General features: G+C 47.4%; 1 protein-coding gene and 1 long non-coding RNA gene across 3 annotated transcripts; both read right to left on the bottom strand.

Moving 5' to 3' along the window:
* Positions 1 to 7,102: 7,102 nt before the first annotated feature.
* On the bottom strand, positions 7,103 to 52,034 carry Cabp1 (Protein disulfide-isomerase A6 homolog CaBP1). The gene is made up of 8 exons (XM_077704999.1): positions 51,870 to 52,034; positions 46,546 to 46,693; positions 43,038 to 43,095; positions 39,402 to 39,635; positions 29,128 to 29,337; positions 28,036 to 28,188; positions 18,243 to 18,656; positions 7,103 to 7,414 (listed from the first exon to the last, which is right to left on the bottom strand). The coding sequence occupies exons 1-8, from the start codon at positions 51,877 to 51,879 to the stop codon at positions 7,334 to 7,336; spliced, it is 1,308 nt and encodes a 435-aa protein (XP_077561125.1). The 5' UTR covers positions 51,880 to 52,034; the 3' UTR covers positions 7,103 to 7,333.
* A 4,806-nt stretch (positions 52,035 to 56,840) lies between these two features.
* On the bottom strand, positions 56,841 to 64,675 carry LOC144175928 (uncharacterized). 2 transcript variants are annotated; one of them, XR_013323718.1, is made up of 4 exons: positions 64,208 to 64,675; positions 61,362 to 61,802; positions 60,072 to 60,157; positions 56,841 to 57,268 (listed from the first exon to the last, which is right to left on the bottom strand). It is a non-coding gene; the product is annotated as an uncharacterized LOC144175928 (long non-coding RNA). The 2 variants fall into 2 exon arrangements; XR_013323719.1 differs by having other exon boundaries at positions 56,848 to 57,268; positions 61,595 to 61,802; positions 64,208 to 64,671.
* Positions 64,676 to 66,938: the final 2,263 nt, after the last annotated feature.

Below are 66,938 nucleotides of genomic sequence, written 5' to 3'. Positions count from 1 at the left end.
CACGTGCACGGCGCCGCTCGCCTCTTTATTCTCGTCTTTCACGGCGCCAAGGCGCCGGCTAAGAGCGCCAACCAGAGGGCACTACAATACTGAGGTTACCGCCGAACGTCATTTGTAGGTTGAAAGGCAGGGTACTCTGGCACCCTGTCTGTACCCTGTAAAAAAAAAAAAACTGATCAAACCATCGCAAAAAAAAAAAAAATAAATAAACACCCGTCTTTGCAGGATTCGAACCATGGATTTTCAAAACAGAAGCCCAGCTTTCAACCACTCGACCACTTTTTTTTTATTATTATTACCAGTCATCACACTTACAACACAAAAATAACCACACTGCATTTGGTACAACAAACACCGACAATAACATACCAGCCGTGCTTCCGGCTAGGCTTTGTTATTTAATCATCACTTTAGAGAAATTAACGGCTCTAAAAAATCCAACCAATCTGGTACTGGCTGCTGGACTCTCAGCCCCTCAACGAACTGCGTGACACTCTCCCGCAGAAACTGCCGGGCCAGTCGGGCATCCACGTCGCCATGGAGCCACGCCATGCGCGCCCTCCATATGCTGTGAAGGCCCAGGAGCAAGAGACGAGGAGGTTGAAAGAATTCGGTGTACCAACTGAGGCTGGTCGTATTTGAGAGATTTGAGCAGTGGTAACGCTTGCTTCTTGCGCACCGATCTTCGAGCCGAGGACAATAATGCTAGTGCTACAAGCGATGTAACCACAGCTCCCTTATTTGAGTCAAAAAAAGCTATGCACATCCCCGGTCTCCCCTGCGCAAGCCAAGGGAGCTACGAATAGAATGGAATGCGCCAGAATTCTGGCGTTGATAACGCTTGCTCGTCACGCACCGATCTTGCTGACAAGCCACATTATGCTAATAGTGGATGCCATGTAACCAGAGCTCCCTCATTTAACTCACACAAAGCTATCGCAGATCTCCGATGAAAGCCGAACAAGCCACAAATGGATGAGCGCTTGCGAACAGAAATAGCTTGCAATTTGTCTCAAGGCAACCGATTACCGTAAGTTAAAAAAAAATTGATTGTTTTCTGCTGAAAGGAACGACCCCAAACCACGCGAAGACGGACGCTGCCGTTCACTTTCCGATGCTCTCTCGCGCTGCGTCGACGCCGATATCTGGCGAGCGTAGACATCGGCGTCGCTCGAGTTTCAGCTCGCGTCGCCATGCATGCGCTGTCGACGCGAGAAAACGCTGAACCATCGCCATGGCTGAACGTACGCTGCATGCTTGGGCCGAGTGAAACCGAATACACCGACGTACTCAAAAAAAGTTTCGCGGATACGTCCGAAGTATCTTTAAAAAATCTTGCGGGTATGTCCGACGTATCTTTAAGAAATGCTGCGGGTACGTCCGACGTACCTTTAGACACAGCGTTTGCTCATTTCCCAGTTGAGCAGCACTCACCAGCAAGCCAGGGCACCCTGCGCAGTGCTGAGCACACTGCAATGTTCAATTGGACATCATGCTTTCGCATTCACAAAAGTGCTTATAGGTCTCCTCGGATAAATGACAATCTCTGTGTGACATTCAACAGCAGATTGAGGTTTCTGCAAAACACGCACGCACGCAAGCGCACCTCCCCCCCCCCCCCCCCCCCCCCCCACACACACACACTCACCTAAGCACTATATGAATTGTGAATGTGAAAGCATTAGTGTCATTTTGAACACCACTGAATGTCCACATGAATGCTGCATGGCAGAGGGCATGTTGGCCCACTGGCAACTGCTGCACCACTTCGCGAGAGCAGGAAAAACTGGAACAGTACGGAGCTCGGTGCAGTGGATGCTGAAATCAAATCAGTTCAACCAGAGGTGCTGTCGAGCAGAGCCGAACATTGCCACCATAGGCACGCTCCCATTATTTTTTTATTTAAATTTGAGGAAAGCGCCACAGAGCTGTCTTGACATGCTCCAGACAATGGGCACGGTGGACAATGCTGACGATATATCACCCTAGTGAAAATCTTTCAGCTGGTCTTAACTGGGATCAACTGGTCCCAGTGGGGAATTAACTGGTCCCAGTTGGGAATTAACTGGTCCCAGTGGGGAACTAACTGGTCCCAGTTGGGATGCAATTGGTCCCAGTTGGTAGGCGACTGGTCCAGTTGGGAAGCTGAAAGGGGGCAACTGGTCCCAGTTGGGAGGCGCCTGGTCCTAGTTGGGAAGTTGAAATGGGACAACTGGTCCCAGTTGGGAGGCATGGTCCCAACTGGGAATCTGAAAGGGGCCAACTTGTCCCAGTTGGGCTTAAGCTGGTTGTGGTAGGCATGCTTATCGAATGTAGAATCAATGTATAATGTTACAGATCATTGTTTCCTCTGAATTTGCGCAAGCTTTTACAAAGCAGCTTTTAACCCGAGGTACCCTTAATTAACAAAATCAGACGTCGTAAAATTGCCGTTCTCGCGCACCGGCGGGTGGCCCGAACTCTCTCGCCGTTTCCTGCCGTTGCATATTGTTTTCTCCTCCCTCGGCTTTGTAAATTATCATCCCTCTTAACTTCTCCTCCTGTGTCCTCATCCATTTATGCTTTTCTTCCAGAACAACTCCGCAACACCCAGTCGACGCGTATGATGTAGGGGCGCGCTGGCGATCGAGACGGCCGTCCTAGGGCCGCGAGTACGGTCGCGACGGCGAAGGACGGTCTCGCGAGCACGGTAGCTGAGAGGCGCGCTGCAGGGAATTAGAGTTTCGGATAGGGGGGAGATTTCACGACGCCTGCGACGCGCCAGAAATTTTTTTTTCTTGATGTGCGGGAAAACAAATTAGGCAAGAGCGCTTTTACCGGGCATACAAGCAAATACAAGCATAATCGCGAGGAACGCCAGCTGGAAACAGGTAGCAGACAAAAGTGCAGATGTCGCGGCCACAATTGCCGTGGCAGAAAAACCCCGTCATTAAGACCGTTAAGACTGCCTTCAACGTGTGATTTTTATGAACTACGTTTACGAGCATGGAGGAAAACCTTTTCTTTCCGTCATGTTTATGGGCCACAGTAGCGTCCATTTTGATACGCCACTACGATGTTAAGTTAGCCGTTTTAGAGGCGTTCAATCATCGTGTATCCAAGTAACAAACTGGTGTACAATTTATATTTTAAACAAACCTAAAAAATATTGCATTCTGTAATTTTTGACATTTTGTTGGGCTAATTAAATGTTAAATGACATATTTATTCAAAATTTTAGTCGTGCAGTTTCTGTAGTTTCGTACAAAGGCAAATGGCGCCGTACAGGTAAAACGTGATCGCAGTCACTGTATCGCAGTAATCGTGGTACCGCTACTGTTCTCTGATAGCCTACGTTTAAATATTTCGTGGGAGCACTATAGATTATATGCATAAGCTCTATAACAAGCAAGTTGTGCTTGAGGTCTCAAGGATTTTTCCCCAGCAAGGTGCAGCTATCGCAAGTTGAATAAGACTGAGGGACAAAGGATTTTGCCTCGGCTGGACTCTTGACAGTGCAGGTACGTGTCTCTCTGTTTTTTCTTTTTTTGTGTGCGTGACTATCATAAACTGGCCATTTAAGTGGTACTTGCTGCTTGAACTTTAGTTCTACAAATATACTGTGCTCAACAAACGTGTTTTCTACGCGCTTTCGTTCTTAATTGCACCGGTGACCGCTCATGAAGGAAGTTGACTTAAATTTGACTTTATTTTGATTTTATTTTCACAAACCACACGTCCTAGGTATGTTTTTTTGATGCTGTGTCTAAAGGTACGTCGGACGTACGCCGATCCTAGAATCTAACGATACGTCGGACGTACGCTGACCCATAAAATCTGGTTGTCGTGCTGCATATCTAAATTGCCAAATTACACATTTTCAGAGACCGGAGCCTAGGGGGCGGATGCTGAGAACAAGTGCAAGCCATTCTTCCACCTCACCCTCGCCTGCTGATACGGGGACACCATCGAAGCAGAGTGAAAAAATCGTTGTGAGCCAAGGAAGCAATGAGGAGGAACTATATTGATGCAGTTTTAATAAATGACACGCTCTGCTGCCTTGTGCCATTTGTTGGTGCTACCTGGTTGCGCAGTCAAGTGCAGTTGGGAGAAACGTCCCGCTGCAGATGATTGTGGAACGGGGAGTGCCGGAGATCAGCTGCAAGTGGAGTAGGTGAGGATGGCCGCAACTGGTCCCAGTTGGGACCAGTTGCGGCCATTCCCAGCTATTCCACTTGCAGCTGGTCCCAACTGGGACCAGTTTCAACTGGTCCGAACTGGGATTTATTGCAACTGGATTTATTGCAACCAGCTGGGAATTCCAGTTGGGACCAGTTGCAGCTGGTCCCAGTTGGGAATTGTTCCATAACCCCGTTTAACTGGGACCAGTTGGGACCAGTTGGATTCCCAGTTGAACATTTTCACTAGGGCATCATTGTCCAGCATTTCCCAGAAATGCCGCTCAGTTCCATTCAATTTCTGAATTTCAAATTGGGTCTGGATGTATAACCGAAGAACCAAGAAAAACCTTCTGCCATTTGTTAGCCTGCATTTAAACTGATAAAGAGGGGAATAGCTATCACGTGCATTAAACAGGCCACGCAGAAAAAATACAAGTTTGTTTTATTCGAAAGATTTCGTTTTATAGTGCCCCGAGCGCTAGTCCGGCAGCAAACCATGCTCTATTCGCTGACAAATTAATCGATTTAGGCCAAAATATTGATTCCCCTCACCAACTAGTGTGTTTTCATGACGTCTGCAATAACATCATAAGTGCGTGTATTCAAATGAACTTCCACTGCGCGATTCCGCTGCAGCCTTGCTTGCCATCAGTCGTCCCAGATGACACTGCCATACTCAGCCACGGACCATTGTCTGCCATTGCTTTGCTTTTGACCGTATTTGCACCTGGCTTGTTTTTGTTATGGTAGGAAGTAATCGTCTTGTGAGACATGGGGTGTCCTCGACAAACAGGGCCACGTAAGACAACGTCGCTTACGCCAATCGGCCAGTGTCATGCAAGAAAACTCCGAAGTGGTGGACTGCTGTGCAGCTAAGCCAAGTATAGTGTGCCCAGTACCAGCAGCAGTGTGCATCGGTGCTTCTATGTGTATGTGTATTTCTGTAACTTTCATTGTTTACCCTACCCTTCTTGGTGCTGTAAAATAGCTCTATAGCACAAATAGCTCTTTCGGCAAGCTAATGAGCTGTGCCCAATTTGCGTTTGCTTTTGCTGGCCTCAGCCAATTGCACAGCTGGGCATATTTGAAATCATAGGTTCCGTTGCGAAACCTAGGAGCTCGTGGGTTGCATGACCAATCCATTTTTTCTTAATTTTGTAGTTCATTTGAGCAAAGTGTGCGTCAGAAGTGGTGTCAGTACGATTCCAACAAGGCAATCGTTTGAACGAACCAAACTTGTGTTTTGTCTGCAGGGCCCCTTTAATTCAGCTTGAACAATCAGAGTACACTACTCTGATTACAGTATTAAACAATCAGATTAGCCGCTTAGAAGCCTCTCGATTTCCAACATTGTTCTTACAACTGTGTGTAAGAAAGCGTCCTCCACAAGATAAAAGACGGGAAAAAGTGCAGGAGTAGAAAGAAAAAAATGAAAACACATGTAATACCATATATTCGCAGGTACTTGCAGTGTCAAGAAAGTCTCAGTCAGGTGTAATTGTGTTTCCTGCCCCTTGCAAGCTGGCTAAGGGCAGCCCTGTGATGGTGAACGAGCAGCCGGAAGCATGCTCAAATAAGCACGCATCACTGTTCACCGAGTGTGCTCGCAACGTCATTTACAATACCCCCTAATTAAACTGCGGCAGGGTGCACTAATACGAAGCTTCAAGGATCGCGAGAAAGAGCCCCAGTTGGCAGCAACATGGGTGGGCATCTTGCAGGCCACTGCAAGCGCCGTGGGTGTGAGCCACTCCTGGATTAGACGACCTTTCTAAGGAGTAAGAAACAAAGTGGAAAGAAAGATAACTGACCATTTTTTATCAGTTTGGTCTGCGCCTGGCATACATACGCACTAGCTTCTTAGGTCTGCTTTGATTGTTCTGTTCAGGCCTGCACAGCCCATGTCATAAGCATGTTTCGTCTTCTTATCAGCAATGTTGTACCTGTGCACACGAGCAATTCTTACCACGTTTTACATTTCTTAGTTTAATTATACCTTGGTTTTATTTTTCTGAGAAGACATGTACGCGTGGTTTCCTGTGAATAAATAGTTGGAAGTTGGCACCTGTATCTGTCTTGTCTTTGTTAGCGCCATAGGCTGTCTTTCAGGGGCGAAGCACCTCAGGGGCTCGGACTGCCAGCGTCTCGTATCGCCACTGTTCGTCGTCATATCCTCATGTGGTCACTGCACTAAAACACCAGGACACTCGATTTCCAACGCCTCGCGCTGTTCCGTTTCATCTCCATGGTCAAAATCGCGTACTAAAAGAACACACCGGGACACTCGTTTTTTTGTTTGTGCTTGCTTGCTTCTATTTCACTCTGTACTCGCTTTAACTTTATAACTTTGGAGTTCCTTGTTTGGAATTTCACTCCTCCTGATTGATTTGATTGTAAGTGTTGTAACGCGCCGACGCAACGCAGGCGATGAGGCGCGCCGTAGTGGAGGGCTCCGGATTAATTTAGACCACCTGGGGATATTTAACGTGCGCCGAAATTTCGTACACAGGGGCGTTTTTGCTTTTCACCTCCATCAGAAAAGCGGCTGCCGCGGCCGGGAATCAAACCCGCAACCTCGTGCTCAGCAGCACAACGCCTTAGCCACTGAGCCACCGCGGCGGGTTTCACTCCTCCTCAGTCTTGGTAATTGGTATGTCGCATATATCAGCGTGTGACAAGAGAGAGACTTACAATCTCCTGGAATATACTTATACACTGCATGCCTCACCCCTCACCAGGTTTCAACGTTAATGTCTTTAGGTATGAACAGGAGCAGACATATCTGTAAGGATGTCCCGAAACTGATGCAACCAAAAGTGGCAAATTTTTCATGCACCACGCATGCATGCGGACACGCACACACACAAGCCATTAACATTTCGCACCTGTAGTGTCCCCATGCAGGGACCCAAACAGCAGCAACGAAGGAAAACACCAGCCCGTGCAAAAAAAAGCAAACGACGACAGTTTTATTGACTCGGGAACAGTAAGCATGACCACAGGGCTTTGCTACAGCAGCAGCGGCGAGGGGGAATAATTTACACAATGACCAGTATGTACACGGGCTTCCTGTCTGCCCCGTAAGGAGATGGCACAGCGCCACAGGTCCCGCTTGCGCGTGCACTCAGAGTGGGCGACAGAGAGGACGCCAGCGGAGTCCCTCCCGCTTCCGTTTAGAGCTCCACATGCTTCTTGCCGGGCTCCTCAGGCTCAAGCTCTACGTCGCTCAGGTCGATGTCTTCAGGTTCCTCCAGCTGCAAGCAAGGGGCACAACGGAGAGGACAAGAGATCAGTTGCCAGCAACCACAGCTATCCACTGAAGTTGGGAAAATGTCACCCTGATGACGTCAAGTGCAGCTTTAACACTAGCTAAGTAATAAAAACCATTTTCGTTTCTTTACTTGAATATCAACCAGCAAAGTATTCAATAATAAGGTGCATATCTGTAACTATGAGGTGCTGCGTAGATAGATAGATAGATAGAAACTTTATTGTTCATGGGATGGTGGGGCGAATCAGCCGCCTCGGTCCAGGCAGCCGCTGAGGGCCCTGATGATGTGGGCCGCCAGTTCCCGTTGCTGTTGGAGACTCGCTGCAACAGCCAGCCACTCTCCGGTGTAATTGTGTGGTTGGGTAGGGTTGTAGGGGCACTCCCACAGAATGTGGTCCTGGGTAGGGGGAATAAGGCAGTGGGGACAGAGTGGGACAGGGGTGTCTGGCATGCGTTGGAACAGATGGAGACGAGTGGGTGTGTGCAGTGTATATGTTTGCGCCTGCCGAATGACTACTTGCTCGCGACGGGTAAGCCCGGAATGGAGAAGAGGGAACGTGCGGCGTATGTTTAGAATGTCTGCTAAGGTGGGGAGCGGAGGGGGAGGACAAGGATTTGTGTCGCGAGCGTCGACAGGGGCCCGGAGGAGAGCTTCGCGGGCAAGCTGATGAGCGCGTTCGTTCCCTGCGACGCCTGCGTGACCAGGGATCCAGTGCACGTGAAAAGACCCTTTAACGTTGTTGAAGAGGGACAGTGAGGAGGGGAACGCAAGACCTTGAGCCAGGTGGTAGCATGCTGACTTCGAATCCGTGTAGATGTTGGTCGTGCGGACGGGGGATGTGTTGTCAGCAGCGGCAAAAGCGATAGCGAGAAGTTCGGCTTCTTCTGGGGAGGTGCAGCGTCGAGTGATGGAGTAGTGAGTACCCTCTGAAGTGATGAAGGCGACCGCACCGAGGTTATCTTCAAATGCCGCATCTGTGAATACGTGGCGGCTGTCGGTATCACGGTTTACTTTCTTGGCGTAGTATGCGGCACGAATAAGACGGCGTTTGGGATTGCGTTCCTTGTCCATGTGGCGGGGAATAGGTGCTACGGTAATATGTTGGAGTATTTTGCTGTCTAGAGGAGTTGTTTGAGGTCGAGGAGGACGGGACGGGTATCCTAATGTGCGCAAGATATGAAGGCCTGTTGCAGTTTCGGAGAGGCGTTGGCGTTGGTGGCTGCGGTGGATGTCAATTATGTCAGTAACCGTTGGGAGAACACCAAGTTGCGCAAGTCGGGTGGTGCTAGTGGTAATAGGAAGACCCAGAGAAATTTTTGTCGCTTTGCGGATTAGGGCGTCAAGTTTCCCTTCCAAGGTGCGCGTTAGGACGACGTACGGAGCTTGATAGCGAATTCGGGAGAGGATAAGAGCATCACGGAGTTGAAGAAGGTCCTGTTCTTTGAGTCCCCTGGAGCGTGTAGTGACACGGCGCATCATGTTAAGAATGGGTTCGGCCTGACGGAGAATGTGCTGCACAGCCAAACCTCCTCCTCCATCAGATTGCATGTGAAGGCCAAGAACTTTCAAAGTTTTTTGTGGGTAGATGGTGTTGTCATGGTGATGAAGGACAACTTGAGGTGGTTTCCAATTACGGGAGTGCACAAGCAGCAATGAAGTTTTCTCAGCCGAGCAAGCTAGACCGATACTGTGAGCTGCTTGATCAACGGCTCTGAGGGCGTCTTGAAGGGTGTCTTGAATGAATCCCGGACTGCCGCGTTTGATCCAGATAGTAATGTCGTCGGCATACAGAGAGTACTGAATTTCGGGGAAAGATTGTAGAGCACGGTGGATACGGCGCATGGCGAGGTTAAATAATGTAGGAGAGAGGACCGCACCCTGAGGAATGCCTCTCTGAGGGTGAGGTACCGCGTCAAGCTTGTGGTCGCCAATTTGTATGGTAAGGGTGCGAGATTGAAGAAAGTCCCGGACGTAACTGTACATGTTCGAGCCGCAATTTGTCTCTGCTAGTTCTGACAGCATAGCGTCGTGATCCACGTAGTCAAATGCCTTCATTAGGTCTATAGCGAGGATGGCTTTCAGCTGGGCTGAGCTGGGAGACTGAAGGACGTCCTCGTATATGCGAAGCAGTGTGTCTTGAGTAGATAGCTGTGAGCGATATCCAATCATAGAGTGAGGGAGTGCTTGGGTATCCTCTAGATGTTGCTGAAGGCGATTTAGGGCCATACGCTCCATAACTTTGCCAACGTGAGAGGTCAGTGTTATTGGACGGAGATTAGGGAGATCTAGAGGTTTACCGGGTTTCGGGATGAAGATCATGTGGCCCTTCTTCCATAAGTTGCAGAGTGGTATTTGTCCTGTCCAAACGAGGTTGATGGCATGTAAGAGATGGTGTTGGTCAGCATCTGACATATTCCGAAGTAGGGCGGTAGTTACAGAGTCGGGACCAGGAGATTTGCTGCCTCTACACATACGGAGGGCGATGCGAAGCTCAGCTAAGGTGAATTCCTCATCAAGTTCGGGGTTCGGAGAGCCATTATACTCAGAATACCGAGGTTGACACAAAGAAGGGATATAAAGTTTCTTCATGGTGTCCAGTAGAGTGGCTGGGTCTTTGTGTTGAGCGGTGAGGCGATTGATCTTCTGGGTGATCATAATCTTTGTGGAGTCGGGATTTATTAAAGCTTTGAGTATACGCCACGTCTTGCTAGTGCTCAGGGTGTTCTGAAGTTCATCACACATGGTATTCCAGTGTTCCCTGCGGAGGTCGTTGGAGTATTCGTGAATGTGCTCGTTGAGTCGATTGATTCGGGCGCGGAGTCTACGGTTTGTTTTGCAGCGAGTCCACCGCTTCACGAGAGAAGCGCGGGCTTCCCAACAGTGTGACAGGTGTGCATCTATGTGAGGAGTGACCTCGTTCGTGGCAAGAACCTTGGTATGCTTATCAAGAGCATGCATAAGTTGCTGGGTCCAGGTAGGTACGTCTGTGAAAGGGGGGTCGCAGCGCTGTTGTCGATATTTGTGCCAATCGGTGATGCGAACAGATTTCCACTTGATTCGTTTTGGAGATGCGGAGACCGTGAGGCGTAAGATGGCATGGTCACTGCTCATATATTCTTGAGTGTGTTCCCATCGTAGAAGGAGAGCTCGAGTAGCGAAAGTGAGGTCGGGGTTGGTATTGCGTTCCACGGAGTTGCCCATACGTGTGTATTCTTGTACGTCGTTATGTAGTGTGTACCCAGCTTCTTGCGCAGCACAATGCACCCGACGGCCTTTCCTGCATTCCCTGATATAGCCCCAGGCAGAATGTGGGGCGTTGAAGTCGCCGGCCAGGATATGCTGAAGACGGGTTTTGGTTCGACAAGGATGGAACAGTTCTTCAAGCTCCGGTAGAGTATTGCGCGGGGGACTGTAAACGTTGGTAATGAGCAGAGGGCCGCGCTTAAGAGGAATTGAAACAGTGAGGCTATTGGCGGTGTCATGTTCAAGAGTAGCCGTGAGGGTGGAGTGGACCAGCGTGGCAAGGCAGGGACTTTGCTGAAACGTGACATATCCAGGTAGCGTAGGATTTAGTCCTGTCTCTTGGAGGAGGAGGATGTCTGGCAGCTGAGGTTGTGACTGAAGCCAAATGAGGAAGGCATTACGCTTGTTCTTGAAACCATGCGTAAAGATTTCATTCCACCGCATGTTGTAACATGTGCTCACTACCAGTTGAAAATTTCCACAGGCGTACATCACAACATGCCGTCATTACAATCCAGTCTTCCCAAATTCAAGAAGTGCAATTTTGAGTGTGTTTCAAGGGGCCCTGCAGCACTTACCATCGACTGCTAGGAATGTATTTTGGGGTAAAGTCCGTTATCCCAGCAATCCCCTCCTGCCAGAATTATGAAAATCTGTTCACTACCACCGAAACTACATGCAATGAGAAATCTGGCATAATCATTCCCTCTCAACTGGACTGCAGACAACACGACAAAAGCTGCGCGCTCTCTCCCAGAGAGGGATACGGCTCGCGGCGTTCTCTTTGGCGGCCTACGATATATCACAGCCCAGGGTGTTTTCTCCTTTTCTCCGCAACGTGGAGGGGCCTATTTCCAGTCCAGTGGAAATGAGAGGCAGAATCCGGACCGCTCTCCCCAGATGAACCAATGGCCTGCCATCCCCTCCAACAGTTACTGAGGGCTGGATTAAGTGCCACGCTCGTGTGCGGATGAACACGCATCACCTGTCTTTTACAATACACTAGCACTAACTCCTCCAAAAAGAAACATTATCCCGCATTTTATTCACTGTGCGGGTATGCGCGTATGTATGCATTCATGCACACACACACACACACACACACACACACACACACACACACACACACACACACACACACACACACACACACACACACACACACACCATGTTTACTTCTGTTGTAACACTCCCCCCTCCCAAGTTGTTCTTGGTACTAGATGTTGGTCCTCACGTTAAAAGCATCAAAATACCTTGCTTCATCACGTAATTTGTGCCCTCGGGTAATTTACACGCACTAATTTTTTATACGGGTTGATCAGAGAAAAAAATTTCACCCTCATGTTTTCACTCCTCCTCCTGCCCGAGCTAGCTTGATGACATGCCCACAAAGAGGAAGATTGTGGACTGCTACATGGTTCCACTACAAAGGCGTCTATCATAGCCAGGACTAACTGCACGGGCCTAGTACAGTTGAACCCCTTTATAAGAGACACGTACCGGGGAGCAGTTTGTCTCTTATACGAGATGCCTCTCATAAGCAGGGAACCATGTTTTCACTAACTGGTCAACCCCTAGTTTAATGGGGGCACCGTACAACAAAAATAACCTCAAAAGAACACTACAGCATGTTGCGAAAGATTCATTATAGCTTATGTTTGGCCCCAAGAATTCATGAAATAGTCCTGCATCTTTGTTTGCCTAATGACTGTATTTACAATTTTTTTACAACAGCTTCTACAAGCTCTCTTTCCTTTCACTGTTTGCGGTTATCATAAATAGCGACTGCGGGCGTCTGTCGTCCCCTGTGTGTCTAGAATGGAAGCAACTGCAATTAGTGACTGGCGGCAGTACCTGAAGTTAAAATGTCTGCTACAAGCGTGATTGTTGAGCCAAATGCAAAGATAGCTCGTCTTTTAAAACCAATTATCTTCTACATCTGGTGTCTTTTATAAAAGAAGTCAATTTAATGGGAACTATAGGGTGGCCATCCACGTCTGTTACATCCATGTCTCTTATAACAAGGTTCAACTGTACCTATGCTCCTGGAACCCTCCAGAAACCCCCGGACTTGCAAAGCGTCAAACTGCCGGAGCCAATAAACAACCCAGTCTGTCCTTCCAAACACATTTCTCCATAGTTCCTTTCCACGGGGAGTCAAAACTGCCCGTGCGTCTACCTCTCCCTACCTTCTCTATTTCTCCAACCTCGAGAACACACACACACAGTGCATAGCAGCGAAATCAAAGTCAAAATCAGCGCATTGCAGCACCAATTTCTGCGTTATAGCTGTGCAAGAATGCCAGCTCCATGCCGGTTTTGTGCCACGCTTGCCACTCCTATTTCGTATTCACAGTGCAATGGAGCCTTTTCTTCGCTGATTGCAGTAGTTTAGGTTACTCAGTACGGATGCGCTACATAACTATAAGGCAAAGCAGAAATAACAATGGGATCTGTACCGCTGGTAAGCACTTCAACGAGAATGAGAGTCGCGTTCACTACTGGTGAAGGCAAGAGTTTCGCTCGCAAATACAAAACCCAGAAGAAGAGTGTTTGGGGAACCAAAACAAGGGAGGCTTCCTGCTGTTGAACTCCTGAAAAGCACGTATACAAGAGCTGAGGTACTCCCGTCTCGCCGTGTCATTTAAGACGTGGCAGTAGGAAGCGAGAAAGATAGCTTGGGAGAAACGGGACATTCAGAGCAAGCACAAAGTTGTCGACGCATTTGGTGAAGCATCGCCACCGACTGAGACGAAAGAACCCTCTGACCAGTGGTTGTACCGGTGAGAGAGGGAGGTGAGTACCGGACTTACCGGTACTCACCTACAGGGCAGAAACTTGGAGGCACACTAGGAGGGTTCAACTTAAGTTGAGGACAACTCAGCGAGCAATGGAACAGAAGATGATGGGTGTAACATTAACCCTTTGAGGGTCACAGCCGTACATGTACGGCATTGCTTGTATCTTTAAAAAGCGCGCCTTTTTCACCAACTTCTCTTGCTTGGCATGTGCTGCCACAGTTCGTAAGTACGTCAAATTTTTTTCTTGTGCCGATGCTCGTTTTTTTTTCTTTTTTTATCATTTACTTCAGCAGCGCACCGGCTATCGCGTGCGCATCCGCTAACGAGGGGGCGTGCTGGATATCGCCCACCGGGTGCCTGAGTGCCTCTCGCTTTTTGCGCCTGCCACAGACCAAGGTCGCCTGCGAAACTGATGAGGCTCTTTTCTCCTTTTTTTTGTATTTTGTGGGCGGTGCGCCGTCCATCGCTCCTACATCCGGCCGCATGCGCAGCGACTGGTTTTGGTATCGTCCTCCAGGCGCTTCCCGCTTTTTGCGCCCCCGAAACTGATGTCTATCCGGTTTTGATTCACTCGAAAGGTGCCGGCTTGTTACTCTCTCATTTTTATTTAGAATTTGTCTTGTGTTACTCATGAATAAACCACATATATGCAAGAACAAAAACAATTTTTTGGTCACTTTATGCTCACCATTAAAACATTATGATAATTTTTGCACGAAATAGATTCACCTGAAGAATTTCAATCAGCAATAAAACAAAATCGACCCCCCCCCCCCCCCCCCCGGTGTCGCATTTAGCGAAAAAATTCGACCCTCAAAAGGGTTAAGGGACAATGAGAGAGCGGAGTGGGTCAAGGAACAAACGCGTGTTAAGGACATATTAGTAGAAATTAAGAAGAAGAAATGGACGTGGGCAGGGCATGTAATGCGAAGGCCAGATAACCGCTGGTCATTAAGGGTAACAGAGTGGATCCCTAGAGAAGAGGTGGGCAGATGAGATCAAGAAGTTTGCGGGGATAAATTGGTCGCAGTTAGCACAGGACCTGGGTAATTGGAGATCCATGGGAGAGGCCTTTGCCCTGCAGTGGGTGTAGATAGGCTGAAAGTGATAATGATGACCATGATGGCGATGACAAAGAGAAGGCTGTTTCACCCCACTGCCGTGCGACTGGGCTATGCAGACTGGGGTACTTTTGTCACGTGCTTGGTTGGAAACACACACAAGAGGTTTCCGACCCTCGATGTGCAACCCAACACAGCAGCTAGCAAGAAAGAAGTCCAACGCGTGCAGTGACAGCAGACATTTGTGAACTCCGTCCCTTGTCATCTTCACGAGGAAGACAGTGCCCAGATTGAAATGGGAAGACTGCATTCACATCCGTGCCCAAGAAAAGGGGCGGATGATGAAAGAAGAGCTGACAGGGGACTGGCTGAGAAATGTTTGGGATAAGCAACCAAAGGCTCTGCTGCAACTGCAATCACGGTTGGTGCTCGACAGCTTTGAAGGGCATCTCGCGGACAGCGTGAAGGATAAGTCAGGACACGACACTCTGGCCGTTATCCGGGACAGCCTAGCATCTTGCCTGCAGCCCTCGGATGTATCAGCATTGTAGAGAACAGCTTCAAGCGCTTGATGGAACTGAGGACAGAGCACTTCAGGCAGCCAGCGAGAGCAGCTGAGACGACGATTCAGAGTCAGACTTGTGGACCAACGATTCCGAATAGACCACGAATAGATTGTACTGATTAAATGAACAAGTATTCTATCCTCGTGCTATGATAGCTGGCTTTCTCTTCAACGCACACAGTGAGTTCGAGCTATTTACACATTACTTCCGCCTTGTTTCTGGAAAGAAAAAAAAGTGCGCGAACTGAGCGACAAAATATGGTGAACCATTTTTAAATGTACATTCTAAGTTACGCAGCTTTCTTTGTGCCGCAATGGCAACATTTATCTCCGAGTCTTGATCTAACTCATATCAAGTCAATTGCTGTCAATATTTGCTGTTCCTCTTCTCGATGAAATAAATCACTGTACACATTGAATGTGGTGATGGACCACTCTGAAACTGATACTCCGTGCCCGTCACGTTTCAGTTTTTTGGTCACTAGCAGTAGCAGGAAACACAATTTACTAAAGCGGAAGCACAAAACACCAAAGTAGGGAAAAAAAAAAAAAGAGAAAAAAGTTTATGGTCTTTGTTAATTACTGAAGTGTTCATGATACGGGTGTGAAGCTTAAAAGTGTTGGCATATGAGTGTATAAGGCCTGCTAGACACCCATCGAGCTTTGTGATGGCTACGCCACCTGCTGCCACCTCTACACGACGAGCGTTATGTTGCTGATTTGCTTACATGGAGTGTTTTGGTTCTCTTTCGCTTCTTTTTGCCTTTCGGCACCATAAACAACTCATTTTGGCCAAGTCTGTGAGAAAATAGTGCGTTTAGGGCAATTAATTTTAACCGCTGCGACATTGGACGGTGCTTGAATGCCAACAAAAGCATTACACGGACGCGATTCTGCACGCTTCCCGACCAATGTTTTGTGTGTCGGCAGCAGCATATCACCTCTGAACATGCCAGGCACAAGAAAATTCTAGCGTCACCTTGTTTAGACCCGATACTGACTGGCACAGTGAAGCTGATTTCATCTCGCAGCGTGAACAACAAATGCGGCTTTGTTTCGAATACATACGTCGTAGAAAAATATGTTTCGGGGATTTGATTACCCAATAACTGACAACCACTTGTGCCTTTTATGGAAATATAAGCCACACAAAAATGGTAAGCATTCCCCAGGGCTACACCTCGTGAAATATGTGCACACTCGCGCCTTATAGCGAAAAGCAATGAAAGTTAGTGAAACCACAGCATGGTAACTGGTCTGCAAGTCGGGAAGAAACAGAATGCTAGCTTGTAAGGGAATGAAAAAAAAAACACAGTGTAGCTTCGGAAATGCTAAAGACGTCCGTCTAAACTTAATCCAGGCGGGGCTCACCAGACCCAAACTAGACGCGAAATGCACTGCTATTTCGCAAGACATGGGGGGGGGGGGGGGGGGGGGGGGGGACGCTTAATTATCGCTGTGTTCAAATGTGGAGTGAAATCAAGGGATGTACGTTTTAGTAACCGCACACACAAGCTGCGCGTCCACATTCCTTTCGTTTTTCGACTTCGATGACTGCCTGATCGCTCGGCGGACGCATTTTTTAAAAAAAGTATACACAGTAGACAGTTGAAAAACAATCAAAGGTGTCGGAAGAGTGTGGCATCGGATAAGACCCTTCGATTTTACTTTAGTGGTAGTTTCTGTAGGCTCCCTGTGACATATGGTGATGTTTCCAAGAAGCATTCAGTTGCGGACTCAGCTGATCCTATAAGCCTGTCGCTGCGCTGCTTGCCAAGGATATATAACAGATGATGAACGTTTGCACGTGCTCACCTCAGGACAAGACGACCAAGCCTTAAATTCTTTGTCGTGTGCTGATCCCCGGGTATAAGCTTGTATTATCCACCGTAATTCTTTCATAGAATGTTTATAAAATTTATGCCCCGTTTGGCTCGCCCAGGGTAGTGATCAACATCCGAGGTATGATATTAGCAAGTGCAACTGGCATGCTGTCAGGCATGAGGGCTTCACTAGATTATGTGAGTGCACAAAACCGATTTACATCGTAGTGTATAGCTGTAACATGACCATCTGAGGAAAGGCTGCTTACGGAGACACTGTTAGTAAATTTCAAGGCAGCAGAATTACAATCAGCTCCATGCATGTGACGGTTTCGCGACGCTGGCCTGTGACACACACCTGACGCTCATACAGGCCGAATGTACCCCGCTAACATCGCACCAGAAAGCTTGATCATCATCATCATCACCAGCCTATCTACGCCCACTGCAGGGCAAAGGCCTCTCCCATTAATCCCATTAACCAGAAATGTTTACCCTCTTGTAAATATGCTACATTTGCGAACAGAGTGACCGCTGCGTCTTAATATGCATTTCAAACGCATGCGAAAACCCTCAGCAACACGTTCATTTCTGCGGGGGGTCTGAAGTTGCATACAACCTGACAGGAGTTGCAGAAATTTGGTTTAATCAAGGTAGGGTGAAAAGCTTTTGGTTTTTCCCACAAAAAGAAAGAACCAGGGGTGCATGAAATTTTATGAATGTGATGTTTGGCAGAAACCTGTCCTCCTCGCATGGTCCAAGATATAACAAGAACAGATTTTTCCCCCCCCAGCTTTGAGATGCTACAACAGCCAAACTTGAATTTGTTACACTTTGTTTGTAGGCATTGTGAACAACGCTCGCTTTCACCAAAAACTCTGCAACTCAGCACTGATTTTTAGTCTGCAAACTTGTACTTGAAAACCTTCAGCTGGAGTTCATTATTTCCTTTTATGGGGCGAAGCCCCTTAGGGCCTGGAGCTGTTGGCGTCTCCTGTCATCGCCGTAATCGTTCTCATGTAGTTACGGTGCTAAACACCGGGACACTCGTTTACGCCTTCATGCTTCGAAGACACGAGACTTTTACAGCAAAGCTGTACACCACCACCCGCTAACGGTTTCGTCTCCATTGGCAAAAACGCCAAGGCACCAAGAGTACACTTTTACACTGCATGCTTCGCCCCAACCTAGGTTTCACGTTGGTCGAGATGGCCCGGAATTTTTTTTACTGATTTCTGAACTCAAAAACGGGCAAGTGAGGCAAAAAGATCGTTCATGCACCCCGAAATGACCGTTGCTCGAAAGCATGAAGCGCACCTTGGCGTCCTTGCCGTCCCAGGGCTCGACTGTCTGCACCTCGGGCAGCTTGGCCCCCTTGACGGGCACGCTGGAGCCCCTGCCGACGGCCAGCTCCCGGAGGAACTCGTTGATGCCGTCGTAGCTGAAGGAGCCCCGGAGGAGGGAGTACTTCATCTTGCGGCTGTTCAGGACGGCCAGGGCCGGGTAGCCGAAGCCGCCGATCTCCAGGGCCTCCTCCAGCTTGGGCTGTGCCAGGGCCTCGGACCAGAGCCAGCCCCAGCGGTTGCGCTTGTACTTCTCCCCGAGCCGCTTGAGCACGTCCAGGTAGCCCTGGCGGCACTCGGACTGGCAGTCGTAGATGTGCGGCAGCACGCTCACCACGCACAGCTGGCTCTCCTCGCACGCGTCCTTCAGCACCGAGGGGCTCGTCACCTGGGGACGAGCAGCAAGAGGGGGAGAGAGGAGCCGTGAAGCGACAGCGCCGAGCCCAGTGCAATCCTACGACAATGATGTGTGCACAAGCTGCTTGAGGTGGGACAAACAGTGTGCCCCCAGGACTGCCACTCTCCCCTTTCTTTTTTGCACAGCATCCTAAGGCCTGCGCAATTCTACAAGTGTGAGTGGTATCCCTCAAGGATTGCCCCTCTTCCCTCTTTTTTTTTTTTCCCCTTTTTTCTGTTTTTGCACAGCCTGTGCGCCTTTCCATGCGACACGCAAGTTCAGCAAAGAAGGGAAGCATTAAAAGAACCCTGCAACACTCTTCCAGCAGTGCAAGTAAACCTGCGTGACATTTAGATTACACTGCCAGGAATACCTGAGCCAAATGTTACACCTGCACGTGAAACGTTCAGTGTGCAAATCGCTTTGAAAGAAGCAAAAAAACCAACCGCGTGCTCTCCAATTTTCCTCATTATGTACCCCTGGCATGGTCGAAATGACACCATTGCGGGCATGGCTGTCTTACTGGCTGTTGCTGGTCAACTTTGCAGCTTATTTCACGCATTTCTGTGATGATCCGCCGTCAGTGGCACTGCGCACCAACCTCTTCTATGCCTGAACCGGTACGCACAGGCTTGGCTTTTCTTTTGTGTTTTGAGTGCGCAAGGAGTTTGAGTGACAAACTCAATACTTCCCTATCAACGAGACCACTTGACAACAAATGTTTATTGCTTCAAAAACACCCTACCAGCCTGAGCACATGCCTGCTTTTTTGTGGCACCAGACTAGAAATAGACCCCTACACGTGGAGAAATAGAAAAAACTCCCCGGCCTGTGACATATCAAAGGCCGCTGAAGAGAATGCCGTGAGCCCCCCTTCTCTCCGGGAGAGAGCGTGCAGCTTTCGTCGAGTTCTCTGCAATCGAGTTGAGAGGGAACAATTACGCATGATTCTCATAGCGCAGTTTTGTGGTAGTGAACGGATTTTCGTAATTCTTGCAGGAGGAGATTGCTGGGACAATAGACGTTACCCCAAAATACATTCTGAGTAGTCGATGGTAAGTGCTGCAGGGTCCCATTAATGGGGGAGATAAGGTGCCCAAAGCCAGTGCGATTCTGGAGGGACAGGGGTGCACAAAGCTCTTTCTAATGGGATGAGCGGTGTGCCCCAAGGACTGCCACTCTCCCCTTTCCTGTTCTTTTTTCGTGTAGCATGTGCTCACTTTTTCATGTGACACCCAACCTCAGCAAGAAACCAAACTCTGATAAAATGTGTGCATATGTTGGGTTTCTTCGCCACACGTTATGCCTTGAGCCAGATGAGACATTGCCTTGGCATACTTCACACTGCAATGCCAGTGCGCTTTTTTTTTTTTTTTAGTGTTAGCAGGAAGCATCCCACATGAACTAGACATCCTGCACAGGCCACACCATGCACAACAAAAACAGCTCAGCGAACCGAGTAGCAAAGAGTGCAAACCAGCTGAAACCTCAGTTCTTGTTTCACACAAATTTCTAAAAAGTAACACTAATGCGTGAAGGGCGAGCAAACAATGTTACAGTGCGAGCAAACAATGTTGCTTCAAGGTGCTGTTTAGCAGCAGAAGTTGTTTCTGCAAAACCTTGCGCTGTACTACAGTCAAATCCCACTCCAACTAACTCCGCCTAAATGAAAAATTTCCATTCCACCATCCAGTGCCCGAACGAAATAAGTGTCACGTCACTCAAACAAACCTTCAATATTCCCAATCTTGCATCTCGTCGCATTATTTCTCGCCTGTGCCTTCTTCATGCTTTCTATTACCCTCCTGAAACAAGACATGCTTTATTGACAGCGCCGCCCCAAACATCACCCCGTGTGAATCAGTCATTCCATTGCCCGAATCATCTGTCATACGTCATCAATGAACTCTTCCTTCTTTCCTCATGCTATAGCGATGTGGAATACATTGCCGGATGATATCGCCTCATGTAGTAATCGAAAAACATTTCGTGAAAAGCTAAACTGTCAAATTGCTACGCTACCGGTATTTTTGTGATTAACTCTTCCGCTACCGCGCCTATCAAAATCGATCAATTTGATCGATACTTTTGGGAGCGCCTTTTCATAGCGTTCCAGGCGTTTCTTGAACAAGTAAAGCTGTTCGGAGTTAGATCAGAAAATGGCCTTTCAAAATCTGTTTCGTTTTCATTTTTGCAACGGAAACGTGATTTTTGACACGCTTTTGAATCACCTGGGTGTGGGAAAGGGGCGTGGTCATCGCGCGTCACGGCCACCAACGAAGAATGCGTGCAACTCGTAATTACTCTGCACCAACGCTTGTTTTTTGCTATCAGGGCGTGAATGGGGAACTAGCAAACGATTTTCAATCGTCAGGTTCGCGCGCTGACAGTAATAATCCTAGAAATCGGCTGAAAATGTCAAGCAGTGCCTGGTTGCAAAACTACTTTATGATTTTAGGCAGTTTTATTGCCTTTGCGCACATTGTTCTAAGTACTGTGGTAGCTTACTTACCCCAGGACCATTCGCAAACAGTTTACAACAGTTTCAGTTTCGTTTCTGCACAACAGTTTCAGTTTCGTTTCTGCATCGTGAAATTCATATTTAGCGCTACTACGCAGTTACCCAACTTCAAGGCTAACTGCCATGGCGCCTGAAGCGTCCGCGACTGATCCTCGAACAAAGCACGGCGCTCCCGATTTCTGCGATAAGAACTTCAGATGCAAGTCAAAAGGTCCCACCCAGTTGCCAGATATCTGTTCCGCCGAGGACAGCGCTTCAAACCGGCCTTCCACTGCCAGCTGTTCGCCTTCCAGTTTCGTTTCCATGCGAGGGTATATCCGGGTGTCTAATGTTGCTGCTTAGTTGAACTGTCTATTCGGACGGAGTGTCTGATAAGTTTTTGTACTGTTTCATTTGAAAAATGTTAGGTGGCGCTGCAATAGAGGAGGCTCGTTGTGCTGATCTTTTTCAGCGCGCAACTGCTATTCGGCCAAAGATCGCAGGGCACGATTCTAGCTCATCGTACCTCATTTTTGCGAGCAAGGCTACAATTGCGAGTAAGAAGATGATAATAAAGCTCAGCTTTATGTTTTGAGAGATAACTGACCGTGAACGACAACAAGCATCAGCCACGGCGTTCCGTTTTCAACTTCATGCATGTTTTTTTCCGCATCGCGTGCTTCTCCCAAATATTGTGCTCGCTGTAAATGCAAAGTCAGCCATTGACAAGATGTTTTTACGTTATGTGGGGGGCAAATTGGTGCCTCTGATAATGACAAACTGCCAGATTTATTCCAAAAAACCACCCGAAATTGCACATTTTGAATTGGAGGTTGGGCTTCACCGCATGACACGAGCACCGTGCATGCTAACATTTTTTTTTATATCTGACAAACTGTTTTGCGCAAGTCGACATTTTTTCTAGGGCATGTTTTTGAAATGTTTTCCTACAAAACGTATATTCTAATTTTTTTCTACTACATTGGTTTGATATACACAACTCCTTTTTTATCATTTTTTCGACAACTCGACGAAAATTTTGGTTTTTATATTTTTTTTACAACTATGATATATAAATACCTTTAAAAAACTGGTATTATTGGAAATGCCGTTAAATAATCTGCATTTTGTGCTCCTGCAATTAGAGCCTAACCAATTTTTTAGCAGGAAAAGATGTTTTCTTGGACCCCTAAAATTAGTCAATTTTCCGGCGGTAGCGAAAGAGTTAAACTGTTAAAATATGTGTAATATTGTTCCCACTGACGAGTTGTGCTTTACCTCTGTAATCTTGTAATTACTTTTGCATTCCTTCTTGTTTGTTGTTCATAAGCTGTTTACCTTGGCGAAGAGCCAACCTTATGCAATGCCCTCGGGCATTTAAGGTGGGAATAAATGAAATGAAATGGAAGAGGTAATGGAAACATTTGGTTCAATTGTCAAAACATAACTTTCTCTGGACCATTTCGCTAAAAAAGAATTTTGGTGAATGAAAATTTCTGTTTCCTATATATTTGGCTACTAAAACCCTCCAAACTGCCCATGTGTAACATTGCCTTTGAAACACGCACAACATTAAAGATTACCCTTCTCGCAGCAATGCAAGAGCTAAAATAAACTTTCCCTGGGTTTAACGTACCACACAGAATGAAGACGTTCACGGTATTTTATGCCAATGCTGGAAACAAAACATGCATGGAAGACAACTATCGCTCCAATAGGCATGGGCATGCAATCAGCAACGCGCAAAGGTCACATAAAGGCTGAATGAGGGTCACTGCTGGTCCATGGATTGGTTGTAGAGTTTAACCCCTTAAGGGCTTATGACGACCTCAGCTCGTCATGAGCAGTTGCCAGTATTTTGCTTATGACGAGCTGTGATTGTCACGGGTCTTTTGCAATGCAACAAGAGGCTTTTGACGAGCCCAGCTCGTCAAATGATGCTTTTCTATTTACGACATAGATGGCAGCACGGGTTCTGCCATTGGCGCATGTATTCAATGAGAGTTTTCACACTAGATGGTGCAATGGGTGGCTAGTTTCCCGCACGTTTTACAAACATGGCCTCATCCGTGCAGTGTTCTGGTGTGAGAAATCTATCTTCTTCACATGATGAAAGCAAAAGTGATGAGGATGTCGGCGGTGTGTTTGATTTTTCAAGTAAAAAAAATAGTGATGACGTTTTTATGAACAGCGACTCGAAAGGGGATGACAGCCGCGACGATAGGAAGACCAGCTCCCGTGAATGGTAGCGGATAGACCCTGAGGAGGCTTCTGCGCAGTGCCGCGCTCTGAACACGGATGGTAGCATCACCTAGCTTCAGGTGAACTATTGAGGAATAGGGCATTATCTGCACGACAATTGGAACCCAACTCCCACTTTCTAGGTTTGCAGGGATTTATTTGTGAATACACCTGATATACCCCAGGTGTAGCGTCTTATAAGAAGTGAGGAATGACCAATAAAAATTTATTATATGCTGTAAAATATTTTCGATGATGTTTTTTCTGTTTTGAACACATTTTCGAAGCATATCGCATCATTTAAAAAATTGGCCATTTTGGAACATATTTCTTTCGTTTCATGGGCCCTTAAAGGGTTAACACGCCGACTCAACACAGGCGATGAGGCACGCCGTAGTGGAGGGCTCTGGATTTATTTTGACCACCTGGGGATCTTTAACGTGCACTGACATCTCGTACACACGGCCGTTTTTGCTTTTCGCTTTCTTCAGAAGCGGGGCCGTGAAAGGCCTTCCTGCCCTCATCAAAAACAAACAAAAGAAAAAAGAACCCAAAACACCTAAAGCCCTTCCAAGTTGTGAATGCAAAAGCATTAATGCTCAACTGAGGCCCCCCTTCTGCCCTTATAACAATGAAGCTTCCATTGAACCAAATTTTTTGATACGGAGGTTGCAACTCCACCAACAACGCCTGTGCCACACTGTGGGCATGCACTATGGATCTGGCAAAGCCTACACACACTGCTGGCTTAGTAAAGAAGCTGGTGTCATTCGAAAGCGGAAAAAGACCATAAGCGCAGCTTGTCTCTGCTTTGTTGGAGCTAGTGGGAGTCTTAAGAGCTTACAGTCTTTTCGCGCATATGACCTGCACCCCACTTTCCATCGAGGAATAAAAGAAAAAACCATATCCCCGTGCATTGTCCGCATATTTTATACACAAGAGGATGGATCGAATCTACTACTCAAGCAACATCACACGATTGTTTACGCAAAAGTTGCCTAGCTGACTACATAACTAGTTGACTTGACACATACATTTTTTCAAATTGGTACAGTGTAGACCGCTTATAACGTATGTCGCGGGAGCCGCAAAAATCCGCACTATAAGCGGTACCGCACTATAACCAAAACGTGTGCGAATTCAACCAAATCGCGACCTATCTCTCAAGTCATCCTAAATTTTTTATCACCCAAACGCACAGCGCCTAAAAACGAAGGAAGGGTCTTTATTTCGTATTATTTTTAACATCAGCCGCTGCTGCCGGGTCTCACACATTGCAAAAGCGCGGTCTTACAAACGGCGAGTGCGGCTTTAACTTCCGTTGTATTTGTATTTTGAAAGACCATGGCTGCGTTTTTTGCGTCTATGAAGATGCCGCAGGACATGATAAAAAAAGGCCAGCGGGATTTTTTTTTTTTTACCCCACTCTGTGTTCACGATGCCGAAGGCGGCTGCTTATCAGCGCAACGTACTGGTGGTGGAAATCTTCGCGCGGCTCGCTTGTTCGGGAAGAGCGGTGGCTTATCTGCACAACGTTCTAAAGCGTGAACCGCACGGAGCGATTTCTCGCGAAAACGTGCAGCGCACGCCGCCGGCGCGGATACAACTGACGTAATGTGTGCGGCGCGGTAAGCGGCGGCAAGATGGCGTCGGCACTGGCCGTGAAGCGGTGCAGGCAGCTCCAGCGACCACTTCTAACCGCTCGATGAAATGCCGCACGAGGCGCAAGCGAAGATGCTCATGCAGGAAAACAGCTGATAATGTGACCGCAAAGTGGAATATAAACTGCCATCCACGCTGCTTGTGAAAGCGCCCATCAAAAAATACCGCGGTGGTAAGCCTAAACTAAAGTCCCTTCATCTGATCGAGGGACTTTAGCCTAAACACCTCTGGCGCGGCTAGCCGGCTCGGAGCGCTTCGAATCTCCCGCCATTAGGTGCGCGTCTTTCCGTTGGTGCAAGTCATCAGGCTCCTCCCACTGCCACGCGAAGAAGCCACCGCGAGCGCAGAATCGTAGACGCGAGCATGAAAAAAATGCACGCGCAACGCCGATGTGCAAAATTCGTGTACGAAAACGGGCCATGCGGTTCACGATTAATAGAAACAACTTGCCACGCGCGGACGGGGAGCCGGCCGCTATCTTCCGAGGTGCATCAAGCAAAGTCAGTTGTGGTTATCACGTACGCGCGAACTAAAGGGTGCCTATTTTTTGCTTCTGTTGCGCGCGGCGTCAGACGGCCGATTTCATCATTTCTTCTTTTCTTTTGCTACTCTAAAACGATGCCCCAGCTGCGCCGGTCGATGAGCAGATCCGCCGAAAAACCGCGCTATAAACGGTATCGTGCTTCGGCCAACCGCATTTTAAGCGGTATGCTTATGCATTGAGTTCTATGGGAGGCAAACCGGTGGTCACAAAAACCCGCGTTATATCCGGTCCCGCACTATAAGCGGTTACGTTATAAATGGTCTACACTGTATATTGTTGCGCTGTGTGTGCAAAACAAGCACTGTCAATGGGATAACAGTGGTGTTGTTGCTATTACTGCTGCAGGGGCATCACGGCACAATGCGCATTTCAGTAAAGCTGCACCAAGGGAAATATCTCGCATATAATCCGCACCTCTACTTCACCCCTGAAATTTTCACATTGTTGGTGTGGGTTACACGCGCGAAAACACGGTACTCAGGCCAAGTACAGCCGGCATAAAAATGAAAAGCAATTATGTGAGCATGCAGCCCTCAACACAGATGGCACGATCTTACGTCACCAAATGGCAGTTTCAAACTGATATTTCGGGGGGGAGGGGGTTTTATGTGCCGTAGCTAAACCTGGGCTAAGAAGTGTGCTGTAGTCGCAGACTCCGGAATGATTTTGAATCTGGGAATCTTTAACACACACAGAAATTTCGACACAAAGGCATCACTTCTATCTGAAAAAGAAGCAGATGGCTGTTGCTCTTGGTATGGTCCGCTCATGAAAAGTGCAAAGCTACAACCCGCATGTGTTTTGAAGACAAGCAGTGCTTTAGCACTTTCACTGAGAAGCAGTTGTGAAACAAGGGGACCCGTGCATTTTATGCGCTCTTGCGCCTATTCATGGCAAGGACAGATAGTACAGCGAAGATTGTAGTACATGCACCAGAAACACCAAACTACTAATGTGAGGATAAATGCTGACGCGAAATAAGGAGAAATATAGACAAGAGCTGTCAAAATCATGGCGGGAAGGGTAACAGATAAGTCCACTGAACTGTTGACGCAAGATATTTACATCACAATGACAGACCACCAAGGTTTTAGCACAGGGCTTACAGTGGCTTTCTTCACAAAGACAGTACTTTAAAAGTGAACTGGTCTGCGCCGCGATGCCGTTTATTTAGTGTGAAAGTACTATTAACGTGCCTCTGCCAATTTTGCACACACAGAAACTGAAACACTAGAGGATGCCTCCCATTGTTTCCCGTTTACAACTTACTTGCACAAAAGCTGCTGCACAATATAGGTATGCAATGGCCCAAGGATAGGCCTAACGCCACCAACTGGTACATGCAGCTTGACGTACAACGACAAGCCTCAACTTGAAGGTTACCGAACGGCAAGATTAAACAAAGGACATTACGCCAAATGTCACGTCTAGTGTCATTTAATGAGTACTCATTGAAAGCATACTTTCTACTTAACGTACTCCAAGCTGTAGTTGCCAGATGACACCATAAGACCTCAAAACAAAACGTTCGCTGTAAACTACCATTTATCTGAGAGTTGCTGCCCTATTTTCTAGGAAAGTGAACCACACCTACAGAGCGGCACAATCGTGCAGTGGCGTATTGGACAACGCTTTATAAGCAGCGTTGTGTGCTGCTTCCGCATGATGTTCCATGGTTGGTACAGCAAAACCGTCTCATTTTTTTCCCTTGGTGGGAGAAAGCTCTGTGCAAGAAGCTTGAGTTGGAACATCCAAAAAACAACTCCTCCTGAAACTGTGGGCTGCCAGAGTTCCCTTGGTGCCTAGCGTGCTGGGTCAACACTAGGAACGTGGAAATGATACAGTTTCGAATCAAATAAAGACCATTCAAATCAAACGATTCAAAGTTGGAGTCCCTAATCCAGCTTGCCATTAATTCGGAACTTCGTGCATCGATCTTCCCCTCAAGCCTTCCACAAGCACACCAGCCTAATGAGCGCGACCTCGTCAAAGTGACTTGCGCCAGCCCACACACCCAAGCCATTTTACTTTAACCTACCAGGTGTATGTAGTACATGCACCAACTTTGACTTCCCTGCACATAAATAGCAGTCCTAGAATACAAGAACAATAAAATTACAAAACAAACTCAGTTTCTTTTATGAAAGTGTAAAACATTTGCATTTTATAAAAGAGGGTTAACCCTGCAAGGCTTAGGCATGCAGTTCTTGTGGGTTCTCACCAAAAAGCAGGGCTGGTAATGCACATTAACGGCAAATATTTTCGCGATACGCATAAATAGCTCGAGCACCCCAAAAACACAATCATTACACCAGCAGAATCACCACAACACAGCAGGACTTCATGCAACCCCAGACCTCTCACCATTGAACGAGACAGGTGCAGTCCGCCCAAGCCAGAAAGGGTGCAACCCTAGAACGCACCTGGTGCAGCTCTGGTGCCGGTGCACTCTCAGTGGCCTTGTCCAAACCCCACTGGACGATGTCGTCGGCCGTGCGGCCGCCGTTGTACTCCTCAGCCGAGTGCCGGTCCTTCTTGCCGCCCGGGAAGAACTTGATGGTCGGGTAGCCCTTCACCTGCAATCAATGAGGGGACGAGGAAGGTTTAGCTCTGGCCTTCTAAGGGTACGTGCCACAAATACTCCTCACACAATCCTTTACCACACTTCTCAAAATTTACCAGCACTTAGGGGCATGTTAGCCCCTTTCTCGCACCACAGGATATCACGAAAACTCCGAGGTACTAACACCAGCACCGCACAACTAGACTGAATACAAGAGTGCGCTGAGCTGGCACTTCCTCCCCCTTTTAATCGCTAATGAAAGCGACCCTGCACTTGGCCTTTCCTATGTTGGGGGTCAAATCTCTGACTGTCCGTGCAAACGTCATGCTTATGCCACCTTATGCAAGTTACAAAAATGCCATGTCAACAGCCTAGACAACACGATTTCCTCAAGCCTTATAAAACAAAAGTTGCACATAAGTTTTGCTTTACCCCCAGAATATGCTCTTCAAAAATAAGTGACAATTGCAACTGCAGCTGTAGCTTTCCTATCCACCCCCCCCCCCCTTGCTCCTGTGTAAGGCAGCTAGACAGGCTCCCCATAAGCTGTCTAGCTGCTTAAATGGTGCTACAGCCATCTCTTGCAACGAAGTACTAAAAGCAACAGTAAGCTTTTAATTTCTGCCAAACAGACCCCGCACAAAGCCCTCACACAATGTCCTCGTGCCCCTGGTTACCGCAAAACCAATGCAGCTCAGACAGCAACCACATGTTTCCATTACTCAGGCTATCCAAAAGCCCTCACTATAAAGTACTAAACGCAGCCGTAGGCTTTTAATTTATGTCCCAACAAACCTTCCAAAAGCCAAGCATAATGTCTCCATGCGAGTGACCACCACGAAACCCATGCAACTCGGAAAGTAAAAGTGCTTTCCCAGCCGACAAGTGGCCTGCTCTCTCTGAACATGGCAGCCCTTTCTTCCCTTCCCAAGAGCGGACCCCGACAACTCACGTCAAACTGGGAGGCGAGCCCCTGGTGGACGGTGGCATCGACGGCTCCCAGCTTGACCTTGCCCTTGAGCTCGGTGGCCGCCTTGGCCCAGTGGGGGGCCAGGTTCTTGCAGTGGCCGCACCAGGGGGCAAAGAACTCCACCAGCCACAGGTCGTCGCTCTTCAGCACCAGCTCCTCAAAGTTGCTTTCGTCCAGCTCCACCACGTCACTCTGCGTTTGGTCAGGGAAGGGGCAGATGAACAGCGGCGGCACTAGGCCGACACCCTGGGGGCTGCCGGCTGGTCACGTTCATTGAACGACCCAAACCCGAAGCTTTCTTTGCAGGGACTAATTTTCATAGCACAGGCAGTCAACTCATTTCGCAGTACAATGGAACCATGCTACAAATAGGACAAAATACGTTCAATTTCGCAGATATGGCGACCTGCTTGACAGTCCTACCTTTGCAAAGCAGAACAGCTTGCAGGGTGACAACTTTGAGGCGTCCGTCCATTTGGAGGGCACCCAATGAGAAACCAATAAATGAAGTGGATACAAGTGTTCCCGTACAGCATGTGTGAAGGACCACTCAGAAACACTACATTGCAAATCAATATGGAGGCCTTTGAAATGAATGCAAACTTGCAGTTACAACGAAAGTCTTGCTTCGTTTGGCAAAACAAAAAAAAAGTGCTCAAGCCACCTCTATCATGCGAGGACTTTGAATAGTGATTGAAGGTTGTTTGGACTCAAGGGTAGCTCTCCTGTTAACACGCAGGTTGCAAGCTTTATCTACACTCTGGAATGCATTGCTTCGAATGTCACTAATTCTTTCACTGCAAACTGAGCTATGTACTGGAAGCAAGGTGAAGGTGAGTTTCTGAATATTCCCGGAGACAAGAGAGGCAGGAGAATAGATGACCCCCCTCCCCCCATTGTTTTTGAGTATGTCTCTAAAAAGAATTCACTGATATTTCGGCAATAGCTTGTAACGTACACCTTTCCACCCACTCCTGAAGCAATACTAGGCAAGCACCGATTATGTTCACGTCTTCAGAAAGCCCAGGTTGTCACAAAAGATGCAATATGAAACTGGAATGCACCCCACAAAAAGATTACAGTGCTTTCCTGAACTGCCACAAGCAGACAACCAACTACTGCTTTGTACACCAAAGAGGAGCCTAATAAATAGCACCGACGATGAACGTAACGCCCTGTGCAAGTGTGAACAGTAAAAATTCTACATTTTTCCTTCCGACGTTAAGCCAGCCAGAACAAAACAGAAAAAAGAATGCGATGAGAGCTGTTGTGGCGCATGCATCCCGATGCTGCTGCAGTTTGGGTTACTACCTGTGTACTTGCAGTTCTAAACATTGAACATTATTCTCTTAAATGTAGCAATGCTGTCCAAGCAGGCCGCCTTGAAAAATGCAGGTGCTTGCAAATCCTGAACGTGATGGTGTGGCTTAGAAACAGAAAACACGCAGACTTTGGTCTATCAATAAGTGCTCGCACCGTTTCCAGGACAAACGGTCTCCTTTTGAACGAATCCTCGACGCGTGTGGATACTGTCACACTAAAAAGCCAAATCTGAAATGCTTTATTGATTGTTTTTCACTAAACTTGAAGCTAAAATGGCAATATGCTTTTGCCAAATAAAAAAAAAGGGTTGTACTATCTCGTCTTTGTGACTGCAGTATCTATCCAGTGTGCGAGTTTGTTGGTGTTTCAGGTCTAACACTTTTGGCGCATAAAGATTTGGCAGATGCTGTCAGAGCCAGAGGTCATTCATGGGTGCCGATAGGGGTGCCAGCCGCACCGGAGAACCCGGTGAAAGCGTGCCTCCCTGTGGTACAGGCACCGTCCGAGAATGGATCAAGGCCTCATCACCCAGCACTTTTCAATTCCCTCCCATTAGCTTCCGTGCCCAATTATGAAACATTTCTACACAATTTCACATTTTCATTCCATTTTTCACAGTAGATCCTTCTTGTCGGCAATGTGTCATGCGCCATTCATTGGCGGCGTCAGATCAGCTGAATTTACTGTGGAATGCCAGAGCGTAGTCTAGGGGACAAGCCTCAAAATTAGCTGAAACCAATTTGACAGATTCGGTTGCTACTCTGGATTATGGGGTAAAACTGACTACGAGACTTTTGCCCAACTCTTAGGCTACATTGGTGTTGCGCGTGCAAGGACAGCCCATCATACCAGGAAATTTGAAAGGCAAGAACCACTTGAGATTTTGGGTGTTTTATAAGTTTTAATGGGACAGTCTTTCTCAGGGTGTCTAGCAAATTGCCTAATTCAATTTCCCTGACTTTTCCATGTTTTTCATGACCATTTTAGTTGAAATTCCCTGACCTATACAACAGGTGCCATTCTGTGGAAATGGTCCGTGAAGCATATAGAAAGCAGAGAGAAAAGACATTCTATCAAAGGGAAGAACACATTTGTTGCAAGTGCCCTACTTCTCAGAATGCACTTTGAATAACTTCAGTTTGCTCGATCAGCTTGAGGTTTGCTTGCCTTCAGTTACGGCTTCAGAGAGTTTATTTTATCTTGCGGGGTAGAAGCTTCAAGTTGCGCTTTAGCCAGCACCTCTTGCTTTTTTTCTTGATTGTCCTGGCTCGACATGCAACGTGAACCGCATGGTGCGTTTTTGCACGCGATTCGGGCACGTCAGCGTTGCGCGTGCGATTTCTTGACGCCCGCGTCGACTATTCGCACACGCGGCAGGTTCTGCCTCGCTCAGAAAATGACGCGCGTCGCGCGCGGCAGTGGGAGGAGCCTGATGACATGCGTCAATGGGGAGCCGCGCCGCTCATGGTGGCTGTTTCAAAGCGCTCAAGACAGTCGGCAGGCCCCGCCAGAGATGTTTAGGCTTACCAACCCAACAGGTATTGCATGGGCGCTTTCACTAGCGGCGCGGATGATGTTTTGTAGTGCCGTTTTCGCCCACATTATAAGCTCCTTTACCGCACAAGCAACTTCGTGCATGCCTTGTGCGGCATTTTAGAGAGCGCTTAGAAGCAGTCACTCAAACTTCGCGGTCGAAGCCGTCGCCATGTTGCCGCCGCTGGCAGCACCGCACGCAGCGTGCGGGCGGTTCCGCGGCAGCGACAGCGCGCCTGTGACGTGCGCGTCGCGTTTTCGCAAACAAATAACGCCGCATGCGGTTCATGCTAAGCCATGTCATGCTCCTTTTTGATAATGTAATTCTGGCTCCTGATGCCATAAAAGAAAGAAGTTCTTTCAAGATTAGTTCCCGAAAAGCACTGCCTTTTAAAATTCGCTGAAAAAAAGGCGCGTTGAGCGTGTGATTTGGGCACCACACACATCGTCCCTCTGCGCAAGTGGACCCAGCAACCTAAGCCAGCTGCCAGCTGCGTGAACCGCACGGCGAATTTCTGCGTGCGATTCGTGCGCGGTATTTTCATGGCCGCGTCGACGATTTCGTGCTTGCGGTGGCTCCTTTCCTGCACAAGCAAGTGCATTTGTGCCTTGAGTAGCATTTTAAGGGGGGACGCGGGTCTTAGAATGGTCCAAAATCGCGAAAATACGCATTTTGGGAAAAACACATTTTTGAAGTCTTTGTACCTTCAAGCACCTACTCTAAAAGTTTCACCACTGAATTTGATCGGGAATAATCTCAAAAACGACTTTGAAAACGCAGCGGGAGCCGCAAAACGCCGAAAAACAAGCTAAAAAAGCTTGAACTTCGCGCGCGCGCCACACTCGAAGCAGACTGCCGGCGGCGGCCATCTTGGGCTCGCTTTGTAGCTGATTTCTTTGTGCGTATTTTGCGCCAACTCAAAATGGCGTCGCATGAGGAGAACGAGCGGTACCGCCGATTTACCGAAGGTCGTTTCGGAGCCGCTGATTGGCAGGAGCAGGCGCGCTCGAGTCGAGCCCCCCGTTCCGCGTCTCTGATTGGCCGGCGCCGTTGAGCCGCCATTTTTTTTTTCGTTTTGTTTTTGCAGGCGCGCGTTCGGCGCCGCAGTATTTTCAATTCAGGTGCGTTTTTTTTGCCGTTAGTGACTGCAATTCTGTCACAACGTCTTTACGTCTCGTGCCGCAATGCCTGGAGACTTTTACCTCAAGGAACTACGCGCTGCAAGCGTACGAAAACACGATGGAAGACGCCGTAGACGGCGGTGCCGAGATCGCCTGTCACGTACGAATCTGGTCCGAGAAGCGCCGCGTGAAAACGTCCGGATTTAGTTAGCTGTTGTGCTTTGGTCTCATTTGTGAAAAACAAAGTTGGCAGCACAATATGTTTGTGCTTTTCTTTAGTTTGCATAGACATTGAAGGAAGTGCAAAGTAGGAACTACCGTACTTGAAGTTCAGCAAGAAGTGCAGTTTTCCAGCGCTGTTTACAAAAGTTTTTCATTACTTGCATAGAGCCTTCCTGATTATTTTTGTGGTACGGTCGCATATTTGTTTTTTGTTTTTCTTTAGGAACAGAGTGACACGGCGCTTTTTATATTGGGCCATGCTGTAGCAAGAGTTAGAAACTAAAGATGCATTTCTCTCTTATTTTGCGATGTCATGCTCTGCCTGAGTGTTTCACTATCAGGCTTTTGACCTAGGGTGATAAGACTGGTACCATTTAATTATTAGATCTAGCAGGTGATGCTGTTTTTATCACTCTGGTATCTATCGCCAAATTGTCTAGCAGGTGATGCTGTTTTTATCACTCTGGTATCCATCGCCAAATTGAAGTCCACTTGCAGCTCTAGTTTATTTTGTGAGGTCACGCTTTTCCTTGCGGGGTGTTTCCTTATCTTACTCTTGAGCCAGGATAACAAGACTGGTATAGTTTCATTTGTATTGAATTGGTCTAGCAGCTGATGCTATTTGCATCACTGAAGCATTGATGACCAAAGTGCATTTCACCTACAGCCTTGCTGTAGGTTTGAGATGCATTGCAGGACAATCTAGTTCTGGGTGGCTGCTGTGCTTCAGTCTCATTGGTACCGCAAAAATAACAACAGCACATGGTAATTGTGCCTTTCTGTATTCTGTAAAGACACAGATGAGGATATACAGTTTCTGAGGTGTAACAGTAGAAAATTTAATTTTCCTTTGCAATTTGTATGGTATTCGTGTGAATTTACGTCAATCTTATCAGAGTTATTTTTGTGTTACAGTCACATACTTGGTATGCTTTTCTTCGTGAAGAATAGAGCTACAAAATGATGCTATTTATATTGTTGTAGCTATGCTGTAGCAAAAGTTATCGTGATCTGAATCTTCAAATGCATTTTTCTTGGTTTCTTTTTTTGCAAGACCAAGCTCTGCCTTACGGGGTTTTTTGTAATGTTGCTCTTGGGCTAGGATGACAAGACTGGTACCATTGTATTCGTACTGAATTGATCTAGGGGGTGATGCTATTTTTATTGCTCTGTCATTGTTTACCTATTTGCAGAAATTAATAAAAATTAGGCAATTTTATACGAATTGCTGATATCAAATGTTCACCTCTTTCATGCTTTGCAAAAGTCTTCAAAATTAATAAAAATAGCATAGCCCCCCAGAGTAGACCTTTGGCATTATGTCCGTATAAATCATCATTGAGTTTGCTAAAGCGAAATTGCTCTAAACCCCCTTAAGAAATGCCTCAATAAATAACTTTCAAAGTGTTGCATTTCTTGAACAAATGAAGCTATGTCAAAACCAATTGCATATTTGAAATCAGTGTAAAAAAAACTGCTTAAGACTGCCAATTTTCATCTAGCTGGCACTAATAATAAAAAAAAATTGTCTAAAGACCCACCTCCCCCCTTAAAGAGCGGCAAAAGGGGCCGTTGGAGTTACCTAGCGTCACTAAATTAGCTACCGCACTATTCCGCGGCCGGTGCTGCCGCCACGTCCCGTCGCCTGCCGCTCGGCACGCACCGTGCGGGTGGTTTCTGTGGCACCGTCAGCGTGCCTCAGGCGTGCGCGTTTTCGCTTGCAGAAGAACCAGAAAACGTTTCTTGCGGTTCACGCTTTCGTCGCGCGCGAACGTGTTGCGTTCGGTAACTTCTTGGGGGCCTCGAACACCGGTTTCCCCTATTATAAAACAGTGTGGGCCGGCCCCGAAGTGGTTTTCCCCGACTGGTAGTGCATGATTGAAAAATTCCCTGACAATTTCCTGACTTTTCCCGGTGGCTCAAAATTCCCTGAATTTTCCCTGTTTTCCCGGTTTTCCCAGGCGCTAGACACCCTGCGTACATCATTCCACCCACTCCTGAAGCAATACTAGGCAGGCCTCGATTATGTTGACGTCTTCAGAAAGCCCAGGTTGTCACAAAAGGTGCAATTAAAACTGGAATGTACCCCACCAAAAGATAACAGCTCTTTCCTGAACTACCACAAGCAAACAACCAACTACTGCTTTGTACGCCAAAGAGGAACTGGATAAATAGCACCGACAATGAACGCAACACCCTGTGCAAGTGTGGTAGACAGCACACAGTAAAAATTGTCTATTTTATCTTGAGACATTAACCAGCCAGAACAAAACAGAAAAAAAAGAGCGCAGTGAGCGCTGTGGTGGCGCATGCATTCCGATGCTGCTGCAGTTTTAAACATTGAACATTATTCTCATAAATGTAGCAATGCTGTCCAAGCAGGCCACCTTCAAAAATGCAGGTGCTTGCAAATCCTGAACGTGATGGTGTGGCTTAGAAACAGAAAACACGCAGACTTTGGTCTATCAATACGCATTCGCACCGTTTCGAAAACAAATAGTCTTCTTTTGAACGAATCCTCCAAGAATGTGAATACAGTTAAACCTCGATATAACGAAGTCGTACTTGGGGCCGCAAATTTCGTTAAATCGAGAATTTCGTAAAATCGAGGTTTCGATTTTACAGTTCATTTAACCAGTTATTGGGGTTTTAACACTTTGGCCCTCGCCAGGCAACAACTGCTATGTAGTTACCTCTCCAATTAAAGCGAAATTTGTACTAAAACTGGCCGCGAAAATTGTGTGAATTAAGAGTTTTAACACTTGGGCAATGGAATTCGGATAGCCGACGGTAGTTCATGTGTCATCGTAAAACCGGTGCTTTTTCCGCAACGCCTCATTAAATATGATAGCACACTAGGTTTCCACTTTTTCTTTTTTCATTTCGGTCACTACTAAATGCCGCTGTTAGTCAATTGAACCCGCGTCCATGTCCCGTGAACTTCACCCCGCCGAGGTGCTCGTTCGAAGTTACGCCTCTTTTCGTCCATTCAGTGGTAGGCTTAGGCGCGGCGGGCCAATAGCGAAAGGCTGCTATGAAACTTTCGAAAGACTTTTTTCATGTGCAAGGGCTCCGCAGTATGGGCGCGCGATTCAACCACAACACTCGAGATAAAACCATGATTGCGAGTTGAGCGGAGTACACGCGGACCGCTTCACTGTGTGGAGCAGCGCTTACGTGATCCGAAAAGCGGAAAGCTTACATTAAAAATCTTCCGGCCAAATTCGATTAAGCAATTACTTTTATGCCCACTGAGCCCTTACGAAACTGATTTCTCCGCACCGCAGCTGTCTAATGAACGCTGGTGAAACGAAGATGACCACGTTCAAAAAGAGCAATTTATTGCCACCAGCACTCGATGTTCAAGCCGTAGTGAAGAAGTCCGTAAGCAGTGCTTGGCGTTTCTTGACCAGGGCGGGCTTTACGTGACGCTCGTATGCTGACAGCGCTAACAAGGTCTTAAACATTCGTGTGCACCTGCGTGCCTCCGCAGAACATCGATGGCATCCATCACACTTCGGTGGCTGTCAGTTTCACCGAGCTTCCTCAGGCTCTTGTTCGGAACACTTTTCTTTCTCTTGGAGTGCTCATGCTGCTTACAAGACTCACCTAACGATGCACGAACAAAATATTAATTTGGTTATCAGCGAGCCCAACCTAGCGCAGCAGCACCGTGAGCAATGACGCATAGAAAAAAAAAAGCTTGAAGTAGGCTTCGGTAGCCTAAGCATAGAGGGCGCTGGCGTAGGCAACGATGGAGACGTCAAAATAGTGGGTGCACTATTAAACCGTCTATGACCGCTAGCGGTTTGTGCAGCTTCGTTCTTCGCTTTTAATTGTTGTTAACCGTAGATTTCACCGCTTTTCTTTCATTTTAGCCTTCAAGAGTCAATTTGAGTACTGAATTTTTTCAATGTAGGGCCTGAGAGGCAAAATAAAACGTGCCTCGACCGGAATTTCGTTCTTCCTTTCTTGCCGTGACTTCGTTAAATCGAAAGCGCCGCACAAAATTACTTCGTAAAATCGAGACAAAAATACATGCATTTAGCAAAATTTTGTTAGAAAACTTGAAAAAATTCGTTATATGGCGAATTTCGTTAAATCGAGGTTCGTTATATCGAGGTTCAACTGTACTGCCACAGTAAAAAGTCATTTCTGAAGTGCTTTATTGCTTGTTTTACCACTTAAGTTTAAGCCAGACTGGTGACATGTTTTTACCAAATAAGAACAAAGGCTTCACTATCTCTTCTCTGTGACTACCTACCCGATGTGCGAGTTTGTTGGTGTTTCAGTCCTTGTAGTATCTCCTCTTTGTGACAACAGTATCTATCCAGTGCGCGAGTTTCTTGGTGTTTCAGGTCTAACACTTTCGGTGCATAAAGATTGGGCAGATGCTGTCAGAGCCAGAGGTCATTCACAGGTGCTGATAGGGGTGCCAGCCATACTGGAGAACCCAGTAAAAGCGTGCCTCCCTAAGGTACAGACACCGTCCGAGAATGGATCAAGGCCTCATCACCCAGCACTTTTCAATACCTTACCGTTACAGGTGAATTCCACCAGCTAAATTGTCATCATCATCATCATCACCACCACCACCACCAGCCTTATCTACGCCCACTGCAGGGCAAAGGCCTCTCCCATTAATCTCAAATTACCCCGGTCCTGTGCTAACTGCGGCCAATTTATCCCCGCAAACTTCCTGATCTCATCTGCTCATCTAACTTTCTGCCGCCCCCTGCCACGCTTGCTAAATTTAAATTGTATTGAGAGTTAAATCATGAAAGATTTCTACATAGTCCCGCACATTCGTTTTTCACGGTAGATCCTTCTTGTGAGCAATGTGTCATGCACGATTTATTGGCTGCGTCAGGTAAGCTGAATTTACTGCGGAATGCTAATGCATTGCTTAGGGGAAAAGCCTCAAAATTAGCCTAAAGCGACTGCAGAACATTGCTACCCAGATTTAGTTGACAATTGACAGATTCGGTTACACTCCAGAGTATGGAAAAAGAACTGACCACGAGACTTTTGCGCTCATGCGAGGACACCAAACCACCTTCTGAGAACTTCCAAAGTGGAAAACCACTTCAGACTTTGGGCGTTTTGCAAATTACAGTGGGGAGAGTGTTTCTGCATTTGCGCCCATTCTTAGTGCAGTCAGGACTGAAGAAATTTAGCTCTAAAAGGAGCTGTGAAGACAGAACACAAGTTCAGTTCATTAGAAAGATTGCCTCGCTGGGATAAGACCCGCAAACGGAACTGGCATGCAGCTCACCAGCTACTTTTCCACATTAGATTTACAACAAATTACGGCCCTCTGGTAAAATTGACCGAGGCCGACGAAATCAGCCAAATTAAACCGGGATTTATAAGCTTGTAAAAAGAGCTACATTTGCTTTAAATTTAGTGCGTATTATTTTTGTAGTAGTAAGAATGGAGGGCTAGACAAAATAATTTGTGAACGGATGCGCAAACAACACGGAGCCGTGCTGCGTATAAAACGAACTCCTACAGACACTAAAACCCCGTCGTTGTGCAGACTATTTTTGGGAACGCGGGCACTTGGTACTAACGAGCCATGTCTTACGGTTCTAGCTCGCCTCAGACCCTGCTAGGTATGCTCGCACATCAATAACAGCCCACTATGCTCAGCAGCAACTAGTTTGGCACTGAGAAATTTTAAAAATATTTTGTTAATGAACACTCGTGTTTGTGCAGCACGCCTGACATGACACCAGCCAACTGGCAGAAGAAACACTGCCACGTACGTGACCCTGTCTATGGTACAACCGATACGACCGAATTGAAATTGCGGACTAAATTGTTACCTTTATCGATGCATAAAGCATCGCTTGCTGCCAGACAAGTGATGAGGGTACTACAACACCCTAAATATCTTTCATAAAATAAAGCTGCATGTTGTTTTCACAACCCGTTTAGAGGCCTGTTCACTTTGGTCAAGTGTAAATGGGAAACTATGGCAACTGGACAATGTTCACGGTTCCCATCCCCAAGTACACCTTCAAAAACCCCTTCTGGACTTCACATGCGCCCACCTTTCCACTGCTGGATCCGCCGGAAGTCTTCCTGCCCAGCCGCTGGTCGACCACCTTGCGCGCTTCCTGGAGGGCGGCCGAGGCCACGCCGTCGGCCGTGCGGGGGCCGCTGTAGTCCGTCGGATTGTGCTTGTTGGCGCCAAAGATCTTGACCGTGGGGAAGCCACGCACGCCGTACTGGCCGCCCAAAGACTTGTCCTTGTCTGCGTCCACTGCACCCACCTTCACTATGCCCTGAAGGTTTGTCGTCAAGAGGGGGAGGAGTAGTGGGAAAGGAGTTGCAGTGCAGATTCAATGCAACAACATATCAAAAGAGTGCAAGCAACGGTATAAAAGCGAGGGATTCCCATAGCATGGCCACTGCTCTTTTTTTTTTCTTTAAAGTACGATGGTGTACCAACCAGATTACCAACAAACCCCCCTTCGAGACAAGCACACACGAAGAAAGGGAAACAACCCAATGTTTGCAGCACCGTCAGGGGACTACAAAGCAGTCTGCAAACCAGACTTACTACTGGGCTAGTTATCAAAGTCAATAGTCCACAACAATGTCTGCACCTCTGTATGATGGTGGATTTGATGCGGCCATTCTGCTAGTTAACGAATCGCTTCCAGACAGCAAAATTAAACCTTTATATTTCTCACCGAACACGTGTTTAATCCGGTACCCCTCAGGAGTCAGTGTTAGGTGCTCTTCTATTCTTAACATACATCAACGACATAGCACGCAAGCTAAAATGACCAATCGCCTGTTTGCGGACAGTGTAGTATATATAGAAAAGTAACTAAACCCTGCCAACACAACTGTCTTGCAATCCGACCTCGTTATGGTAGCGGAACGGTGCAGTCGCTCGCAAATTAAAATTAATGTAGAAAAACTAACTACTGAAGATTTACTTCTGTTACCACGACCCTACCTGTCAACTACAAAATAAATGGCACCCCAATAGATTCTGTTCAATTGTTTAGATATCTAGGCATCTTCTTTATGGTGAATTTAAGCTGGACGTATCACATGGGCTATGTAACTACTAAAGCCCTTAAAAACAGCCTCCTGAAAAGAAGTCTACATTTAGCTGTCAAGAAAACCAGATTACACGCAGATAATGGTCTTATCCGGCCTTCCCTAGAATACAGTTCTACCGTACGGCATCCTCTTAGTGCAAATCTGTCTAACCTCTTGGTATCCACCCAGAGCAAGTAAACCCGGTTCATCACATCTTTGTACTCAGGGTACCAGAGCATATCTTCTCCAAAAGATTCACTTAATCTGCACATGCTTGCCACTCGCCACAAACTGGCTCGACCATTTTTCTTACATTCGTTGCACCACAGTAACAAGCCGTTTTCCCAGGTTTCTACCTTTCCACAGCCTCAAGTCTCAGCCCGAGTAGACCATATCCTCAGGGTTACAGCAATTTTTGCTAAAACAGAAAGATATAAAATCCCCCCTTTAGTTCCACTAATCACAGGATGGTTTGTTGCCTTCTCATATCGCAATACTGTCCGACTTATAATCCTTCCTAGACGCACTCATAACCTTTCTCGAGTATGTTATGACATGGATGTTATTTTTTTTATTTTGCTTGCTGCAGTGGAGTGTACTGGTGGCACTTATTTTGTTTTTAAGCCTCTTTTGCAAGTACCATTTTTTGCTTCAGTATTAATGTATTGTTTGGTGTTGTTTTTATCACATACTTTTGGTTTCTCGATGTTGCTCATGTACAACATTACTGGCTTTATTGTTGTTTTCTGACGCAAAAATGTTCTGTGCTGCTGATCTAATACCCCACACAGGCCTTTAGGGTACTCAAATAAATAGAATGATTAGGAGTGATATATATGATCACCATCCGCAGCCCGTTCATATCCACTGCAGACTGAAGGCCTTTCCAAGATATATCCAACTAGTACTGCTGTCGCGGACTTTCTGAAACTATTCCGTGCTCACAAATTTTTGCATTACAACCCTCCACCGGGTCCTTGGCTTTCCCCTAATGCATTTGCCATCATCCCTCGGGGTCTATTCTGTCAAAGGGATGGAACACCGATTTTCCTTCATTCGCATCAGATGGCCCACACAATCCCACTTCTAATGCTTCATTTGAGCTCAAGTGCCTCCACCAAAGTTTGCTGCCTAACAAACACAAGCTTCCAAGTCTGGGAGGAATGAATGAATGAACAAATGAATGCGTGCCCCCCCCCTACACCTAGAACTTCATAATCGAAAGAGAAAACAAATTTTCCAGCACCAAAAAAAGAAGCTAATTGTCACTTAAAACTACGGATATTTTTCGTCATCTTCCAGTCGGCCATTATACACAAAATATGACAAACAATTTGCAAAGAAACATACAAAATGTCAAAGAGCATTTGTGAATCAATCTTGTCAAGAGAGGAACATACTGCAGAAGTAAGAGGTCCTGCTAAGCCCATTTTTTCCCTTCCTGTGCACATTAGGCTTAGCGACACAATAAGCACTCATGCCTGCCTTGTACTAGCTTGCCAGGGTAAACCATGTGCAGGAACGGCCACCACAGGGGCGGTGCTGTCAGAGCCAGAGTTCATTCCCGAGGGCTGAAGAGGCAGACGGCCGCCCCGGAGAACCCGGAGGCGACACGACGTGCCTGTAGCACAGCCCTTCCTCGAATGGATTACGGTCTCATCACACAGCTTCCTCCCCCACAAACCACTGACAAGACAGCCTGGTATTCCCAGTCCTTCCTCCCCTTGAGCCCCCGGTGGAGGACGTCCTTGAAATCGATTTCCCCATGCACAAGAATTGCAGAACCCTCCCCTCAACTGAGTGGAAGGAGCAAATGGAGTGGAGGAGGGTATCCGATTACAACCCAGTGTCCAACTCTAGCACTCAGAACAGTCAAGTGTTTTGCAATGAAGGAGCAAAAAGGGCAAGCGGGCAGGCATTGGGCAACAAAGTCAAATGCTGGCTGGCAGACACGGATGGAGCAGCCCTGAGCAGCCCAACACACTGACAAAGCAGGCCAAGGGGAAGCCTTAATTCGGGATCTGAGGGGAGAGCACTACAGAGGTATGCAACAATGTGCTCTCCTCTTACCAGGACTCTTTTCTACGTTTTCCACCATGATAAAAGAAGAATTATGACCTAGAGTAAAGGAAATTTGTAGAAGCAGACTCCCCCCCTCCCCCCAAAACTTCAATGGATTGGAGGCAAAGGGTTGAGCTGGCAATAAGCTAGCTACTTTTCCGAATGCAAAGCATGTGAAAGTAGACGCTGGTTTTAGACACACAAAAGCTCAACTTCCCCTCCCCTCACCACAACACTTTGGACTAAGTTCCAAAATCGTTTCGCCAGCTGAAACGGGATGACGTACATATAGCCTTTTGCATGCGTTTGAAATATACGGAAGGTTCTGCATGCAGCTATCTGCTGTTTGCTGCAGACATTCAGGCCCTCCTCTTTCCTTTTTGGCAGCCGAGCTCCCGGTACGCGTTTTTACAGGCCATGTCAGACATTTCACCCGATTAAGACACGAGAATGGCGGCAGCTGATACTGACATTTTGAAGACTACCTACAATACCCAAAACAGGCATAGCACAGTTCATGTTTGCTACTCCCCTAAGCACAGGACCAACGGTGAGACAGAGTTCCGTACCTTAAGTGCAGCGGCCGCCTTGGTGTACTCTGGAGCAAAGGACTGGCAGTGCCCACACCTGCAATGCAGCAGAGAGAGACGTGAAGTTAAGCCATTTGGCCAGATATGTCTGCCTTGTTCAAACCAATGCTTCTGCACACAGACAAGCACAAACAAAATAAATGCAGGACTTTTATAATTACGCCGGACATGCAGGTTGCTATTCGCTACCGACAACTAGTACATTGAGCACAGTGGGTCTGCATCAGTTCGGCTTGCAACCAGAGGCGATGCGAAGAGTCTGGTTCACCTGACACTATAACCTACCCTAGAAGAGATACTCACGTTAACACTTCACCAATCAAAAGCCACGCACACACTTCCTCCTGAATTACAACTAGCCACGAACTGGAGTACTGCTACTACAACTCAGAAAACGGGTGCCCTCACATTGAAACATAGATGAGGGCATAGCACAACCACAAAGGCACTGAACAGATGGGATGGGCAGGTGGAAGGCAAATGCATGCCAGGCCGTATGGGCAAGAGATCCACAGACATCCGGTGAGGGCAGACACGCGGCGCGGGGCAGCATTATGCCCCTCCCTCTGCCACTTCCTATCTGAAAGCCAACATGGCAGTTTTGATCCCAAATTGGGTTAGACAGCAACAAAGAAACATCACTTCCACTTCTTCCCAGTCAGCCAGATTATTGTCAGTTCTTATCACCCTCTTCACTGCGCAAGAACAGCTGGCTGCGATGATGAGGCGCAGAGGTAGTTTCCGCTGTCGTTCTTAAAGGAGCCATGAAGACAAAATACCAGTTTGCTTCATTAGAAACGCTGCTTTGTCATGATTAAAATGATACCGATTTCATCGCAAACTTTCCAAAAAATAGCGGAGATATTAAAGAAAACGCGTGGAGCTGTGGCGACTCGCTAGCCAGTTTCCGGCAACTTTTCTACGACGTCACAGAATCTTGTTTGGGCGATTGACGGCGGTCGAACTAATCAATCGCCAGGACAGATGACTGGACTATTATAGTGGGGCCGCTAGTTCCGTTTGATCGAATCACTCAACTGCTAACGTGCGCCTAACCCACTCAAAATTATTCTTTTAGTGCTCGCCCAAATGACGTCACGGAGGCGCGAAATTTGAAAGTCCTTAAGTATTTCTTGCGTTTTCATCGGTTAAAAAACGTCTTTTGTGGCCGAAATGGAGCTGGGTGAGGTACTAAAGTCTAACTCTTTAAAATTAAACAAAGTTGTATTTTCTCTTCATGGACCCTTTCTCTTCATGTACCCAAGTATACACAACACCCATCATACACCCAGAACAAGGGGCTTGGCATGCTTCTGGTCACATTTCTTGTTCGACTTTTCTGGAGCTATTTGCATGCTTCTGGCATCGCACTGGCCTTATTACTTAAAGACTAATTGTGCACTGGAGGTGGACAGAGCAAAAACGGGCGTAAAAAAGCAGAGATGACAGTACCGGCACATAAGGTTGCAGATGCTCTACTGTATGAAACCAAAGGAAACAATTCATGCAAATGAACCCTCTTTTACCCTGCACACCAAGGAATGCACTTTCTTTGGTAAGCTTGATGCGTGCCCTTGCCAGGTGCCTGAAATCTCTTTCCTGTATGTCTGGCACACATTGACGTGCCATTCACGAAATAAATCCTTTACAAGTAACAACGCTTGATTCACTGCGAAATTAATCAATTTAAGCTCAAATTTTGATTCTCACTCCAAAACGCGTGTTCGAACGAAGTTTGCAACGACATCATTAGAAGAACAGGTCTTTCAGCTAAGCTTGGTGAGGAGCGGAGACTTGTTTACTGCTAGTCAACCTAGATGCGCCACCACGCCGCGGCAAGCCGTTTTCTGCCTTTGGTTTGCTTGTGACCGCATTTAAACCTGGCTTGTTTTGTTCATGGAGAAAATAATCGTTTTACAAAACATAGTGCTTGCTAGACAAATATGGTAACGCAAGACAACCGTCACTTGTGTCAATCGGCCAGTGTCATCCGAGACAACCCCTGCCCCGTATGCTGTGCATCTAAACCAAGTATAGTGGGCACAGTACCAACAGCAGCATGGACCGGTACTTCTATCTTTACATCTGCTTTCGTTACTTCCACCATTTGTCCCAACATTCTTAGGGCTCTAAAAAGAATGTGCCCTAAATTTAAACGCAAATAGCTCGTTCGGCAAGCTTATAAGCCCTGCCTAATTTGTGTTTGCTTTTGCCGGCCTCCGCCAAACGCAGAGCTGTTTGGTATGACATCATGGGTTCTGTTGTGGGAAATGAACTGGTGGGTTGCACGGCCGTTCCCTTTTCTCCTAATTATGCGGCTCATTCGAGCGAAGTTTACGTTAAAAGTGGTGTCAGCGTGATTCTAACGAGGAAATCTTTTGAACGAACCAAACTTGCATTTTGTCATCATGGCCTTTTTAAGTATTTGGAATTTTCCTCTCCTTGCGTAATACTGCAGCAGCGCCTTTCACCATTTCTGAACAGCTAGAATAAACAACTACGTGTACAAAACTCCCGTCCAACAGCATCGTGCGCGCGCACCTGCTAGGTCATAAATATGCACCCTCCCAGCAGAGACGACTTTTACGACCAAGCAGCTGTGATATCGATCATCGACGCGAGTGTGTTTTTTTTTTTTTTAAGGTTGGCAGTTCGAGTTGTTGCGCTGTGCAACATTTCCATACAATGAATGTGGCAAACAGATAAACTGCTATGAATCCCTCGGCAAAGCGAAATGCGTTTCTTGAAACACAACCGTTCATTGTTCGCACACGCTCTGCGGCTACATCAAATACCGAGGTAGTGATTTGTGTTCCACAATGCAGAGAATAATTTTTTGTTTCTGAAGGTTGCCTGTCAACATCGTTCCCCCCCCCCCCCCCCCCTTACTCCTGACCATACAACTCCAGCTACTGTGAAAATTACCGAGGCAACACCAAGGCCAAAATATGGCATACTGGTTAAAAATGTCCAAAGGTCCCGTTTCTTAGTTTCAATTTTTTTTTCCCACGACACATTCATTCCTAACTCTGTGAAAAATCCAAAAATGCACAAGCACTTTCCCATGCCCTTGGGCAGTAAAGGCACACTTCAGGGGTCAGTCATTTCCCCTTTTCTGTTCAATGTGGCTATGCTCCAGCCCCCTCCCCTCTAAATGCGCATAGGCAAAAGAATCCCCCTTTCTCGTTTAGGCAATTGGCAAATCAATTTGCTGCCGAGCGCAAGGATGCGGGTTCAATCCAGGTTGCGGCCGCTGCTTTGGAGATGGAGGCTAAACGCGAAAACATCCGCATGTCCACATTTTGGCTCACGTTAAAGATCCCCAGGCGGTGGGAAATAATCCGGAGCCCTCCACTACGGCACGCCTCATAGCTCATGCATAGCTTCGGCCCGTTGAACCCCACAATTTGAGCTTGGGAAATTAATTTAGAGATGTACTGGTTGGAGCCATAGCAAAGGCGGCGTGGCAGCCAAACCGACGCCTTACCAGGGAGCGTAGAACTCGACGATCCAAACCTCGTCGCTGTCGACGACCCTGTTCTTGAAGTTGGCGGGGGAGAGGTCGACGACTTCGGTGTGGGGGCCGTACATGGCGAGGGCCATCGGCGACAGGGCTGCCAGGACGGCAAGGAGTGCTGCGGGGAAAAAGACGGAAACTGTAGAGGCGACACTGTTGCTGCACAACAAAGCACAGACTGGGGGGCTGAGCACTAACAATTGTTGCGTCACAACTTGAGGATTCACAGAAGCAAGTGCCATCAACCCGGTAAGGGGTGGAGGGAATAAGAAATTTAGGATGCTTAATTAAGGGGCACACAGGCTTTATAAACTTGTTTTTGCTTTCCAACGAATCTTAATGAAACTTGATGGGCTTGTTCAGTTTTCTTAGCTGATTTCAAATATCCAATTAGTTTTGGTGTGAAGTAATTAGTTTTCAAGTTAAGAACCTTCCTTGATTGCTCTCGAGAATAGCAGGGAAAATACTAGCAAACAAATGATTACTTGCAAGGCATGAATAGACACCAGAAGTTGTGGCGAATGAAATGTGGGAAGCAGATTTTTTGTTTTGCAATCCCAAAGAAGTTTACATCAATTCCAACTTAAAGGTTGGAAGTACTCCAGCTAACCAGTTAAAAATGATGCTACTTAATTGTTCTGATGGTTGCGGCATAGAGTCACCCATGATACAGCAAAACAGAGCCAAAGCTCCCCACAATAACTTAACCGCTGGCATCGCACGGTGCTCTCAAACTGCTACTCTCACTGCCTAAAGGGGAAGCCTGCTGTAGGCACGAAGCAGGTACACTAATCCCTCGTTAGCTCGATGTCGTAAAATGTGCTGAAAATTTCGAGACAAGCGGAGTTCCGAGTTAAGCGAAACACCGAAAGTTGGTGGCCAGGTCACTGAAATAACTAACCGCTAACAGTGTTAACCTAAGCTCCACTGCACAGGGGAGCTTTCGCACTAAATGCAAAAAAGTTTGCAGGAAAAACGAATTGTTATTATGGCAGAAGAAAGCCCTGCGTGACGCTCCCGTTTTACGTTTGCAACTGGTACCAGAAATACTTTAACGGGGTTCTCAATGCACGACAAATTGTTGGTCGCCACCAATACATTATACCTTGTTGTGAAGCATCTTTGTTGTTTCTGTAATTGCAGGCGCTTCTCGAGCCTCCTTTCAGTCCTCATGATCCATGATCAGCTGCATCTTCCACAGCTCACTTGAAAGATGTAGGCAAGCTAACAAGACAATCGGCCTTGTACAGCGTAAATTTGCTGTTTATTACTGTGTTTGGTGCGTAGTGGGAGCTAAACGTTCGAACAAAGACCTTATCAGCTGTCTATAGTAGACTTTGCTTCGTGTCCTCTCTGTCAATATTTCAAGATATCCATGGTCCCCCCAAAAACGTTTTGAAATATACATAGCGTCTACAGGAGGTAAATGCATGGCAAAAAAGAGCTGTGGCTTAACCGATACTTCGAGATATCCGAGTTGGAGTTAACGAGGGATTACTGTTTGTGCATCGCTGACAGGAACTGGTGAAAAGCTCACTACCAGTTCACGAACTTCTGAAAAACGACCAACTGCTTTCCCTGTGGTGCTGCAAATGTATTTTGTCGGTAAGAAACCGCTGAAGTCCATTTCTTAAGGAACCTTTACCCCAAGCTTTCACGTCAGCTACACATTAAAAGGAGCTTGCCTCTGCTCGAGACCTTTCCCCCTCTAGCAGTTCTAGACAATGGCCATTATCTCTCACTCAACTGCAGAAACATGACACGCTTCAGCTATCTTCCTGTAAAAGTTGCAATGCCATTTGAAGTCTTCAACACAATGCTCCAGCCAAGAAAGAAACAATGCGCAGACTTTGGCCAAATAACAAGTCACCTAATGTGCCCACAGTCATCCCTTTTTACAATTTACAAGACCAGAGATTTTTTTGTTCTGTTTCCTTTTATAAAAATTGCACGTGCGAGATATACTCGAGCTGTGCGTTCAGATGCCAGAAATTGTGCGGTACATGGCCGCAGTACAAAGCAAATCTGAAGTGTTTTTGTTGTTCGAACTAGCCACGTGCATTTCCTTAGATAAGAATGAAGCTACACTTCCAATATTTAAGAGCACCCACCCACAACATCAGAACATGAAGATGATAGGTGTAACATTAAGGGACAAGAAGAAAGTGGAGTTGGTCAGGGAACAAATGCGTGTTAAGGACATACTATTAGTCAAAATTAAGAAGAAGAAATGGACGTGGGCAGTGCCTGCAATGCGAAGGCAAGATAACCGTTGGTCATTAAGGGTAACAGAGTGGATCCCAAGAGAAGGCAAGCGTTGCACGGGCCGGCAGAAAGTTAGATGGGAAGACGAGATCAGGAAGTTTGCGGGGATATACTGGTCGCAGTTAGCCCAGGACTGGGATAAATGGAGATCTATGGGAGAAGCTTCTGCACTGCAGTGGGCGTAGACAGGCTGACAATGATGATGATGATGACCCACAACATGGCATGTCTGTTGCTGTTCCAAGATACCAGAATTGAATGAAGATGCTGTCAAAGCCAGAGGTCATTCACGGGTGCTGATAGGGGGGCCAGCCATACTGGAGAACCCCGTGAAGGCGTGCCTCCCCGAGGTACAGACACCGTCCGAGAATGGATCAAGGCCTCATCACCCAGCATTACTCAATTCTCTCCCTCCCCACTGGGGAATTCCACGAGTTGATCTTCTCGCTTCGCAGTGTGCCACGAGTTTCATTGGTCATGCCAGATCAGCTCAATTTGCTGTGAAGCGCTACTGTGGATGAATTGCATACTCAACCGAAACCTAGTGACTCTTTTACCAATTCCGATTTAAACTCAGCTACTCTGATTTTGTAGACCTGTGACGGATACACTGTTAATCACATAAGAAGGAGGAGCCCAGATATCCCACAACTGGGAGAACAGGCCGATTTCAGGAAAGGTCACTCGACAAGTGATCACTCATGTCATCAACAAATACAATAAACCCTTTTGGGGGAATTTATGGAATACAAAAAATCATTTGGTTCTGCAGACACTGCCGCACTACCAGGAAATCGAGAACACTTGCCCAAGACTCTTCAAAGACATATACACGGGATGCACAGGAAGGACAACCTTTCACAAGAGCAAAAAGTTCCCAATCAAGAAAGGCACGTTACAAAGAGACGCATCTCTTTACGAAACTGTTGCTTTTCATCAAGCAGGGTATTCCCATCAGGGGTACACATAGAATATCAATAGGGTACAATACGAATATTAATGATTAGAGTATGGGTACAAGCAGAGTAGGGATACGAAGTGGAGAATATCTGAGCCACTTGATGCTTATGGACGACAGTCCTGGGCAGTGTGTGTAAAGAACAGCTGCGAAAATTCCTTCAGGCCACCCACTCTTGGTTGCACGGTTAAAAATAAATATAAATAAATCGGAAGAAATTTCTAAGAGACAGGAAACAGTGTTCCTAGCCAAACCGGGCAAATGCTTCAACGAGCAGATCAGCGCAACTACTTTGGCAAGCGGTGGGTGCTGATTCCAGCCGCAAGAAACAAATTCCAGAAAGAATCACAACGGTACGGGGTGTATTCAGCAGGCAAGCACTCTGAAGTGTAAGCTACCTGTATCACTAAAAAATATATAACCTATGCACCTTCCAATGATGACTTGAGGGCAGAACCCTGGCACCTATCTAAGCATTTGGAAAGAGAACTCAGGTGAGCGCAACCAGCCATGGGATGAGGGATGATGGGAGTCAAACTCAGGGCCAGGAAACAAGCATTGCCGGTCAGAGAACCAACTCAGGTGAACGACATCAAGGCTCAAATTAGGAGGAAGAAGTCAACCTAAGATGGTCGTGCAATGCTCAGAACTGACAGCTGCGGCACCACCAGGGTAAGATAGCAGCTACTGAGAGACGAGACCAGAAGTAGGGAAAGAGCACTGCATCGATGAAAGAGTGAAACAAAGCTCGGGCGAAGATAACGAACGCAGGCATTGCAGTACAGGAGTGGCTGGAAGTCGATGGGTGAAATCTTCATCCTGCAGTGGAAGCAGATAGGCTGGGGAAGGCGATTAGGACTGATTCCTTTGCCACTCAATAGCACTCAGTGAAAGGTGGATGACTGGCGAGAATCTTTCTGTCGGCTACCACGCCCGAAGGAGGACCACTCAGACCTTGGGCGTCACAAGAATTAGCCCAAGAACATTTCTGAACCTCGGTCAAAATTGGAAATGCAGCCACAATATTTATAAACAGCCTAGTTTAAATGCCACGACGTGAAGACGACTGTGAGAAATGTGGGTAACGATGATTGCAACAGAACCTACACAACATTACTGCTTGTCCTAGAGCAAAGGTTATGGGAAAAAGAAAACACGTGACCATTGTTTGTTCATTCGGCTGTAGTATATCACCGAAGTTTTCAGTTGTGCACGCAGCAGAAGGCCAATACTCGGGCCACGTGGGTGCGGGGCCAGCGAGCCGGATCTCAAACGAGATTCCTCCGAGTAGCGGTCATTATCTGCCAACCAACGTTTCTGCCAATCCACCCGCACTCAAACGTTATCGGAGCGAAGGCTACCGCCCTTCGAACGCTCGTGAAACGCAGACGGATGAATATCAGCCCTGAAACATTTCTAGCCATGTCCAAATCCACCGATGTTACTTTTCAACGTCACGAAGCCACGACGGCCACACGTAGCGCTAGAAGCGAGATAAAGCGACGCCGCAACCGGATTCGAAGGTCAGCGATCTGCCTCGTGGTCGCTTTGCGTGTACTTTTGTGATTACCACCAAAAATATAAGCGGTGGATCAACGAATTCCGCTGCTTTGTTCAGCGTTCGCTGCTTACCATAAATGGCAACTCCCACAGGCACGAACACCACCTGTTCAAACACGTTGCCTGAAACGCTCAGACCGGGTTTCTTAGCGCAACATCACATTTATTCGCATCAGCTTTGAAACAAGCGGGTGTAGTGGTACATTTTTTTTTGCATTTTAGTTGCCATTTTGCACGACGCTCACCTCATGATCTTCGAGAATTTACGGCAAACATATTATATTCTCCCGCCCGCCGGTCTGCGTTGCTCGTTCAAGCGGATTACAAAACGTTAGGAAACAATCAGCAACATTGCTTGCAGGGCGAAGAGATCCGGAAGGATTCGAAAGTCAAAAGTGCGATGACGGGGACAAAGCCACATCACAGCACAACGATGGCATCCCACCGCCTCGAAGAGGACCCCCTCCCGATGAACGATGCGGTCTTCAAAAATTATGCTATTTCGACTTACCGGTTGCCATGATGGCGTCGGAGAATAAAAGTTGCTCTTTGGCGAAGTTTTTCACGATGTGTATGACTTATACTTGACGGACGAACGAGTATGATGACGAGCCACGCATTTAAGGCGGTGATGTTTAAAACCAGACAGAATCTCGTGGCTGATGGTGATTGGCTAGCTGCCCTCCTACGGGCCCACAAAGCCGCAGAGAACAGCGATAAGTTAAAAAAAGCACAAAAGTTGAGCAAAACAATTGCAAAAGAGTAGAAAATAAAAATAAACTTCCTCGATTGGAGCGACATGATTTTAGAAACTCCTACTGTCACACAAGCATGACAAACTTGAATAACTGATTTATTGGTACACTTATGCGTTAACAGATGGCAGGACAAGAAAAAGCGGGAAAAGTGAGGTTGTTTAAAATGTGTATCGGGTTCTTTCGAGTCTTACAATAAAAGTAGGCACCTGATGACGCGCAAAAAAGCTTAATGACACAGGCGAGTAGTGTTCAAGTAGTGTTCAAGCGCTGACACTCAGGCGACGCTGGACTGTTTATCATTTGGGCCGTAAGTACCTATCACGTCTTAACAAAAATCAATAACAACGAGACATATTGATTGGAACGATGTACAAGAAAAGCAAACTTAACATTTAGGTGCGCGATCTCCTGATCTTGAAAACATCATCTTTGACTGCCGTGGTGGGGCGAAAAAGGGTATGGGAAAGAGGTGAGGGGGGGGGGGGGGGGGGGGCTGATTGCGGTAGCGAAGGCATGGTGCAGTAAACGTAGGTTACTATAGCCATGCGGGCCTCATCGCTGTTTTTCGTGGTCAAGGTCGGCTCTAAATGTGGGCAAAGGTGGACCGAAGCACACCTAAAATATCGCATTGCCTCCTCCTCCCCCTCCCCCCCCCCCCCCCCCCCCCTCAGCAGTCAGTTCCCCCTTCACTTTACTAGCCTTTCAATGCCAATGAAACAGCTTAGATCAACCTTCAACACGTATTCATCAGCGAGGTTCCCACGACAAAAATACGGCAACGCCTTGGCCGTAACGGATTCAATAACACACTGCGCGAGTGAGAGTCGAATAAAACGCTTAGCACAAAGAAAACCTAGTGATTTTGGCCGAAATTATCTCCTCTAGACAGGTCCAGTATAAGGTAAAAGCCATGGAAGAGCAATGCGGCCCCGTCAACGTTTTCAGTTATTATTTTTTTATTCGTTGAATACTCCAGGACAAAAGCTCAAGCAGGATGAACACGAACAACCATAGAATCAGTACACGCGTAACACAGCTTGAGTAATAAATACATCTCAGTGAGGGGAGAGGAAAGAAACAATGTGTAGTGGCGGCAGCTTCACCCGCTAACAGCGCCACTATCATCATTACCCCTGCATCCCGCAGTCGTCATCAGCAGCAGTGCTTACGCCGGCTGTGCTGTGGCGTGAATGACAATCCTGGCCGCCTAGACGCACACCACGTGACCTTCTCACGTCATGTCCGGTGTGTTTATTATACTAGTGCTTAAATAAACAGCGTGTGTTTAAATCAAGCTCATATTGAAATTAATTTGGCTTAAAATTTTGTTAGAGCCTATCAAGGTTTTTGTAAAGTTGTCGCCTCCGTTGTTATGGTAGCTGTATAAGCAAATGGCGGCGCCCTGCGTCTACGCTACGAGCACGAGCCGGTCGTGGCTACGAGTGATCGTCAGGCGCGCTTGGTCAGCATCAACAGATGTGTATCTGCAAACGCATGACACTATCTTAAAGCTCTGACATTAATGCTTTAATAAAATGAAGAAGGCGTATCAGACCGACGCGCGAAACAGCGCGCTTTTTGGTAACGCCCGTCGGTTCTCTTGAAACGTCGTGATCGAGCTGTTCAGACTCCTGCCGCGTCCGTCCTGTCGCTGGAACAAATAGGCGATTTTTCTTGGCTCGTCAGCCTGCAAAATGACACCGAGGAGTCCAGTTCAGGCATGCGTAATCTGCTGCGTAAGCTTGTCGGAAGCGGCTGCTACGGAGTGGTGCGTCTAGTGGTTTGGCCGACACAAACACGTCTCGGGATCGCCAGTCCGGACGAAGCGCACGAGGTACCACTTGTAACTTGTTCAAATGACTTCATTAGTAACCAGTGCCTACATTTCGGCTACACAGTTAGGAGCGCGGGTAAATAATTCGGACGTTTTGCATGTGGCGTGCTGAAAGGTCAGTACATTTGGTGGCTTTACGTCTTGCACCAATTTCCTATATGCCTTCGTCATGCTCATGATCATTTTCGCATCTTTTTCTATTATTGCAAGTAGCGTGAAGCTCAGTAAAAGCGCGAGTGAAAATCTCAATTCATGCTAAAAATCTGTTTGCACTATTCCTCTTGAATCCACTACCGCACTTCATCGATAGGCAGTGAGCCCCTAATCATGTACAGCATGCTGTTGATGAACTCGTTGATCTCAAAGACTAACGAATGTTGTCTCACTTGTACACTAAATACGGCGTCCCCATTTAACTTACAGTGGTCAAAAACTTGTGCAGTATCTTGACTATCAGTATTAGGCCTTTGGCATCCTTGTGCTTGGAGGACAAACCGTCGCATGGGCTGCCTATGCTGCCTTGCTGGATGGTGTCAAGGCAAGTGTCTTCAGCACTGTTTCCGGATAAGGTTGAAACCATTAGGACAGCTGACAAAACAAGTGCAAAATAAAATCACAGTGTCCAGGCAACAAGCTTGGTGAGGCGTCGACCAGGCCTTTGGAGGATCAACCAGAGTTACAATCAGGAAAGGAGCAACCAAGCGTAGCCATTCACTCAGCCTGAGCATTCACAGGAACACAGCTGGTGTCAAAACCGATCAGGGTAGAATGACTTGCTTGGTTGCAATGATGGCACCATTTCGATCAGGGTAGAATAACTTGCTTGGTTGCAATGATGGCACTGTTGTAAATAAATGAGATGGGCGCAGGCAGAGGGCGATAGCTGGGGTAAAGAAGAAGACGAAGCTGCGCCCACTGCCTCGCTCACAGTATGTTCCATCGCCTTACGAGAACGGGTGCTGGGTCGTGCTTCTCTCTTGGATCCTCCACACGCTGGTGCCGAAACCCGGGAGAAGGGACCTCCAGAGGTGAGCTACAGCGAGCGTATTTCGCTTCTGTTCGACCGCCTTCTTACCTCTAGAGATTGGGAATGAAGCCGTACAGGAAGCCTCCAACTCGGAGAACAGCGGGGCAGCCTTAGAAGAAGAAGGTTGAACGAACCCAGCCACAAGATATCTGCCCGACACAGCACGAGATGTCCGTGAGAGCAGACAAGACAGACGAGGAGACGACGCTGACTTCTGCCTTCTGAGCCCGGTCACCAGCTCTAACAATAGACGCGACGCTGGACCGGACCATGGAGGCCCATCTCGAAAGGCGGCGCATCGTCCGACTAGAAATCACGACAATCATCGGCCAAGTTGAAACCTCCTCCCAGTGACAAGACCATCAATTAGTGAGTTGAGTGAGCTTGCTACTAAGTTAACAGTACATCACGATGAACTGCGCCAAATTAACCGAGAAGTAGAATATTGTGTAGACATTGATCGATAATCTGGAGGCCGAGTATGAAGACGCATTCAACTTTGACTACCTAGTTTTTATGGCAAAATCCAAGATTGAACTTAAAATAGTTGAAACAAAGAAAGCTCGTGAAAACCTAATTGCTTCTCTCAAAGAACGAGTTCGCGCTGAACGCAGGGAACGCCGGTATAATCAGACCAGATATTTGGAAAGTAGCAAAACGTCATATGCAAATCAAACTCATGGAGCGGAAAATGACGACGGACGACAAGAACTGAACAGGAATTTCCAATATATTACCCCAATGGAAGCCAACGGTCTTGTGAATTCTCCCGAAGAAACTGGAAGCGAGGGAGAGACAACCACCACTACGTTCATGAAGCGAAAGGCAATGATTTCTTCCAGGACCGGACTTGCGCATACTATGGAAACCACCAGCGACTTTGACATCGATTACCGGACACCGAAGATGCCCCAGGAGAAGCCTTGTGAAGGAGAAACGGTGCTCCAAGAAACCAATGATACAGAGTGCAAAAGTATGAATCCCACGATGTTTGACAGTGATTTTCCTGGCGAAAAGGAAAGGATATCTTCGTTACAACCTCGCGTACTTGGCCCTCCATTGCTCAAACGTAAGGCACTGAGAAAGCAGCACGTGACAAAGAAAGGCGACACTGCTAGAATTAATCGTTCAAGGACAAAGGACCTCAACGGTGGTGCTCTCAATTTGCCACTGCTGGATAATAATCACCAGTGCCAGCTACTGTTGAGGGTACGAAGGAAGAATCTTCTCCTTCTTGCAAGACGACGCACAGTGAAACACAACTCAAAGCGCAGAACTGCAACAGCAGCTAACACTAGAAACCGAACCGTGCGCTCTGAAGAGCCGCAACGAGAGTACGACTCACGTGCACCCGGCTGCTACAAGGAAAAATAACTTGTGCAAACAGAAAGAAATACCTGCAATCCGGACAAGCAAAAGACTGCATCAAGGGGCTGCAGTAGCTTGGCTCACAAGTCCAAGAAAGCCACGGCATTGTTTCCATCGATGGAGGTGGAAGCCGACATGTGTCGAACTTTTTTGGCCCACTCGGACATGAACTTAGCTCTCCATGGACTGAACAATTTCTCGGACACGAACCATACTCATTGTCGCGCGGGGGAGGATGTTGTGAAATAAGTGGATATCCTTCTCTCGTGCCCCACTATCATCATCAGAAGTATGTTGGATTAAAGGCACCATCGGGAGGGGTCTGCGCGGCTCGTCCCTTTCTCCACAGGAACCATTGTGATGTGGGTAAAAGTTTCAAGATTTTAGAGGTTTAAATTTGGGTTTTACACCCCTAGGTTGCCTAGTACGGGTGTGCCGCGGTGAAGGCTCACAAATTATGTGAATGAGTTCCCCGGATGCTAAATTTGGACAGGGAGGGGAAGAAATGCGTGCACAGTTGTAGTTGAATGCATTTATTTCACATTTTTCTGTCATTAGGCTGCTATGAAGATAACAAAATCCTGGAAAAAGAAACTAGAAACAAGTTCTCATATTTCATCACTGTCTTTGACCGTGACACACTCTACTTTTGGCTCTGTGTCCGTGCCGTCCGAGCCTTGAATTGCTGGCAGGAGCTTGTGGACCCCCAATAAACTTGTGCAACAATTGCCAAAACCCATTGGCAACAGCTGTGGTAGCATGCAAATCTGGTGCCACCCAGTTCAGGAGGGAAGTTGCCCCCCCCCCCCGAGGCGAAGCCACCGCCAGAGCTCTGGCAGCTGAATGCAGCAGGTAGATCCACAGCCAGTGCTCAAGGCCGACCTGGGTGCCAGGGAACGGCGGCTTTCTTTGCTGCAAAAACACTGAAAACAGAAGAGGAGGGAGGTGAGTAGGGTTCAGTTTGTAGCCACCAGAATGTCACTTGCAGCCACTGGGCAAGCAGTCTTGCAGGGAAGTAGAGGAATACTATGAAAATTGGAGGCGCTGCGGAGATAGTCCTTGTCGGAAGCTACGATTACTGTAGGATCGAGCCACTGATTGCGTGCCTGTTTGAAGTTAGCAGATTGGAGAATCGCTAGGGTGGTTTTGAGTACCTGCATAGAAGTACTTTGCATGCTAGTCGATGGGCCCTGTTTCCTCATATGCAGAAGCACGGCCACTCTACCCCCCCCCCCCCCCCTCACCCTTTTGGAGTGACAGGTAGATTGGTCTTGCAAACAAAATAACATTGTGAAAGCAGAAGTTGACTCACTGATCTGCGAAGAAAGTGCTTTGCACATGCTTGCACCGCCGTGTGTGAAGGGGACAACCTTTCTACTCTTGACTCTTTTACCCTGCCATCGTCTGTTCAGCATGAGAGCTAATTGGGTGGCACAACTAACCAGCTCCGACCTCTCCTCCCAGCGTAGCCTGGTAGAGAGGGCCCGGGTGGCCAGTGCAGGCCAGGGTATCCCGGACTAGAGGAAACCCCCCACCAGGCGGGTGCCCAGACAGCAGCACCTAAGGCTCGCACAAAAAAGTTTATTCCTCCTCCTTCTCCCTTTTTTTTTTTTTCGGTAATGGTGTTACGTTTACCAGTCTGTGGATGCCTAAAAATTGTTGCACGCCACTTTTCAAGTGGGATGCCTCACAAAATGCGGAACTGTGCTACCATGAACTGCTATCAAAAGAAAACTTTCAATATGACCGGCTGCAAAACATTTTCTTGACAAGGAAGTGGGGTGATTGGGGACATGGAAACGTAAAAAAGACAAGAGGTTGAGATTAGGAGAAAGCATTTTAAGCCGAGTAATACTATTATTTAAAACGTTACATTTCGCACTAAAATTCACGCAGGCAGAGGCAACGAAGCACCCCAAATGGGACATTCAAATGAATTAGGGGAATTCATTTGAATGTCCCGTTTGGGGTGCTTCGCTGGCGGTTTAATTTGTTCCTAGCTCCAGGACCGTTCCGCAACGTCTTTTTTTTACTTCACCGCAGACAATTGCAAGGTAGAAAGCATATGCAAGTTGCTGCTTCCAACTGCTGTGCCGACTCAGTTTCCGCCCTACCCAGCCTACACGTTGCCGCCCCGTGCCAAGGAGAGCAAAACTCTGTTTAGTGCTCTCTCACTTCATCAGTTCACGTAAGCCAGAATATCAGGGGAACCAGTGTCAGTAGCATAAGAGAAAAAGAGAAATGCCTTCGTATAGAACAACGCAACACTGAACGTGCAGCCAGTGGATACCACTAAGAAAACAGCTTCGGGCAAGCCTTCAGACTGTCAGAAACACTTGGAAAGTGGATTGAAAGCTGAACAATGCCAGACAACATTTGACCTGGTTAGATGAACTGCAGAGACTAACCAAGCGCTTGGAATAACAGTTCAGCAATATGGGGACAACTGAGCTGTGCAAGCTCTAAAGACCCTTCAGAATCTGCACAAGCAGGAAATAGGAATGCGAAATTTGTCGAACAGATTATCAACATCGATAATCATTTATTGGGGCGGAAGAACTGCGTGAGTGCAGCCTGCTTCTTGGAGCGCAACGCGCTGCTGGTGACTGCTTGCTCCACGGTATCGAAACAGTCGACAAGCACAAGACTGCTGCCCCCAATGGCACTGCAGCATCGCCGTAGCAGGGCCACGGCAGCGATGGCTTCGCTCGCGCTCAGAAGCGGTACGGAGTCCTCATTGTCTTCGACAGAGCGGAGACAAGCATGGATACAAGCAAACAATGGCGAACCCAGCGAACCGAGCAAGAAGTGCGCGCAGCGAGTTGCGCGGTCTTGAAGTTCGGTGACACCGCAGCCCGCAGCGCACAATGTATCGCTTTCGGCTCCAACGGCATGCATGCGTGGACCTGGTCCACTCTGCCACGGCCTGGCCATGGCCGGTTTGGATGCGCCCGAGCTCGTGCGGGACTCGCAAGCGACACTTGCGCCACCGCTGCGCACCGATATATTGCGAGACAGCCTGCCACATGCCTAAGGAGAGTGAGAAATCCCACGCGGAAGAGTTCGATATATCCATTGTGAGCAAAATCGCGTATGATATAAAAAGATTTAAATGCATGTAATTTTTACCGGAATTATACAAGGGTTTGATATAGGCAATAATTCAATATATCCATGTTCGATATAAGCTGGCTTTACTGTAATAACCATTGCTTTTTCTCTGTTCTCTCTCAGTGCTTGTTCCTTTGTACTGTGCCTGTTCCTGCTTCACGAACTTGCACTTATGTATTGGGATTTTGGTGAGCCACACCCTAGTAATCAGGGAGTGAGAATGACAAGCTGGCTTAGTTTTCAATTACAGATCATAGGACTGCAAATTATAGATGCAACAAGCAGTAAGCCAGCATATGTTAGGGCTTTCTTAGACCGTGGTTAGGGCACAAAACCCTGCGGTATTGTTTTGCTTTCACCAATGGCGTTTCGTCGCACTGTTCCATTACCACAACTTGTATCCAAGGCATTTTGCATTATACAATTAGGTGCAATGAAACTGCAGCGAAAGAACATGCAAGAAAACACACCGGACACCTACTGTAAAAGTAAGACTGTCGAGTGAAAGTGAAAGAGGGACATCTGGAAGTTTTAACTATAGATAAACTTTCCTAACTTCTCGGGATACTTTACGTTAACATGTTTAGATCTATTAAAAACACAAAGAACACTTACTTTTCTCAAAGCAGCGTTTGGTTTTCAACATGGGACCGTTCTTGCACCACAGCTGGAACCCTTGAGTGTTGAGGTGCTGATTCCCCCTGTAATACGCCAAGACAGATTTGAGGCACAAAAAGACTTTTGCATCAGCGTCCATGTAAAGAAGCTGTTGCACACCCAAATTTAGTGTGGTTGAATAATTTACTGCTTTTCTAAGCAAAAAGGTAATCAAATTTAAAGTTACTCAAAGGCTGTGCCAAACTCTAAAGCTCCCTTACCAAGTGATAGCCACTTCTATGCATTTCTTTAATCATGGATTTGTTTTTTTAAGGTGACAAAACATTGCCAACATTTAATAATGGCATCTGCATTGGCTGTATAGTCGATGTGCTTATTGCTTTACTATACTATACACTATACTTTAGTCGCCACTGCTTCCCTGCACAGTTGATTTTAATTAAACAAAAATTTGTTTTTCAAGACGGGTATGTTAGCCTTGCAAAGGTTGAGTACCCCAGCTGTTTCTTTTCTGTGCACAACGTGAGAAGGCGCCATCCTAACTACTCAGGTTTCGGACTGGTATCGCTTAAAGCTCAACAACCAAATGTTTCATCAAAATTGCAGCCCACAGGCAAGGCTTCCCAAAGTAGCGACAAAATATTGCACTGGCTTTCAACTGTCACATTTCCCGACGTCAGACACACAGCTGGCAGCGATCCTGTTCACCCTGTCATCTAAGCACTGCCTCCAGGTTTTCTGCGGCCCAAGAAGAAAGAGTGTCCCCACGTAGCTGTAGAACCCTGTTGTGGTGCTATCAGAACCAACTGCGCGGTTGCATGGGTGGCTGTGGTTGGCGGGAGAGGAAAAGGAAAGGAAATGCACTGGGGATATTTTGAGCTCGGCAGGGAGCTTACCCGCAAGGGATATCCTGTGGTACATGTATAGTCATCATGGAGGTATCGGCAATACTTAGTGTTAAGCGTCTGCGTATGGGATGCACATACAATGAATTTGAAAAAAAAACACAATGTGTTTAGTATATAAGTGCAATTGTAAAGAAATGCAGGTGTTAAACTCATTGTAATGCTACGGCCGAAGGGAAAGATCAAAGCTGGACGTGCACACAAATGCATTTGAAGTGTATCTTTTTTTTTTCTATGAGGTGCATTTGACAGCACAAAAAATAAAAGGACGCCGCCAATGACACGACAAAGAAAATAATGGTGAATGGGAGAACATTCGCAAAACAGGGCCCACTACTGTGGTTTATGGTGCTGGCTAGTGCTGGACACATGAACCACTCACGGTGTACCACAGCTCATGTGTGTGGTGCAATCAGTCACACCATTCACCGCAGGTGAAGGTTCTCAGGCTTGGCAGTGTCTTGCATGGCAGGATCAGCCACTAGCTGACACGAGACACTCAGGAACACCTCGAGCGCCAGAAAGGACGAGCCAGAATGTCAAGGACAAGTGTTAGCAGCGAAGCAGTTTGAGCCTGAGCAAAAACAAGCAAGGCACCACGAACTCGGGTCCCACCGCAACAGGAAGCCAGAGTGGGATGAAACAGCAGGGCCCTGAAGTCACTTGACCCATTCAGGAGGCCAGGCCCAGGCGGCCAATGGCAAGGGTCTTGGAATCCCGTGGCTCATCGATCAAACGTGTGGCACAGAGATCCGCCATTCCAACCATGCCCTGTCCTGGTTGTGCTTGTTCTCCCCAGGCTGCAAGATCTTTTGTGTAGAACCTGCGAGACATTCAATGATGAAAGTAGCCGGAAAAATGCTGCATCACCAATATCCTGCTACACTGAGTATGTAACACTGCTAGATTTCGACAGTTGCTTATGGCAGAGAACTCAGTCTTGAAATCTGTGTGTAACTTTTTGCACACCCCCGTTAGCACTTATGAATGCTCATGTTGTGTGACTGCACTGTGCAAGTGGTGGCATACTGCATTCATGTCTGTGCCCTTTCAGTACTGTGAACGTGAACACACTGAAAACAGCTCAAGGACGGAGTGGAAGGAAAAGACAAACACGGAGCACTGCCCGTACCTCATGTGCGCTGTTTTCGGTGTGTTCAGTTCATACTAACTAGCTCAACGTAGCACTCTAGTAAGAAGAATTGAACATGTTTGAATTTTGAGGTTGAGCTTTTCTGACCATTCAGGATTGAGAAAGTATTCACATGTATTTAACGTGCAATTTTTCCAACTAGTGACATGTTCTGCAAAGTCTGCAAAGCGCACATAAAAGCTTCTTTTCCAACCACTGGCCTGGTTTATTCACAACAAACAAAATCGTTCCTTTTCCCAAACTCTATGTTTGGAGAAAAACAGGGCAAGGGTGGCACATACATTGAAAGAAAAAGTGCAAAATACTGCTTCGACAAAGAAAAACAAAAGACAGAGAAGCTTGTTGTGGTGGAAAAACCGCTGAAATAGCAGGGACGAAGAAAGCAGCAGTCAACGCAGTCAACGCTCGAGCGCTTTCCCCACCAAGATGAATTCCAACTAGCCCAACTTTCCGTGCTGCAGCAGAGAAGTTCAGGAACCACATGACACACTGCTACGTCGCATCAGCCTGACAAGAAACTTCAAGGCGCTTTTCTGAATTCTGCCTGTGTGCACATTACTAAAGCCTCACTCACATCGTTCGGTCACATCAATGTGACTTCTGACAGTGAAAAATTTGTTCGTAGGCGCGTTTGTACAGTCGCCAGCAAAAGTTTGCGGGATGTGCGGCGCGTGGCGGAGCGGCGCAAAACTGCATTGCTGCGCCATCTGCAGCCAGCAAGCGCCGGGTCGAGGCTCAAAGAACTGGCGTGTTAGGCACGCTTTGCGCATGCCTGTCCTTTATTTGTCACCGGGAATCTCTGATCACTCGCTTGCCCGTGACATGCTTTCGATATTCGCGGCAGCCGCGGTGGCGCCGTGTGACCATCGCCGTCATTCTGCTATCACTGGTGCTACAAAATACCCAGCCCGCGGCCGCCGTTTGCGGGGCGCGCAACGTTGAATAAATCTTCGGCTATGTTCAGACTATCGACGCAAAAGCTATATTGTGATCCATGGACGTAAAAAGACGGCGTGTCATGCTGGTCGGTGGATTGAGACGTGAAATGACGTCATTCTTTAAAGTTAGTTACGACAGTTGCGGGCAGTCTGAACCCGGCCTTATCATTCAAGAGGCACTGCTGGTTGAATAGGAAATACTTTTATTTTATTTCTAACCTAAGCACCAATAAACTGTCAGCTGACCCACAATTGCGTTGTATTCGTCTCAGGGGTTAATTATCACAAAATTTCCTTTGGGGTAGTTCCAACAAAACAAGAGGTTCAGCCGTTTTCTGTAACTGTACATATCCTCCTTAGTCTGTCATGTATTGAATGCCGTATCGTTTACGGCTTCCCTAAAAACTAATTATGGGAAGTAAATGTGATTCGGCGTAATGCTAACGGTCGTCTTCGCGGCCAATTGCAGTATGATGTTTACATGAGACCTACATTACATTGAGAGCTAGATCTTTCCCCAGAAAGTTTGCTTTACCGCATGATTAAATTTGGCGACGCGACTTTTTTCTAAGCACCACACCGAGGTACGCAGTTTCCGCAGGTAGCCTTTATTAGCCCCTGTAAAATAAATTTAGTCGCGGACCATTACATCACTTCGAAGATAAGATTTATTGAATGCTGCGCGATGCGCAAACGGTGGCCGCGGGCTGCGTATTTTGTAGCACCAGTGATAGCAGACAACGATGGTCACGCGGCGCCACCCCGGCTGCCGCGAATATCGAGAGCATGTCACGGGCAAGCAAGTGGGCAAGTGAACACAGATGCCCGGTAACAAATAAAGGACAGGCATGCGCAAAGCGCGCCTAGCCCGCCAGTTCCTTGAGCCTCGACCCGGCGCTCGCTGGCTGCAGATGGCGCAGCAATGCAGTTTTGCGCCGCTCGGCCACGCGCCGCACATCCCGCAAACTTTTGCTGGCGACTGTACGTCACCTAGTCCCTCCACTGCAATTTCATCCCGCTCAATATGCCTAACGCGCAGCAGCTAAGGCCAAAAAGCACCAAACGTTATCGAGAAGTATAGTTTTCTCTTTCACTCGCCCAATATATCATATGGCATCCAAGTCGTTTGATACCAACCTGTTCGTATGTCTGGGCTTCGGCATTCGCACAGATGAACACGGTAGACTGCGTAGCGTATTGAGTGCTGTCTCGGCTGGCGTGCACGCCTTGGAGCTGCAACAAAAGCTACTTGCGTAGCGTGGGTCTTAACACCGAAAACACGGCAAGGAAGACTCCGAAGCCTTTAGAGGGGGATGGTGGACGCTTCGGTGTAGCGATTTGCGTGGGGTATTTAGCACCAAAAACACAAAGTACCACCATAACAACACGACGAAGATGTAAGGACACTTGAGAGAGCAGTGGCGCGGCGCAAAGTGCTTCTTTTTCACGCTGTATTCTTCTAAATCTAGCCGCGTAGCAACGAGCATGAGCGCGCCGAGTTAGTGGGCGCCGCCATTTGCATTAACCAAGGCTGACTGTAGCCATGACAACAAATAAACAATCAAAAACTTCCCGGACGTGACGTTAGAGGGTCACGTGGTGTGCGTCTAGGCGGCCAGCTTTGTCATTCTGCCCCCGGGGGCGTGTCAGTTAGAGATGGGCAAAACGGCTCACTTCAGTGAGCGGCTCAGAACGGCTCAGTTCACTGAAGTGAACCGGTTCATTTGAACGGTTCAGCGGTTCATTTAGGTTTGTAACCTGTGTTAAGCATCCATAATCTAAATTAGTACTCAATTGTTATTTAGTCATTTATTTTGTAACAACATCCGCCGTATTTGTGCTGAAAAGAATTGGCCTCACCATCATTACAAAGGTTTTTATGTGTCAGTGGTATTTCAGAATCACTCTCGGTCGATATATATAGAAGAAAATGCAACTTTTTGTCAACTTTATAACCTCACAAATATGATCTCTACTAGTGAGCTGTGACGCCAGAAAAAATGATTCTGGACATAATACAAGAAACTAATTTTAATATTGTGGTGGTGAACAACACTTTGTTCAGTTTATTCGAAGCGAGGTCGACGGGTCCGCTTTCTGGCAGCGATAATAGATGACGCGAAAGTTGCACACAAGACCCAGCTGGGTCGGCCGATACGCCTCTAATAACTCTACCGGAACGTGCCGACACGACTCCTTCAGAGCCATGCTCAGCACGATTCTCTAATCGAGCGAGCAGCCGCTGCACGTCGGTTCTTAGAAGAGCCGCTCTGCCAAAGAACCGCCGGGAGCCGATAATCGCCGCGGAACTGAGCGGTTAAGAAGATGCGGCTCGTTCCTGACTCGGACAACAGCTACACGCACAAATGTAACTGTAGTTATTCTAGTGAATTATATGGTCACAGGAGTTTATTTTCCTCTTACTTTGAAAATACAGACGCAGTTCGTTCACTGCTGCCATTGCGGCCTCCCGATCTGTCACTCACCGCCGCCGTCATCGCGGTTCCCAAATGGCGCCTCAGAAGACCCGCTTCGCGAAGAGCGGCTCTCGAAAAGAGCGGGAGCCGTTCTTCGGTTCTTCGGTTCAGTAACTGAGCGGAAAGAGCCGGAAGAGCCGATGAACGGGTCAAAACTGCATCCGGTTCTCCTGGCTCGAATTGTCTGCTCCCACGACAGGAGGCGCGCTGGAGGAGTTTGAAAAATTAGCCCCAGCCAGCCCGGCAGTACAGTTGCTTTCCCGCGCCGATAACAGATGGCGCAGAGCGACGGCTCATTTGACCCGGGTCTTCGGTTCTTTCGCTCAGTAACTGAGCGGATCCGCTCACCGGAAGAGCCGATGAACGGGTCAAAACTGCATCCGGTTCTCCTGGCTCGAATTGTCTGCTCCCACGACAGGGGGCGCTGGAGAAATTTGGAAAATTAGCCCCAGCTGGCCCGGCAGTGGAGTTGCTTTCTCGCGCCGGCAATAGCTGGCGCGAGAGAGCGTTGACCCGGCTTTTAGGCTCCGTTGGCTCTTTCTCCATGGTTTGCAGTACTGTGGCTCGCCCCGTTCGACACTGATCACTGAGGGGGCGAGAAGGGTCTCCCTCTCTCCAAAAGAACCGCCGCTCACTTTTACTGAGCCACGGCTCACTCGTTCTTCAAAAAGAGCGGCTCAAAAGAACCGGATCACTCCTGAGCGACGCATCTCTAGTGTCAGTAGTGCCGCGCGCCACGAGACAGGACGGATGGAACACGACCGAGCGCCTGGGCGGTCGCTTGCCATCGCCGCTCCCACTCCAGTTCCGGCCGGGCCTTGAGCACCCCAATAAATGCAGGAGAGCCACATCGCCTCACCGAGTCCACGGCTCCGCTTCCTACAAACGCATTAAATCAAAACATCGGAAAGACAGTCGGGGGGGGGGGGGGGTACTGATCTAACGTCTGGGGGTAATGAGCGGGTAATTTGTTCCATTCTGTTATAGTTCGGGGGATCGGGGGAAGAAAAAATGAATAAAGCTCACACTAACGCCTAAGACTTAAATGTACCGGGGCTGTAGCGGCCTTTGCAACCATCACGAAGGTTGAAGTCCACAATTCCGGTGGATCACTCTGACCGTACAATGCGAACAGCAAGGGTGACAGGGGGCAGCCTTGTCTGACAGACGACTTGATCGCAATCGGCTTGGACAGAATACGATTGACGATAAGCTGTGTAGTGCACTGTGTACGATTGACGATAAGCTGTGTAGTGATTGATGCCCTTACCCAGCACGTTGCCTAAGTTTACTCCTGCCAGAAGCACGAATAAGAAATCGGGAGAGACCCGATTAAGCGCTTGGCAAGGTCAATTTGCATAGGGGCCACCTGATCCAGCGAATCAGACACG

The sequence above is a fragment of the Haemaphysalis longicornis genome, unplaced genomic scaffold (assembly GCF_048455015.1).
Source record: "Haemaphysalis longicornis isolate Haplotype H1 unplaced genomic scaffold, Haemaphysalis longicornis Haplotype H1 scaffold_3, whole genome shotgun sequence".
Classification (NCBI taxonomy): domain Eukaryota; kingdom Metazoa; phylum Arthropoda; class Arachnida; order Ixodida; family Ixodidae; genus Haemaphysalis; species Haemaphysalis longicornis.
Note: the sequence above shows the minus strand (reverse complement) of the source record. Positions and strands in the feature narration are given on the sequence as shown.

Bases quoted from the DNA above. Each gene is read 5' to 3' on its own strand.
- Cabp1 (XM_077704999.1), bottom strand. The intron at 43,096-46,545 runs GTAAGGCGTCGG...GCTGCATTGCAG, and splicing joins GTCGAGTTCTACGCTCCCTG to GTGTGGGCACTGCCAGTCCT. The intron at 18,657-28,035 runs GTGCGTTCTAGG...GCTCGTCCCCAG, and splicing joins CGGCACCAGAGCTGCACCAG to GTGACGAGCCCCTCGGTGCT.